Source organism: Mirounga angustirostris, unplaced genomic scaffold, assembly GCF_029215605.1.
Source record: "Mirounga angustirostris isolate CCGP_5_RB_7025 unplaced genomic scaffold, mMirAng1.0.hap1 SCAF_8, whole genome shotgun sequence".
Lineage (NCBI taxonomy): Eukaryota > Metazoa > Chordata > Mammalia > Carnivora > Phocidae > Mirounga > Mirounga angustirostris.
In genome coordinates, this window is record NW_026991716.1 from 33,372,820 (window position 1) to 33,426,133 (window position 53,314).

Sequence of the window (53,314 nt, forward strand, 5' to 3'; positions counted from 1 at the left end):
TTTCAGCTGAAGGCAATTGAGATCCTGTGGGCTCAAGAGAAACCTTTGCCCGTCCTTTAATTACATAGAAGAATCTGTATTGGGGGTCTTCCACAGAATAAGTGTTATTACCAGAGATAAATTTTGTCTGAGTGACCCATCTGTATCCCAGGGCAAACATCTAATTTACCAAACAACTCTTCTCATTGTCCTGTGAATGACATTCCTTTCCTCTGAAGTCCCAGATCCCTACCCCTTTCTTCTTAGTTCAGGATGACATATTGACCTTATTTTGCCTGGCTGTCTTGGGAATTTCCGTGTCTGTGTGGATTCCCCGTACGTATGCTATTAAATTTTTTTCCCTGTTAATCTTTCTCATGTCAGTTTGATTCTTAGTCCAGCTACAAGGCCCCTTGAAAGGGATTGGAATTCTTACTCCCTGACAAATCCCTCAGACTCTCTGAGCCAATCTGACCAGACCTGATTAACTGTGTGGACCCTGAGTCCTTCCTTTTCCCCCCTTGAGATGCGGGCAGAGCCCTAAAGCTAATTTGTGGGGTAATTGCCACTCGCCTCTCTGAAGGGACTGTCCGATTAAGATGATCAGAGCAGGGGCACCTGGGTGGCTCAGTCATTAAGCATCTGCCTTCGGCTCAGGTCATGATCCCAGGCTCCGCGGGAAGCCTGCTTCTCCCTCTCCCACTCCCCCTGCTTGTGTTCCCTCTCTTGCTGTGTCTCTCTCTGCCAAATAAATAAAATCTTAAAAAAAAAAAAAAAAAAAATGACCAGAGCAGCCACTGAGTCCATTCAGCCAGTCGAGGTACAAGGACCCAACAAATCAGGTGCCAAGAGGGATTCTCCTGTGCCCTTTCCCACAGCTTCTCCAGCAACGTAGACAGCATTCCCTGGACGAGCTGCCCACCATGTCACCTGTTCAGAGCTGGAGGACCCCAAATTGGTTGGTCCTATCTGGGTCGCCAAAATTTGGTACCCCAAATTGGGTTCCCTTCTTGGTGGGTGTAAAGCTCAGAGACACAACCAAGCCAAAGAGTGGAAAAAGGAAGAGTTTTTCTTGCCACAAGTTGGGAGAACACGGGGCGTGTTTCCCACAGCAGTGTCTCTCCAGAACCAGGGAAGTTTTATGCCTGCATACTCATGAAGGGGCTTGTGCAAATTCAGCATAGAACTGGGGCGGAGTCATCCTAAATTGACAGGTCCTAGCTGATTGAAGACACAGGGACAGCAAGGTCAGCCTCATCAAAAAGGGCCATTTATGACCCATTAGAGTCCTGGGACAGCTATGCCCTGTCAGGAATTTGAACTGGGAAGCCAGCGGCCCAGGGGAGGTCTGGGCCAGGCGCCTAGCCCTGGGGAGGCCAAGGGCTCCTGGCCGCACGCTTTGGGCATTGGCTGAGCTTGGTCCTTCAGGGGGGAGAGGGAGCCTCTGCGGAGCTGCGAAGAGCCGGGGCCTGGTTAATATTTGGTGTCAGCTAGGCAGCCAGGCCCTCCTCTTTGGGGTAATACGTCGTCGTGGTCCCCACCTTGGGGTGACGCCCTCTCCTCAGAGCCCCTCAGCGCCCATTCCCAGAGCCGTGAGACCCCCGACCCGATTAGCAGATCCCATTCAGCCCCTGCTGAGGCTCCTGGGAAACTCCTGCCTCTTTCTGTCTGTTCAAAACAGCTACCATTTACCAAGTGCTAAGTGTTTGGCCTTCATTTTTATTGAATCACCCCAGCAACTCTGAGGTCAGATGTTAGGATCTCATTTTACATATGAACAAAGTGAAGCCTGAGGGGTCAGTGATTTTGCCATACCTAGTGAATGACATGTTTAGCGCCTGGATGGGTCCGACCTGCTTCTGCCTCTGAACCCCCCTGACCTGCTCTTTCTCTCTTCCTCTGGTGCTCAGTCTGCCTCCCTGGCCTCTCCCTGGGTCTCCATCTGTGTGACTGCCTCCTCTGCTCTCTCCTTCCTGATCACGGGGAGGCAGAGTGGGCATTATTTTTAACATATTGGTCCTATCTATAGAGTCAAGTTTTGAACCCACCATTCTTAAGTGAGTACAATCTTTCAAATGTCTTTTTTTTTTAACTGAAAAATACTTAAACCAAATTAAATTGCCTCTACTTGCTGTTAGGAAAAATCTGCTGAGCCCCGGTTTATATGCTGTCCCGTGTTGGCTGGGCTTGGAGAATCCCCAAAGGACAAAGATCTGGGCCCTGTCTTGAAGACGGGACCCTGAAGCACAAAGATAACTCACCGCCCAAAGAAGGGGGCTTCCCAGGGTGGCCTGGAGGGGAAGGTACGATGGGTTCCAGGTGAGTGAGGCACATGCCCTCAGCAACTCGGGCCTGCCGGCTCACAGGAACCAGGTGGCCCTTCCATGGTGGCTCCCTTCCCCGGGGACACCCCCACACACCCCACCATCTTAGGAAGACTGCGGAGAGGGGTCCTTGAAACTGCTTCAGAAAGAAAGAACTCTAAGGGGCTGGCAGAGTTCCCCTACACAGGTATCACTTTTAGTTTGAGGCAGGAGTGACAGGAAGGACGTGTGGGGGCCCAGGATTTGGGGGCAAGGGGACGCAAAGGCTGGAAGCTACTCCACAAACTGGGAAAGTGCCAGGCATGTGTGCGGCGGGGATGAGAGAGGTTTTCAGTCTCCCCGCTGGGCAGAGGGGCCGTGGAGGGGTTCGGGTGGACCTGCCCAGGTGGTCCATGACAAGCTGCCGATCTCGCTTCCCTTGCTTAGGGCTGAAGAGAGTGAGAAGCAAAATGAGGGAAACCGGAAGAGAGGCAATACTTTGATTCAGGACAAAAGGGGGGCGGGGGGGAGCCTGTTCGCAGCTGCCCAACACATGGGTCTGAAAAACCAGGGCAGCAGTTTCCAAGTGAGCTGGCGGCCTGGGGGGCAGGGGAAGAGGCATAAATCGAATGGGTGTGAGGGAAGGAGGCCTGGCATTTTCTTCTCTATGACCCCCTAAATCAGGACTGTCTCTTTCAGCATTTTGAGCAGCTGGGCTTCCACCCTTGGACATGGTTCTCTGATGCTCTCTGAGGCCCTTGTCTGTCCTTTAAAAGGATCTCTGTTTAAAAAAATTAAAAATAAAAATAAAAGGATCTCTGTTTTTCTCACGCTCTGCTCCTGCTTTGGAGACACTGTGATGGAATCAAGGTGAAGTTTCGCTCTTGCTCTACCATCAAGTGGCTGGGACTGGGGGGATGTGGGGTCCATTCAGCACCAGTGACCTTTTGTTTCCATGCAAGGAAAGAATGCGCCAACCTGGATGCCCGGGGGGCTCAGTGGGTTAAGCATCTGCCTTCGGCTCAAGTCATGATCTCAGGGTCCTGGGATGGAGCCCCGCATCAAGCTCCCTGCTCAGCGGGGAGCCTGCTTCTCCCTCCGCCTGCTGCTCCCCCTGCTTGTGCTCTCTCTCTCTCTGTGTCAAATAAATAAATAAAATCTAAAAAAAAAAAAATGTGCCAACCTGGCCTGACTCTGACACCGGAACCCTAATAAAAGAGCGAGCTGAGCTACAGTGGTGAGAATGGGAACTAAAAGATAATATCCAAAATATAAGAAAGGGCCTTGTGCCCAAAGGCTAGTGAGTCACAGTTGTCCCTAAGTCCCCCAGTGGTTAATAGGCTGATGTCTGAGCTCGGGGACTGGCTGAGGAAGCTATACACAGCCCTTCTCTGGCATATGGAGCGAACACTGTGGGTGGTGGTTTAAAGGATACAGAGCAAGTTGGAGAAATTATTTACAACGAACTATGTGGGGGACAAACCTCAGGAGCCAACACCAGGTGCTATTGTTGCACCAAGGCAAGAGGAGGGAAACATACTAGGACTGTGCTTCTCAAACGATCAGAGGCGAAGGACCAGCTTGTTTTCGTAACATTTCCAGTCCGTCACAAACCAAGTTTGGTAAAGTACTGTAAAAATAAATGACAAACACACATCTATCAAAGGACCAGTCTTTTTACAAACTCTCAAGGGGACCCTGGTGGCACAATGGGTTGAGCGCCCGACTCTTGGTTTTGGTTCAGGTGGTGATCTCCGGGTCGTGGGATCGAACTCTGTGTCAGGATCCTCGCTCAGTGCGGAGTCTGCTTAGGACAGCCTCTCTCTCAATCTCTCTCTCAAATAAATAAATCAATCTTAAAAAATAAATAAATAAAAACTCTCAAAATTCAACAGTGGGAAAAAACCAAAACAATCCAACTAGAAATGGGCATTAGACATGAACCTCTTTACCAAAGAGGATGGCACGCAAGCACATAAAATCCTGTTCACTCTCCTTCTCCACTGGGAAATGCGAATGAAAACCCCATGAGGCCTCACCACGCACCTTAGAAGGGCTGTAGCAAGTGGCGCTTGGGTGGCTCAGTCGGTTAAGCATCCGCCTTTGGTTCAGGTCATGATCCCAGAGTCCTGGGATCCAGTCCTGCATCAGGCTCCCTGCTCAGTGGGGATCTGCTTCTCCCTCTCCCTCCCTCCCCCTGCTCATGCTCTCTCTCTCTCTCTCAAATAAGTAAAAATAAAATCTTTTAAAAAAAAAAGAACTCATGTAAATGAAATCATACAGCATGTAGCCTTTGAGATCAGCTTTTTCACTGAGCATGAATGCCCTGGAGATCCAGCCACTTTGTGACACGTATCAACAGCTCACTCCTTCCTATGGCTGAGCAATATCCATGGTAGGGATGTACCCAGTTTGTTTAACCTTTCACTGGCTGAAAGACATTCGGGTTGTTTCCATGTTTTGTTTATTATGAATGAAGCTGCTGTGAGCATCGTGTACAGATTTTCGTGTGAACGTGAATTTTCGTTTCTCTGGGATAAATGCGCAAGACTGTGATCGCTGAGACATATGGTTAAGTACGTATTTAGTTTTATAAAAACTTTCAAACTGTTCTCCTGCTGCAGTGTATGAAGGATCTAGTTCCTCACGTCCTGGTCAGTATTTGCGGTTGACTCTATTTTCTATTCTAGCCACTGTTGTGGGTTGAATTGTGTCCCCCTGAAAGATATGTTCAAGTCCTAACCCCCGGTACCTGTGAGCGTGAGCTTGTGTGGGAATAAGGTCTTTGCGGATGTAATCAAATTAAGGAGAAGACATCTGGGATTAGGGTGTGCCCGAAATCCAGTGACTGGTGCGCTTCCAAGAAGGCCATGGGAAGCCACAGACACACAGGGAAGAAGGCCATGTGACAACAGGCCGAGTGACACAGCCTCAAGCCAAGGAACAGGAGGATGGCTAGCAGCCGCAGGAGGCTGGAAAGCCAGGAAGAATTCTTCAGAGGGGGCTGGGCCCTGCCAGCACTTTGATCTCAGTCCTCTAGCTTCCAGAACTGTGAGAGAATACGTTTCTGTCGTTTGAAGTCACCCAGTTTGTGGTGATTTGTTGTGCGGCCCCAGGAACCCGTTGCAGCCCCCCCTTTTTTCAGATTTTATTATTTGAGAGAGAGAAAGCACGAACAGGGGGAAGGGGAGAAGCAGGCTCCCCACTGAGCAGGGAGCCCGATGGGGGGCTCATCCCAGGACCCTGGGACCATGACCTGAGCTGAAGGCAGACGCTTAGACGGAGCCACCCAGGCGCCCCCATTTACATGAATTCTTAAAATGAGAAAAGTATAGCTACGGAGAACAAAGTCGTGGTTGCCAGGGACAGCATTAGGGGTGGCGTGCGTGACTTTAAAGGGGTAGAAGCAGAGAGCTGCTTTAGGTTCTGTGTCTTGGTTGTCGTGAGGACTGCAGGATCTGAGAGCAAACAGCACGGAACGACACACATGGACACCTATATGCACCCACACGTATACGGCTAGGTCACATCTGACCAAAGTCTGTCATTCAGTGAACAACACTTTCCCGGTTTTGATAGTGGGCCACGGTTATAGAAGATGTCACCGTGAGGGGACACTAGGCAAAGGATTCATGGAACGCTGTGTTATCTTTGTGGCTTTCTGTGAGTCTGTGATTATTTCAAAATAAAAAGTTAAAAAATTAACTGTTAGAAAAATGAAATGAGGGGCGCCTGGGTGGCTCAGTTGGTTAAGCGACTGCCTTCGGCTCAGGTCATGATCCTGGAGTCCTGGGATCGAGTCCCGCATCGGGCTCCCTGCTCGGCAGGGAGTCTGCTTCTCCCTCTCCCACTCCCCCTGCTTGTGTTTCCTCTCTCGCTGTGTCTTTCTCTGTCAAATAAATAAATAAAATCTTTAAAAAAAAAAAAAATGAAATGAAACACAGATATGCAAAATACAAGCCCCAATTTGTAAATCCCAGATTCCCCAGATGTAGAACAATTATGCTGGGTTGCTGCAGGAGTTTCTCGTCTCCCTCTTGTTTTCTGCACCTGCTGTGCCGAGGGACAATAACGAACATCTGGCAGAATGGCACTGGGCCACGGACCACACTTGGAGGAACACCTGCTCAGAGATAAGAAGAAAATACTAGAGGTGGAATTTTTTTCCCCTCTCTGGCTTAATTATTTTGTAGTGGAAATATACTGCTATTCGAAATGAAACTTGATGTAAAATATGTATTGATAATAACTCCATAATAATAAATAATAAATATATATTTGTGTAAGTTTATATTTAGAAATAAATTATATATAACTTTATATTAATTAAAATTTAAAAATAACAAAGAAAAGGTTTATTTCCTCCCAATCCTGGTTTATAGATAAAAACAACAGTTGAGGGGCGCCTGGGTGGCTCAGTCGTTAAGCGTCTGCCTTCGCTCAGGTCATGATCCCGGGATCGAGTCCCGTATCCGGCTCCCTGCTCTGCGGGAAGCCTGCTTCTCCCTCTCCCACTCCCCCTGCTTGTGTTCCCTCTCTCCCTGTCTCTCTCTGTCAAATAAATAAAATAAATCTTTTAAAAAAAAAAAACACACAGTTGATGAAAACCCCAGCCAATCCTCTGTGTGCCTGATTCTGTCACCTCTCCCTCCCCCTCTCCTTCCCTCTAGCATTCCCCTAACTTGACCTCCCGTCTGTCCTCCCCGCCTCTCTCTCCGGGCTGCGGGCTGCGGGCCCGCAACTCCCGCTCTCCCGCTCTCTCGCTCTCTTGCTCCCCCTAGCGGCAGCTCCCAGGCTCTGGTCCCAGCCGCCCCCAACCTCAGGCACAGACAGAACCTCTCTGAGCACGTTTCCTTGTGTGCGGTGATGACGAGACCCACTTCAGAGCTTTCATATGAGGAGTAAATGAGATCGCCCACGTGGCAAGGGCTCTGAGAACCACTCGGGAATGTGCACGTGCAGAGTGGGCCTTCCTGGCCGCACGCCCTTGTCCCCAGACGCAGAGGCTAGCTATGGCCAACCTCCCAAGTCTTTGTTCCCAACTCACCCTTCGCTCTCAAGCAAACCAGGCTCCTCCTTCTCCGCCCTCCCCCACCCCCAACTCACACCAGCGCCCCAGCCCCTCAGAGTTATGCGTGTCCTTCCCTTCCAGCTGCCCAGGGGAAAAGGCGAGGAGGTTGCTGTATTTTTTTCTCTCTGCTACAACTTGAGTGAGGCCCTGTTAATTCTCCCACCTGTAATAATAATAATAATAATAATAATAATAATAATAATAATAATAAAAAAATACATTCATACTGGCTAACTCAGTGAGCACTTAGAAGGTGCCAGACACTATCCCAAGACCTACCTGTGTATTAACTCATTTAATGCTCCCAACCATCCTATGGAGTGGCTTCTGTTCTAAGTCCAATATACAGAGGAGGAAACCGAGGCCAGCAAGCAGGGAAATAGCTTGCCCAAGGCCACCCAGCTAGAAAGCCCCACACTCTTCTCCCCACAACGCTACCCATGTTTCCTGGCGGATCTCCTGCTTCATGACAGTGAGGACCAGGTCTATCTTACCCAGCTCAGCGCCTGGCACAGCGGAGAAGCTCTGTAATCTTTGCTGAATGAATGAATGAGGAGCGAGTGAATGCTGCCCAGTGTACTGAGCCTACAAAGCTGTTCTTCCCTGCTGTCGAGGGGCCAGGCAGAGGCCTCGGGGGTGGCCAGACAGGGCAGCCTGAGCACCCTGCCTGCTTCTGCCCGGGAGGCATCTGAGAACCTTGTCCTTCCCGTTTCTGTCCAGCCCCCTCCAGGCGGGGTCTCAGCACTTTACTCCCTGGGAAGTTTTCTTCTAAATCTCCCTATTTCTATCTCAAGCCCCAGCTGCGGTCAGGCACTTGCCGTGTTCTCCTGTCCCTAGAGGAAAGATATCCATCTCGCAGCTTCATCAGCTAATCATGCTGGGATAGCTGCCCCCGCCGGCTGGGCCATGGTGGGATCTGGTCGCTCCTACTCTTTTCTCCTCTGCTTGGACTTTACCCTGGAGGTTCACCTCTTCTCTCCCCCACAGACTGACCCATTTTCCTGAACTCTTCAAATTCTCTCCCACCACGCTCCATTCTACCTCCTAAATCTGCCTGCTCCCTTTTCCAGCTACCTATTTATTTCCTTCATCATCATTAATATAGTTATTTGAAAGTCTTCCAGATTGTTCTATTATCTCAAATTTGTGTTGTATGCTGCTGCTTGCAGGAGCTCAGTTGCTCACGTGTTTTATAATTTCTGATTGTGTGCTAAAGCTGAGGATTGTTTTCCCTCGTGGATGGCCCAAGTGGCCTGGGTCGTGAAAGCTCCCTCCAGACACGATTTTACCTTATTTCTGCTGAGATTACTCCCACCACCACCACCACTACTCAATATCCATCCCACTCTGGACCAAAAAATTCCCAAGTTTTGGGGCGCCCCGGTGGCTCAGTCACTTAAGCATCTGCCTTCAGCTCAGGTCATGATCCCAGGGTCCTGGGATTGAGTCCTGCATCAGGCTCCCTGCTCAGCGAGGAGCCTGCTTCTCCCTCTCTCTCTGCCCCTCCCCCTGCCTGTGTGCATTCTCTCTCTCAAATAAATAAAATCTTAAAAAAAAAAAAGAATTTCCAAGTTTTGTTTTGTCTGTGGTAAAATATGCATACCATAAAATTTACTATTTTGCCCATTTTTATGCATATAGTTCAGTGGCATTAAGTACTTTCACATTGTTGTGCAACCATCCCCACATCCAGTTCCAGAATTTTTCATCTTCCCAAACTGAAACTGTACCCATTAAAAAATGACTCTTCATTTCCCTCTCCTCCAGCCCCTGGAAATTACCATTCTACTTTCTGTCTCTATGAATCTGACTACTCTATGTCCCTCATGTAAGTGGAATCATACAATATCTGTCTTTTTGTGTCTGGCTTATTTCACTTAGCAGAATGTCTTCAGGGTTCATCCATGTCATACCCTGTGACAGGATTCCCTACCTTTTGAAGACTGAATAATATTTCACTGTATGCATAGACCACATTTTGTTTATCCATTGTTCACTGATGGGCATTTGGGTTCTTTCCACGTTTTAGCTATTGTGAATAGTGCTGCTATGAACATTTGTGTTTCACTCTCTGTCCAAATCTCTGCTTTAACTTCTTTTGGATATACATCCAGAAGTAGACTTGTTGGATCATAATGTAATTCTGTTTCGTTTTTCTCAGTAACCACCATACAGTCTTCTGCAGTGGCTGCACCATTTTACATTTTCAGCCTCATGCACAAGGGTGTTAATTTCACTGTATCTTTGCCAACACTTGCTATTTTGGGGGGAGTGTTGTTGTTATAATAGCCATCCTAATGGGTATGAAGTGCCATCTTATTGTGGTTTTGATTTGCATTTCCCTAATGACCGGTGACGTTGAGCATCTTTTCACATGCTTTGCTCACTTGTATATCTTCTTTGGAGAAAAGTCTATTCAAGTCCTCTGTCCATTTTTTAGTCAGGTTGTTTGGGTTGTTTTGTTCTTGAATTGTAGGAGTTCTTTATCTATATTAGTCCCTTATCAGATATATGATTTCATAGTATTGTCTCCCATTCCAGGGGTTGCCTTTTCACTGCTATTGTATTCATTACGATTGTAAATGGAATTGTTTCTTAATTTCCTTTTTGAGTTATTCATTGTTAGTATACAGAAATACCACTTGTTTTGTGTGCTGATTTCATATCTTACAACTTTGCTGAATTTTTAAATTAGTTCTAACAGGTATGTGTGTGTGTGTGTGATCCAAGTTGTTTTTGTTTTTGCTTTTTTTTTACCCAGAGACCTGAGCAGATTTCATACTTTGATTTCATACTTTGAGATGAAATTCATCTATATTTTCTTTTGTTGCCTTTATTTTAGTGTCACACCCAATAAAATCCCTGCCAAATCCAATGTCATGAAGTTCTTCCCTTATGTTTTCTTCTCTTGTTTTGTAGTTTTAGCTCTTATGCATATGTCTCTGATCCATTTTGAGTTGATTCTTGTATATAGTGCAAAGTAAAGGTCCAGCTTCATTCATTTGCATGTGGGTATCCAGTTTTCCCAGCACAGTTTGTTGAAAAGACTGCCCTTTCCCCTTTAAATGGTTTTGACACCCTTGTTAAAAATCATTTGATGGCGGGCGCCTGGGTGGCTCAGTTGGTTAAGCAACTGCCTTCGGCTCAGGTCATGATCCTGGAGTCCCGGGATCGAGTCCCACATGGGGCTCCCTGCTCAGCAGGGAGTCTGCTTCTCCCTCTGACCCTCTTCCCTCTCATGCTGTCTCTCATTCTCTCTCTCGCAAATAAATAAAATCTTTAAAAAAAATCATTTGATCGTATATGCAAGAGTTTATTACTGGGATCTGTAGTCTATTCCATTGGTCTATACGTCTGTTTTTTATGTCAATACCACACTGTTTTGATTACTGTAGCTTTGAAGTTAGTTTTAAAATCAGGAAATGTGAGACCTCCAACTTTGTTTCTCTTTCTCAAGATTGTTTAGAATCCTTTGAGATTTCATATGATTTTGGGGGATGGATTTTTTTATTTCTGCAAAAAAACATCATTGGGATTTTGATAGGGATTGCACTGACTCTGTAGATTGCTTTCGGTAGTATTAAGACTTCTAATCCATCAATGTGGGATGTCTTTTCATTTATTCGTGTTTTCTTTCATTTCTTTCAGCAATGATTTGTAGTTTTAAATGTGCAAGTCTTGTGCCTCCTTGGTTAAGTTTACTCCTAAGTATTTTATTCTTTTTATTGCTATGTAAATGGAATTGTTTCCTTAATTTCCTTTTTGAGTTATTCATTGTTAGTATATAGAAATACCACTTGTTTTGTGTGCTGATTTCATGTCTTACAACTTTGCTGAATTTTTAAATTAGTTCTAACAGGTGTGTGTGTGTGTGTGTGTGTGTGTGTGTGTGTGTGTGTGTGTGTGTGAGATCCAAGTTGTTTTTGTTTTTGCTTTTGTTTTTACCCGGAAACCTGAGCAGAGACAAGTTTTCTTGCCGCTTTCCAAAGCCAGAAAGCCAGTGAGTGGGCTTTTTCTAGGTCCCCATTCCCTGAGAGTGCAGGCTTTAAGGATCCCAGCTCAACCCAAGAGTACTGGTTTCCAACTTCCTGCCTCATGAAGGCCAAGACCTTGGTCCCTGCCTTGCATGGTCATTACAGTGTAAGTGCTTGGCCACTGGGCCTGCTTCCTTTCTAATGCCCTCCTCTCAGAACTCCTGCTGCATCAGCTCACTCATCCCTCTGCTTTTCTGCTCTCTCTCGATTTCAAAAACAGACACATTCTATTTTCTAGATGTTCAGAGCAGGAAAGATCCCAGCATCCCACTTCCAAACGAGCACCTCAAGCATATGCATTCATAAAGGGTATGAAGAAGCCAACATTTTATCCGAATCGAAAAGCCCTATTCCAGGATACAACGAGAGTGGGAACCACCTCAGTCTCTTCCCGTGGCCAGGAGTCCTGCCTCCCCCTGGGGCTGGGAGCTGGCCAAGGCCACGCCATGTGGGTAGTTGTTGTCTACTGTTCTGAATGGCAGGTGCTGTCCTGGGCGCCTTACATACATTTGATCTCACTTAATCCTCCTTCCAGCCCTATGAGGTAGGTACTATTACTGCCACTGATCTGAGTAAGAAAACTGCCCAAAACACAGCGAACAAAGGAGCAAAACCAGGATTCAGGTTTTGGTTGGCCTGTCTTTTTTTTTTTTTTTTACCAAATACATCTTGTGTTCCTGCATCCTTCCATAAGCCAAGTACAGCTTCCTCATCTTGCCCAATCCTCAGGGGTAGGGTCCACGTGGTTTCCATCCTCCTACTTATCCTCAGCACCCAGTGGGTGCAACCTGGGTTACTATATTTTTGCCCCTGAGGACCTGTCCACCACTCAGGAGGGGCAGTGGAATGCACACCGCACTTGGCCTGAGCCCCTGTTACCCAGAGAAAGGAGGCTTTTGCCAAGGACTCTGAGGGGAGATCAGTGCTGGGAGTGGACTCAACTCTGGTCAGGACCCAAGCACTCAGCCCTCCTGGAGACGCTGTGTGAGCTGGGCCAGGCCTGCAGACGGCCCCTCCCGCCGCCCCAGCCAGGGTGGTGCTTGTGTGGGAAGGACTTTAAATCCAGCTGCCAGACCCCTGGCCGGGAGAGGCTGAGACGACTGGCCACCATGCACGGCCCCTGCAGTCCGCTGTTCCTGCTGCTCCTGGCAGCCACTGGGGGCCCCGCCGGCGCCCTCACTGATGATGAGAAGCACATGATGGTGGAGCTTCACAACCTCTACCGGGCCCAGGTGGCTCCCCCTGCCGCGGACATGCTGCAGATGGTGAGTGCGGCCAGGGGCCACTCACCTGCCGGGACTGAAGGGGTGCTGGGCGGGCCCCCCCTTCCCTCCCACCCCCGAGCTGAAGCTACCTCAGAGACTCATCTCTCTGGTCAGTGACAGAGACATTATGTAATTCACAGGTCCCCAGAAGCAGCCCCATTCTACAGATCGGGAAACTGAGGCTCCGAGGGACTTGCTGGTCCCTCAGGGGCTTTCAAGTCACACAGCTGGTAGAGCCAGGCCTGGGAGCCCCAGCTTCCCACTCCAATGGCCCCTTCCCAGCACTTCCTAAAATGCAGGTGCCCCTCATAGGGGGAACGTAGGAAGTTCCCAAACACCTTGGTGAAGACGGTCTTTCAGATGCCTTCCAAGGCAATGAGGAGAGGACAGGAGGACAGCGGGATGGGTCCCAGCACTGGGGGAGGAGGGATGTATGAGGAGGTGGGCGAGAACAGGAGCCAGAAGCAGAGAGGGCTCTGCATCACACGGTTCACATTCTGTCTCGGTCCCACAACAAGACCTGGGATTTGGGGTGGGTCCCTTAACCTAGTAAGGACCATCAGTTTCGCATCTGTAAAATGGGGTCACCATTAGAGCTACATATGGGCTACATCAACATGGGCTGAATCTCCTGGATAGAACACTGGCGGGGGCGGGGGATGAAATCTCAAAAAATATATATACAGGAGGGCATATTTACATGAGGTTTAAAAACATGTAAAAACTACTACACAAGTATACTTGTGGGGAGACATGCAAATGTAGTAAACGCACAGAGACATGCTTATAGATGACGGAAGCCAGATTTGGGGTGGCAATTTACCTCTGTCAAGAGGGAGAGGTACTTGATGGTAGGGTTAGGGGCAGGATGTTTATGCTCAAGATGAAAAGAGGGAAAATCAGGGCTCCTGGCTCAGTCAGTTAAGCGTCTGCCTTCAGCTCAGGTCATGATCCCGGGGTCCTGAGATCGAACCCAGCGTTGGGCTCCCTGCTCAGCGGGAAGCCTATTTCTCCCTCTCCTTCTGCCCCTCACGCCACTCGTGTGCTCTCGCTCTCTCTCACATAAATAAAATCTTAAAAAAGAGAGAGAGAAAATCAGAAATTCACCTTGTTCCTACCCCTGCCCCCCGAAGGCTGAGCAGGCCCATCCTCTCTGGCCACCCTCAGGTGCCCTGGGAGGTTCAGGAGCAGCATCCAGGAACCCCATAGCTAGTGCCCGTCACATCTGGGGAACACAGCAGCGAGCCTGAGGGTCCAGGACTGGAGTTCCAGTAGCCCTGCTTAATCTGGCAAAGGGACTCTGGGTACGTCCCTTTACCTTCAAAGGCTTCCATTTCCTGATCTATCACTTGGGACAGGCAATCCCTACCCTGAGGGTCAGACGGGAAGACTTGTGACAAAGATCAAGGAAGGCCTCTAGAAATGCACACAGCACCACCATTCAAGCCCTGTCGGCCTGGCAACCAGGAACTGCAGATGATAGATCAGGAGCACTGGATGCTGGTACTAGCTCTGTCAATAGCTCCCTGATTGAGGCCTGGAATGCATTACTGAGCCTCAGTTTCCCCATTTGTAGATCCCTGATGCCCTACAGTCTTGTTGGCTGAGGCTGGGGGCTACCCATCCAGGAGCTGCTTTGTGGACAGAGGTGGACCTTGGGCTGGGGCAACATTCTGGGAAGCAGTTTGGATACTCAGGGGATATGATGCCGTCTGGTGGGAGGTGATGGGAGGAGGGGACGGACTGGGACACCAGGACAAATTTGGAACAAGGCTCAGGCTCAACCTCAGGAGTGGGAAATAGAGAAACTCTGGAGCCAGGTGGCCTCGTTCAAATCTTGATTCCGCCCTTTATTAGCTACGTGACCTTGGCTAAGTTACTTAACCTCTCTGTGCCTCACCTTCCTCATCTGTAAACTGAAGATGATGACAACATAGTAACTCCCTTATAGGATGGTTGTGAGAGTTAAATGAGTGAACATGTAGAAAGCACTTAGAACAGTGTGTGGCATACAGTAAGTGCTCAATAAGTGTGTGATTAACAAAAGAGGGAATGGGTCCAGGGTGAGGCAGGTGGCAGTTATCATGAACTCTTTTCTCTCCCCTAGCTTCCACATCTAATCGTCACCACCTTTACCTCCCAGAAGGTTTGATTTTCCTTGAACCCTACTCCCCCATCCTTGTCCCTTGGTACAACCCTGGTCCAGTCTTTCATTACTTCTCCCAAGGACTCCTAGAAGAGCTTCTACCTGCTTCCTCAGCCTCTGGCCTCCGCTGCCAAAATGAATCCCACACACGGGCCTGACCTTGCTCAACACCGTTCAATGGCTCTCACTGGCTCCTGACTGCCTCAGGATAAAGCTCCATCTCCCGAGAAGGCTCTCTCTGTGTGTCTGGCCCCTGCTGACGCCTCCAGCTTCCTCTCCTGCTCAGTTTCTCCCTCAGTATCCTCAACAGTTTGTCCTTGCCCAGCCAAAACGCTGTTTCTCACCTCCATGCCTTTGCTCACGCTGTGCCTCCCGTTCTCGCCACCTGACCAATGCCTCGGTTTCAACACTTAGCTTAGTGCCCCTTCTCCACCCTCACCTTGGGCTAAATGGCCCTCCTCGGTGCCTCTACACTGCCTATTGCAAATCTGTCATGTACCACATGGTGGCCCAATCAGCAGTTTATGTACGACAATGTGAACTTGGGCTTCTCGGTCCTTGCTCTCAGCTCCGGGCTGGCACGGTGCCTCGGACTGTTGAACAAGTGAGTGATGAGTGGATGGATGAATGGACTTGTTTGCAGATGGTGACCCTGTGGCCAATGTGGGTGGGTGCCGTGACTCTCAAAAATCCACAGGGGTCTCTGGAAGACTGAGAAGCCTTGAGACCCACAGGACTCTACTGGTGGGACTCCATGCATCCAGTCGGAATAGGAATCCCAGCTGGGCTCTGTAGGGAGCTGACAAATGTCTACTGAGCTGACGAATGTCTACTGAGCAGCTGCTCTGTGCCAGACACTCGTGCCACCTCACCATCTTACCCCGAAGGAGCTCACAGTTCAGGCTGGAGCCCTGCAGGTCCTCCCAGACCCCCTGCTCCTGGCCCCCCGCACCCTGCCGCATTCCCACTCCCAATCTCCCCTTACCTGCCAGAGTCTGAGAGAACCTCAGGGAGCAGTGACAAAACCCCCAGGGAGGGAGAGGCTGTCCCAGGCCTGTGTTCCCATGCCCACCCCAGGCAGCTGCTCCCGAGAACTATGTGTGGGTGAGGAGCCACACAATCCCCTCCTCTCAGGGTCCCCCAAGCTCTTGGCACTTTGTCGGCTGTCTGGCTCCCACAGTTGGCTGGGCCGCCGGAGGGTGGGGCAGGAGTTGCCGCCAGGCCTCCCATTGCTAGGAGAGGCCAAGGACAAAGTTTAATGGGATCCAGGCCTTTCTCGTCAATCCTTCATTAATCCCTCTTCCCACACACACTGGGCCTGTCCTCCCAGTCAGGGACACAGAGAACCTCAGAGGTCCCTTCACTTCACATGCCCTCACCTGAGGTCCCCCCGGAGAACACTGCCTTTGGGATCTGACAGCCCCTTGAGACACCAAGCCTCTGAAAATAGGCCTCTTGGTGAGGGTCACCCAAAGACACTTAATCTTCTGGGGGAAAGGGGCTGTCAGTTGACAAGAGTTGAGAGTACTTGGGAGGGAAGCCTGGAAATGGTAAAGCCGTGGAGGCTGGGCGACCGCAAGGGGAGAGTGGAACCTGAGAGGGGAGTGTTGTCCCCCCCACCCCCACCAAGTCATATTTATGGTGTGTGGGGAAAGGGGTGGAGGATGGCAGAATAAACAACGCAGCCCTTGACCATCTCGCAGGAAATTCTGTGGTCTTCAGAGCAGTCAGGTGGCCCCGGGAGGTAGTCAGGGCACATTGGCCCTCCTTTTATTAATTATTTTTTTTATTAATTAATAATAACACCGTCACAAATATCATCCCATCTAGTCTTCCCAAAGCCCCATGAGAGTTCAGAAAGGTTAGGCAATCTAAAATCACACAGCTGGTGAATGGTCCCAAGCTTAGCCAACTCCATGGCCTGGCGTGGAGCCCTCCCACCTCGCCCCAGAAGTCCACCGGGAGCACAGACCTGTTCCTGAGCACGGCCAAGAGTCACCCCGCAGGAAGGGAGGGTCTCCGGGCCCCAGAGGCCCCCGGGACACCTTCAACCTTCTTCTCTGAGCCCCGCCGCCCTCTCCCACCCCCCTCTCCCCGCTTCCACGAGCCCAAGGCGTTCCTCACTTCCCTCCCCGACCTGCCGCGCAGAGGTGGGACGAGGAGCTGGCCGCCTTCGCCAAGGCCTACGCGCGCCAGTGCGTGTGGGGCCACAACAAGGAGCGCGGGCGGCGCGGCGAGAACCTGTTCGCCATCACGGAGGAGGGCTTGGACGTGCCGCTGGCCATGGAGGAGTGGCACCACGAGCGCGAGCACTACAACCTCAGCACCGCCACCTGCGCCCAGGGCCAGATGTGCGGCCACTACACGCAGGTGCGAGGCCCCCGGTCGGGCGGGCGGGTGGGGCGGTGCAAGAGCAGCGGGCGGGGCTACACGGCGAGTGGGCGGGGCCTCGTGCGCAGTGGGCGGGGCAGGGGCCGCCTCTCCCTTTCCAGCCTCAGAGCCCAGGGACCCCCCACTCTAAGCCCCCGAGACCCTTGGTAGAAGTCGTGTTTCCACCGGAGCTCATGTGTTGTCCAGGCCTCTGACGAAGTCTGCTTCTCAAACTGCCTAAACCATTTTCAGGTGACTTTTTTCCCCAAAGATTTTATTTATTTATTTGACAGAGAGAGAGAGAACACAAGTAGGCAGAGTGGCAGGCAGAGGGAGAGGGAGAAGCAGGCTCTCTGCCGAGCAGGGAGCCAGACGTGGGGCTCGATCCCAAGACCCCGGGATCATGACCCGAGCCAAAGGCAGCTGCTTAACCGACTGAGCCACCCAGGCGCCCCTTTTTTCAGGTGACTCTTGAACAAACACAATCGTTTGAAAATCTAGGTGGCCCCTCTCGGCCTCCTCCTACTGAAGGGACCTAAGTTAGGTGTCACAGAGCCAGTGTCGTGGACGGTAATTATTGTACTAGGCCGTCCTGACCGACCTCTAAGCGGTCCTGTCCTCCCGCCTCAGTTAGGCAGGGCTGTTTGCCCTGCGGTAACTGCCTCCCGACTTGTGGCTTCTCTCGCTGTCCCTCTTTTGTCATTTCTCATGGTGTCTGCTTCTAACCTGCCAGGAACCGAGAAAGCAAATAGACAATTGTGTGTGTTTAACTTTTCTTCTACTTTTAAAAGCCATGTGTAAAATAAGAGCAAATCGTCACTGAGCGAATGTTTCAGGGAGCCTTCGAGATCATTTCCTGCCCCAGGCAGTCACTTCTTGTTTATGTCAGGGTTCTCACTGCATTTTGAAAGTTTGAGTTTCCAGGTAAGAGATGTTGGGTGAGGGTGCTGTTGGGGTGTGTGTATATGGGTGTGTAGGGGAATTAAGATTAGTGTTATTGAATTCTTGTTCTTCTCCACCCAATGCTTATTGTTCAAACAGTAACATGACAAATTTTTTAAAAAGAAAAAGGAAGAACAAACTTCTTCCCAGCCATTTCCACCAATTCCACTTTCCAGTGCTCCTTTTGAGTGATATTTTTAGTGCTAATCTTTGGGGAAGGAAATCCTGACATCACCCATCCAGATGAAGAAGTTGTGAGGGCCCAGCAGCCCTCCCTGTCCCCTCCCCTCCATACCCTGCCACCTCTCACACTCCCCCCACCCCCAACACACACACACACACACACACACACACCTCCTGCTAGGATTGCTGTCAGAGCCCAGCAGGAGTGGGCCTGCCCTACCACCACCCCAACGTTCTCCAGGGCTGAGTGCACATGCACTCTGGGGTCATTTCTGCCTGGGAGATGCTCAGCAGTGGTATCCTCAGCTAACTTAAGCAGAAAAAAAACGGTCCGGGGTGCCTGGGTGGCTCAGTCGTTAGGCGTCTGCCTTCGGCTCAGGTCATGGTCCCAGGGTCCTGGGATAGAGCCCCGCATTGGGCTCCCTGCTCCTCGGAAAGCCTGCTTCTCCCTCTCCCACTCCCCCTGCTTGTGTTCCCTCTCTTGCTGTGTCTCTCTCTGTCAAATAAATAAATAAAATCTTAAAAAGAAAAAAGAAAAAAAACAGTCCGGGGGAATAATGTATGCAGAATTAATAGCTGGAGCCAGATCTGACAACAAAAACTGGCCTCCGTTTAAGTGATTCCTGAGCAGACAAGGCCTACAAATAGCAAGGAGAGGCTGCTGGTCTCAGTCCATGGTGGTGCACAAAGGCTGTTTTGACTTTTAAAATGTTATACTTAAGACAGAATTCCTTCTAGCAGCTAGGAGACCCAGACTCTGAAACAGCAGAGCAGATCCCTGCCCACTTGTGATGTGGGGGGAAGTTCTACATTCAAAATGGTTCCTTTTGTTCTCTTCCTTGGATTTTGTTTGTTGTTGATTTCTAAGATTCTCCCATTTGAGATTCATTCCTTTGGATATACCCCTTGTTTAAAATGCACAGGAAGTTGCAAAAACAAAACACCAAACAACACGCAGGAGGAATTCATGAGGGTATGTACAAAGGGAAGGTTTTCAGAGAAAGGCCTGGTGAAATAGTGTGTGTGGTTCAAGACAAATTCTTCCCAAACCCCCTGTTCAGAGTTTTGTCCTGAAGCTGCGTGTCCTCAGAGACTTGGATCTGACAGGTTGTAGGAATCCTCCTCTCCCTACCCGTAGAAAACTGGTGTAGAGAGACACTAGCTACTGGTGTCCCACCCCGGCTAAACTCTTGGGTTTGCCCTTCTTCAGGTGGTCTGGGCCAAGACAGAGAGGATTGGCTGTGGCTCCCACTTCTGTGAGAAGCTCCAGGGTGTTGAGGAGATCAATATCCAACTGCTGGTTTGCAACTATGAGCCCCCGTGAGTGCCCAGGGATCCCTGGGGGTAGAGGATGGGCAGAGCCAAGGGGAGGGTTGAGTTGGGCAGTCTAAGAATGTGGGGGGTGGGGCGGCCTGGGTGGCTCAGTTGGTTGGGAGACTGCCTCCGGCTCAGGTCATGATCCTGGAGTTCTGGGATCGAGTCCTGCATCTGCTCCCTGCTCAGCGGGGAGTCTGCTTCTGCCACTGACCCTCCCCCCTCTCATGCTCTCTCTCTCTTTCTTTCAAATAAATAAATAAAATCTTAAAAAAAAAAAAAAAGAATGTGGGAGGGGGCCACTCCGGGGCCTATTCCCCATACCCGTGGGGGAGCTGTGAGGGCACCTATGGGAGTCTGTTCTCATTGGCCCAGCAAGCTAGTTGGGAGCAAGTTAAGACCCAGGGGTACTTCCGGCCTAGGTATGTGTATGAGGGATAGGGACAGGGGTCTCTAGGGACCGCCCCCGCCCCCAGCATCGTCCTCGCCTCCCGCAGGGGGAACGTGAAGGGAAAGAGACCCTACCAGGAAGGGACTCCGTGCTCCCTGTGTCCCTCCGGCCACCGCTGTGAGAAGTCCCTCTGTGGTGAGTTGGGGGTGGGGTGGGGAGGAGAAGGGAGGGGCGACAGGGGATGCCGACAGAATGGTCCTTAGAGCCTCCCCGGACTCCCGAGCCGTGCACGGGCAGGGGGAGGGGTCTGGCGGGACGCGACCTCCCGCGCCCTTGGCGGGCCCACCCTATCCGGGTTCCCAAGCCCACTTCGCTTTCCTTGCGCACTTTGGCGCCCTGTCATTCAAAGTGACCGGATTTTGGGCGCCTGGGTGGCTCAGTCGTTAAGCGTCTGCCTTCGGCTCAGGTCATGATCCCAGGGTCCTGGGATCGAGCCCCACGTTGGGCTCCCTGCTCCGCGGGAAGCCTGCTTCTCCCTCTCCCACTCCCCCTGCTTGTGTTCCTGCTCTCGCTATGTCTCTCTCTGTCAAATAAATAAATAAATAAAATCTTAAAAAACAAACAAACAAACAAAAAGAACCCAAAGTGACCGGATTTTAACCCTCCGAGCGGACGGTAGGGGACAGAGTGTGCCGGCCCCCGAGCGCAGGGCGAGGTGAGCGTGGCCAGAGGAAAGGGCCCCCGGTGGGGCGGGGCCGAGTGGTGGGCGTGGCCAGGCGGACTCGAAAGGGACGGGCCCGCGACGCGGTGGACGTGTTAGGACAGGCCTCGAGCTCGAGAGTCCCCTGAGAGTGGTCGTGTGAGTGCGGAGAGGAAGATTTGGACAAGCAGGTGGATAGAGGAGACACTGTTATCATGTTACAATAAAATAACATTTGTTATCAACGAAGGACGTAGTCGCTGGAGGGGGTGTGTGTTTGCGCGTCATCATAGGACATTTGGTCGCCTCGCCGTGATTGTGGTGGGGTGAGGGATGTGGGGCCCTGCTGTACACTAACGCCAGGCCTTGTTTCTTGTCAGAACCCGTCAGAGGCCCGGAAGAGGCTCAGGATTTGCCCTACCTGCTAACTGAGGCCCCATCTTCCCTGGCAACTGAGGCTTCAGGCTCTAGGAAAAGCAGTAGCCCTTCCTCCCTGGCAACGGAAACTCCATCCTCCTTGGTAACAGAGGTCTCAGGCCCTCTGGCAACCACGGCTCTACCTGCTGTAGAAACCGAGGCCCCGTCTTCCTTAGCGACGGAAGATTCCCCCTCCATGGCAACAGAGGCTCCACCTTCCTTAACAACTGAGGTCCCTTCCTTTTTGGCAACTCACAGCCTGTTCTCCCTGGATGAGGGGCCAGCTACCGTCTCCAAATCAACCCATGATCTCATCTCCAAATTGGCAGACAAAGAGGCCAGCAGGACAAGCGTGCCCTCCAAGAGTCCAGAGAGTTCTCTGCACCCCAAGATATTCTTGACAGGGACACGGGAGCCGCTACCCCACTCCCAGAGGGCGGGCAAGGCTGAGGCCGAGTTGTCTCCTTCCAGTGAGGTCTCAGCCTCAGTTTTTCCAGGCCAGGACCAGACAGGTGAGCTGCCGGCCACACTGGACCACATGGGGCACACCTCCTCCAAGTCCCTGTCCAACTCCCCCAATACCTCTGCCACCGCTAAGGCCGTGGGCGGGCGGACCCTGGCTCTGCAGTCATCTTTAGCAGGTAAGTCCTGTAGCGTTCGTCCCACCTTCCCTCCTTGTCTCCAGAATGTCGGCACCCTGCCCCCGGCATGCACCCTCTGAGTGCGAGCTCCCTCCCTGGCTGCTGGCCCCCCACTTGCATGCCTGGCAGGGAGGGTGGGAGGCCAGGCAGAACTGCGTCCACGCTGAGACAAAGCCTCTCCCTCCCCACAGGTGCAGAGGGCCCTGAAAAGCCTAGCGTCAAGTCAGGGCTAAACTCGGGCCCCGGTCACATCCGGGGCCCCCTTCTGGGACTGCTGCTGCTGCCTCCCCTGGTGCTGGCTGGAATCTTCTGAAGGGGCCGCCACTCGAAGGCAAGGCCTGGTGGGGAGACCCTGGCCTCATGCCCACTCTGGATTGCCTTTCTCCGAGTAAGAGGCCACAGTTTCCTGGGCAGGTCCTGTTCTGTGGCCCCAGTAGCCCCCGGTGACCCCAGCTTCTGGCCAGACTGCAGGCCAGTGCCCTCGTGCCCTCAGGAGGCCTCTATAATGCCAACTGCTGGCACTGCCCCAGGCGTTCCTGTGCCTGGGCGGAGGTCCACCCCGCAGCTAGCTGCAGGTTGTTCTGAGCAGTGTTCCTGTGGCCACTTGGGCTCATTCCCCAGTTGTCCTGTGGCTGTGGTTCTGCTCTTCCAGGGACAGATCTCAGTGCTTCCCAGAAACCCCTTGACCCCTCCTAGTGCCCTGGCTTCTTCCTTAAGCCATCTGAGTCTGACGCTCTTCCCGGAGGACCTCCTGCCTTCCCAGGCTGAAGAGGTCAGCTGTCCTGCCATCTCCCCCACCCTGCCCCCCACCCCCCAGACAAGATGCTTCTTGGCTGAAGGCCCTCCGGACAGGAAAGGCTAGGAAAGGCTGCAGGAAAGGCTGCGGGCTGTGCCTCATCCACAGATGCCTTGGGGGCATGAGGCCTGCCACCTGGCCCAGACCCCTCCTGCCCCTCCCATCTCAATCCTGGGGCGGGGGGATTCAGGGGAGATCCCTGCCTACCAGGCTTGGGACCGTCTGCCTCGGCAGGTAGGGGGTTCTCCGAGTGCCCCCTCCCCCTACTTGCTGGTATAGCTGGGGAGAGGGGTTGTGAGGAGCAGATGAAGGACAAGCCCCACTTGAATGGGGTTCTACACAGGGAGGGGGGGGCAGGCAAGGACCAGGGAAGGGAAGCAGCCCCTGACTCCTGAATAAAACCTGTAAGAGTACCGAGTCTCTGTGCTTATGAGGGGTGGCGGGTGAAGAAGGGCTCTTTGAGAGGCCCTGAAGAGGCTCCCCTTCCAGCCCCAGCACCTGCTCCCCCTCCTACACACCTCCTCTCCCCACACACTCCACCTAGTCCTTTGGGGCACCTTTCTTTTCCTTCCTATAAACTGCCCTCCCTCCCCAACTCAAATCTTCAGGCAGCCAGCAGGAAGGAGGAAGGGCCAAGGGCTGACTCCCCCATCTCCAGGGGTCACCCGTGGAGGCTTAGTTGGGTTTTAGACCCAGAATCAAGGAGTGGCATACAGCCTCTTTACAGGGTGCTGCTGCCCGGGCCCATCTGGTACACCAGGCCAGAAGGCTTTGCCAGCCCTGGGTGCTTGGAGGAATCCTGAGAAAGGGTTCTGGAGTCCCAGACACACTCCCCCAGGGGAGCATAGCAGGACTGCGCGGAGCGCTGCGGGGCAGGAAAGTGTGTGTGTGTGTGTGTGTGTGTGTGTGTGTGTGTGTGTGTAGATGGACCACGCCAATTATGAAGGGTGTTTAAGAGAGGTCAACTCTTTGGAAAATAAGCCTTTAACTCTTACTTTAATAGGCCCTGTTCTTCATCATAAAAAATATTAAAGGGGCGCCTGGGTGGCTCAGTTGGTTAAGCGAATGCCTTCAAGCGCTGCAGGGCGGGAAAGTGTGTGTGTGTGTGTATGTGTGTCATAAGGTATTAAGATATAACCTAATGATCTAAATTAAGATGTAACTCATTTAAAGTGTACCACTCAATGGTTTTTAGTATATTCAGAGTGGTGCAACCACGAGCAGTCAATTTTAGAACATTCTCAACACCCCAAAAAGAAACTCCTTCCCCATTAGCAGCCACTCTTCATTCCCCTTCCACCCCAAGCCCTAAGCAACCACTCATCTATTGTCTCTATGGATTTGTCTATTCTGACATTTTGTATAAATGGGATCATACAATAGGTGGCCTCTTCTGTCTGGCTTCTTTCACTGAGCATAATCTTTTCTAGATTTATCCATGTTGTAGCATGTGACGGTATTTTATTCCTTTTTATTACCAAATAATACTCCCTTGTATAGCATACATTTTATTTATCCATTTGTCAACTGGGGGACATGTGGGTTGTTTGTGCCTGTTGGCTATTATGAACGATGCTGCTATAAACATTCACGTAAAAGTTTGTGTGGATATGTTTTCATTTCTCTTGGGTCTATACCTGGGAGCAGTATCATAGGGTAATGCAGTCGCTCTATGCTTAACTTTTTTTAGGAACTGCCAGACTGCTGCCCCATTGCACATGCGTACCAGCAATGTACGAAGGTTTCCGTTTCTCCACATCTTCACCAGCACCCGTATCGGTCTTTTCAAAATTATAGCCATCCTAGTGAGTGTGAAGTAGTATCTAATTGTGCTTTTGATTTTCATTTCCCTGCTTTCTATGGAGACAGGTTTTTTGCCCATTTTTTAACTGGGATGCTTGTCTTATTATTGAGTTATAGGAATTCTTTATGTAGTCTAGATACAAGTCCCTTACCAGATACATAATTTTAAAACATTTTCTCGCATTCTGCGAGTTGTCTTTTCAATTTTTCTTTAGGATGTCCTCTGAACATAGTCTTTTAATTTTGATGATATCCAATTTCTTTCTTTTCTTGTTGTATCTAAGAAACTGTTGCCTAATCCAAAGTCAGAGATTTATGCCTATGCTTTTTTCTAAGAGTTTTATAGTTCAATTCTTATATTTAAGCCTTTGATCCATTCTTAGTTGATTTTCATATGTGGTGTAAGGTGGGAGTCCAACTTCATTCTTACGCATGTGAATATCCAGTTGTCTAAGCACTTTTTTGTTGAACGTGATTCTTCCTCCATTCACATGAAGAGAACCCATCCAAGACCAGAAGCAGGGACCTCTTTGGAAGTTCATTTTTGGGGAAACAAGACATGGTGTCCCACACTAGTCAGAAAAGGCTGTGACAAATGGGCAGAGAGGGGATGTGTCAGCACAAGCCCATGAAGATAGGAGGGCACGTTCAGAGGGAAGGGCGGCCGGCACTCTGAGGCCTCAAGGACCAGAGTGGGGAGCACTCTGCTGCGTGGCTCCCGGGCATGTCGGGGCTGGCAAAGCTACAAGAGCTAGAGTAGGACCCGGCAGAGGCCACCACTGCCAGCTGAGGCTTCGTTCACCACAGGAGGCCCCAAAAGGCCGATGAGAGGCCTTCCCAGCTTTGTCCATCAGAACGGGGTTTTCCAGGAGTGGATGGAGACTTACTCCCCACGAGGACATTCCCACTCCTGTCACCCCTCCTTTTGCTGACACCTCAGCTCCCCTCCTACCCCACTCCAACCCCATCTCCTTTCTCAGCTAAAAACCCTATCACTCTAGGGGCGCCTGGGTGGCTCAGTTGGTTAAGCGACTACCTTCGGCTCAGGTCATGATCCTGGAGTCCCGGGATCGAGTCCCGCATCGGGCTCCCTGCTCGGCGGGGAGTCTGCTTCTCCCTCTGACCCTCCCCCCTCTCATGTGCTCTCTCTCTTTCTCTCTCTCTCAATTAAATAAATAAAATCTTAAAAAAAAAAAACAACCCTATCAGTCTAGTTCCAAGACTGACAGGGAAATACGAGATGCTGCAAAGGTAGGTGAGACTTCAGCCCTCAAACACAGAAGGGTCCCGCAAAGGGGACATTTAACACGCACAATACCCACATCTGAATACTGAACTGAAAAACATTAGGGGTACAACCTGTACTTTGCTCAACTAAAAACTGAGACAGTATCAGAGGGATTTTCTGGCCGTTTCTGGCTGAGGGAGACAGCCTGGGAAGTGCAGCCCGGACCCTGAAATTCACAAGTCCCAGGTCCTACCCGGGGGCAGCACTGGCTCTCCTCGGGGTGACCGCCACGCCCACCCATGGCCCACTCTTTACCAGAGGCGGCCTCTCCACATGTCTGAGGGGATGGCTGTCAGAGGGAGGGTCTCCAACGCCAGCTCAGCTCAGGTTCCAGAGTGCCCTACTTCTGGGGGACCACAGGAAGGAATCAGTGAAAAAACTAGGATTCGAGGGCAGAGCAACAGGAAGAAAAGTCGCCCCCCAACAGTGCTAGGTGGGGGAACCACAGTGCGCTGGAAAAAGGTCACGGGCCGCGAGGCAGCCATGCTTCTGAGGGCCTTCCTTCTCTAAAGAAATAGTGCCAGCCAGGCCAGGCCCGTTCCCCTTCCTCACCTGTGCTCCCCTTCCCGGGCGCTCCGGCAATCTGAAGTGAGTATGGGACCTCAGAGGCCCCAACCAGCGGCCCCTTACAGGACGCCCACACACGCACGCTCCTGCGCTCTCGGGGACCAAGGATACACAAAGTAAACTGCCCTTAAGTCAACGGCTACTAGACCGCTGGGGAAAATCGGTTCTGCCAAAGCACGCCAGGGGGCCTTCCCTGTGAGAAGCAGGACCAAAGTCACCGGACCCCCAACTCTCCGAAACCTCCCCTAGAACAAGGGCAGAGAAACACTTGGGGAACTCAGGTGGACCCCAACTGGTACTCAGACCCCATCAGATGGAAACCCGTGGTCCCCAGAGGGGTTCCATCTGTAAGTTCTCCTGGTTTTACAAACCTGGTGTTGGGAAGAATTGAATTAAGGGAGCTCTGCCTTTTCCAGAGAAGGCAGAGCTCGGTGCTTTAGCTGGGCCCACTCTACCCCTTCCGCTGTAACCATGCGACCACTATACCAAATGACTCGGCAAAATCCGGGACTGTCATGGGCAAGCAGTGCTGAGCTGACGGGGTGCGGGTGGAACCTTTTCTGAAGCCGGGAGGGCCCCTACAGGCGCTGCCTTCCTGTTCTTAGGCCCATGCCCTAGTCTAGGCTTTGTGAGCTGGCATCTTGACCTTGAGTAATTCACAAGATCGTCCACCGGCCTCCCCCGCGGCTGGTCTACACCAAGGCCCGGCACTTGTCATCCCCAGGCTGAGCCGCCCCTGACCCCTTCTCACACCAACACGGAGGGCTGAGGAGGACCCTGCGGATAGCTGCTGCGTCCATAAAAATAACACGCTCCCCACAAAACTCCAAATCACCACCAATACATTTATTTGAGGGAGACAAGGTCAGATCTTATCGGGAACTTTTAAACCGAACAGTACGAGAGACACTGGCCTGCCTAACTTCCGGGTGTTCACAACCGTGCAGGGAACCAGATCCTGCACGTAAAACCTCACCATGAAACCCACGAGCATTTGATGAGGGAGACACATTCGGAGCAGTCACGTGATTTCCCGTTCAGAAGGTGCCGCCTTTGTGTCTGAGGAGTAGTGTTGAGGAGCACGAGGGTAGCACCTCGCAAGAGCTTCCTAGCACAGGCCTGCACATGACGGTGGCCTCGTGCAAGGGGACCATGCCCTATTTACAAAGCAGGAGAGCAGGCTCCCAGCTGAGCTGCAGGATGACGGCTGGGGCTGACTGTGGCGGGGGATGGGTGGGGGGGGGAATCTGACTCCGTGAGCCTTTTCCCATCCTACCTGGGCCTCCACGAGCCATTCTCTGGCCCCTTGCACAGGACAGACTTGGCAAATCTGTGAAGGAAGGGGGTTCTGCCCCAGTTCCCTAGCCCCACCCCACCTTCCCCAGGTCTAACAGGTAACCCATCCACTGGGTGCAGCCTCCCCCTGACCCGACTCCCACTGCTGAACAGACACACGGCAAATATGGAAAGTGAAGCCTCGCTGGCCGGGCTGGACTCATCTGACAGGTGCCCAAGGTGATCAGGCCCCACCCACGGCGAGGCTGAGACACGGTGTTTTTTTCAGGGGATTCAGGTTACTCCAGGGCAAAGCACGATCCTGATGACACCCGGCGGAAAAGCAAACTGGAGCCGCGGAAAAGCTGGCCCTGGATTGGAAGGAATGGGCAGGTCAGTGACAGGGGAGGCCATCCTTCCCGTCCCGCCCCAGAGCAAGGCCAGCATGAGGCAAAGGAGGGGTCCGCAGTGCAGAGACCCTAGGGTCAGGGGTGGAGGGCATAGGCTGGCAGTCTTAGAGGGCAAGGTCAGAATATGCCCTGCGCTGAAGCACCAGGGAGCAGTTTGCTTCCCGTCACAGGGTGTCCAGTGTCGCTGGGGCTCCCCAGTAGGGAACCCCCAAAGAGGACACTCGTCGCCCTTCTGGCTTCAGAGACTTCTGGGACTCCCTAACGCCCATGGGATATGAAGCATGCAGACCTGACTGGAGCCACTGGGAAGAACGGGGTCTGCCTCTCGCCCCCTCTTGCTTCCCTCTCATCTGTCCTCTTCTCAGCCCTGAGGCCTGTCTGTGTGCTGGCTCCTCCCTAGACCACTGCCCCGCTCTACTTCGAGAACCACGGCTAGGCAAAGGCAAGGATCTGCCCTGGGCCAGATGCCTGGATCCTTGACCTCTGCGCCCAAAAGCTCCAGGCCAACAGGAGGGTGCTTGGGCCAAGAACACGAAATCCCGAGACTGGCACCCTTGCCACGTGGCCCAGCTCAAGCCTCAGGTTCTCCTGAGGGCATCGGGATGTCTTGCGGAAGGGAGGGGTCGGCCTTGGACACGGCGGCCACCGTGTTTTCAGCTGTGTTACTCAAGGACTAAGATCTTGGGCTTCACCACCTACTCCGTGGGCTCCCTCAGAGTCCTCCTTCTACGAGTCTTTAAGAGTTGAAGAAGAGGGCGCCTGGGTGGCTCAGTTGGTTAAGCGACTGCCTTCGGCTCAGGTCATGATCCTGGAGTCCCGGGATCGAGTCCCACATCGGGCTCCCTGCTCAGCAGGGGGTCTGCTGCTCCCTCTGACCCTCTTCCCTCTCGTGCTCTCTGTCTCTCATTTTCTCTCTCTCTCAAATAAATAAATAAAATCTTTAAAAAAAAAAAAAAAGAGTTGAAGAAGAAAAGGAGACTGTGTCTACTATAAAATCTGTAAGTAAATTGAGATCTAGCGACCTCATGTCCTTTCTAAAATAAAATGAAAATTTAATGAAAATGCCTTAAACCAAGAGTCTATATTCTCTTTATCCTCCCTACGACAACTGGATCCCGTGACAATCTCTCACCTTTCCACTCAATATAAAGCCCACAAAACCATCTGACCTGATTGGTGTGGGGGAAGAATGGGGGGGTGGGGGGACCTTCTCTGTTGGGAGCTTGCTTACCTGCACGCTCAGGTATTTCCAGCAGTGGATCCAAGACTTGAACACGGGGGAGTACGGGGGCAGCCCGGCCTGCAGCCTGCCCAGGAAGGAGAGTGTGTTAGACCCACTGAACGATGGGAGATGGCTCAGCCAAGGCAAAGGCGATCTCAAGCAATGGCCTGGAGCTTCCACCACCCATATCCCGAATCACGGATGCAGCCCAGAGGGGCGCGGTGAATCCCAGAAGACGCTAGCGTACCTGGCGGGCGGGGGGGCGGGGGGGGGTGAGCCTACCCACAGACCAGGCGGGAGAAAGCAGAGCACTGGACAGGCTGAGCTAGACCCCCCCAGCCCCCACAGCCCTGGCAGGGTGCCCGGGGGGAGGGCTGCACACCTACCCGCAGTTGTTCACAGCCATGAGGTCACCAACCAGCAGGAAGGGGTAGGTCAGCATGCTCACTGCAATCTGAAACCCAGGGAGACCTGAGTGGCAGTGACCCCGCCACCCTCGGTCCCGACTCGGGGAGCGAGGGCATGCCGTGCCAACACCCGACACCCAGGCGTGCCTCCAGCCACCGCTAGAGCTGGCTGCCTAGGCCCCGCCCAGGCCCACAGGGCAGCAGAAAGGGCAGCTAGCTGAGCCAACGTGACTTACCCCCATCACAAATTTGGTGTAGCTCCGGATGGCCAGGGCCTGGCTGAACTGGAGACAGAAAGGAAGACTAGTTTGCTACAGGTACCTCGGGCTGCCCTTCAGATAAGCACCCTTGCCCCATGCTGCCTGGTCTGCGGCCCCCCAGCCTCACCCCGTACACTGGCCTCACACCCCCTCTGGGCTCAGGTCCCCTCACATTGCTGCGTATACTGCATTCCCTTCTAGGGCCTGCCAGTGGCTTCTGTGGCCTTGAGCCAGAGCCAAAAGCAGCCCTGGGAGGCGGACGTGGGGGGAGAGGCCTAACGGGACTTCCGAGACTCAGCCAGGGATGGTGAGGAGCTGCTGGCCTGTGTGCCCCACTGAGCTGTGAGTTCCAAGAGTCTGGCCCGTGTCTGCCTTGATCAGTGCCAGAGCTTGGCACACAGCTGGTGCTCAGTAAGTGCTTGCTTAACGGGAAGACGGACACCCACCCCAACTGCCCAGACACAGAATCCTGGTCCTGCAGCAAAAGGTGAGGGGAAACTCTAAGCTTCCTGCCACCCCCCTACCTTACCAAGCTCTCATCCCCCTCGGACTCCCAAGATCTGGATTCTACTTTGCCCAGAAGAGAGCCCCTCGCCGGGAAGGGGGAACTCCCTGTCCCTCAGCTTCCAGCGGCATGGCCATCCTAACAGGTGTCTACCCTGTAACCTTGGATGGAGGCTTGCCCAGCCCTCTGCGTGAATGGCAGCCTCGTCTTAGCCTTTAAGCCACACACAGAAGAGCACTTGAAAACCCCTTTCCATAAAGCTGCAGAAAGCCAATCAGCTGTGGGACACCCCACCCCCACTGTCACAGGCTTGCTGTGCGTGTGACAGCAGCAGCCCCCCCATCCACGAGGCCCTGAGAAAGGGCAGGGCCCGGGATACATGGGAGAGCTGGTCTCTAAGGAACCACCTGAATTTGCTTACACTGAAAGGCCAATAGGACTCACCTACCCAAGTCAAATGGCCAGACCCGATTTCCCTCTGAGCAGAGGCTCTTAGCTGGGGTGGGACATTCTTCACCACACAGACACATGCCCAGACACAGACGGATGCAGACTATGAGCCCCCCCCACCCCCCGAGGTGATTCTGACAAGACAGGTTCCCGCCCCCCATCCTCCTGGGCCTGCAATCCCACTGTTAGAATGTCTGGCTACCAGGAATCCCCTGCCCATCACTGCTCCCCAACTCATCCTGTCTCAGGCTGAACCAGTCAACCCATCAGGTCCCTAGACACCTTTCTTAAACAAGGACCTTTTAGAAGGACCAACGCCTCCTCATGCCTGACCCAGCCTGCTGAGGTCTGTGCAGACCACTGCTAACAAAAATTGTGGGGTGCGCCTTCATTGGACCCTTGCCAGGCGACCTAAAAAGCCTCAAGGCGGGGGAAACGCCCTCGGGCCAATACAGGGAAAGACCTAGTCCTAGCCCTGTTGATTCCTAGCCAAGTGCCTCGGGAGAGCCTTTTGATCTCTGGGTCTCAACTTCTTTACCAGTAAAATTACACCTGCACCGTTCCCTTCACAATTGGGGTACTGTTGGGATCAAATGTCATAATGTTCACATAAGGGTTCTAAAAAGCTTAAAACATTAAGCAAAAGTTAAAGGGTTATTAGCTAGTCTGTGTCCTGGTTTCCTGATTCATCGTTGGGTCATTGCCTCGGATAAGCTGGGGTCTGTTTTATTTCTGAAGCTGCCCAAGGACGGGCATTCCATGAACTCCTCCAGGTCTGGTTACGGATCTTGAATCTCCTCTCTCTTGAGCCCACTCTCCCCAGAGGCAAAGCTAACCCCAGGACAAAAGGTCCTTTAAGGGGGTGCTGGGTGGCTCAGTCAGTTAAGCCTCCAACTCCTGACTTCAGCTCAGGCCATGATCTCAGTGTCCTGGGAATTGAGCCCTGTGTCGGGCTCCAAGCTCAGCAGGGAGTCTGCTTGGGACTCTTTCTCCCTCTGCCCCTCCCCCAGCTCATGCTCTCTAAAATAAATAGATAAATCTTAAAAAAGGTGGGGTCCTCTTAGACCACCCCCAGAGACCCTCTCTAGCCCTCAGGGCCTGGTGCTAAGGATCCCAGGGTCCTGAGTCTGCCCCAGACTCTGCATATCAGCAGTACATGGAAAGATTGACAAGTCCTTGTTCCAACCAACCTGGGAACCTGGATTCTGGTCGTTTCCCAGCCCCCCTGGGGTGTCACTCACGCTGTCATCCACCAGGTAGGCATTGATGAAGTGGGCCAGCAGGTTACAGCCCCACAAGAAAACCACATCTCCCAGGAGGTGAGGGATTAAGCCGCTAAAAAACAAGGTGAGCAAAGATGAGCAGGGGGAGGGAGGGGACCATTTCTTGGGGGCTCCATGCCCAGGAAGGAGGCAGGGATGTTCCAAGCTCAAAACATCAGCATATCCAAGGTACAGCCTCAGGAAAAAAGCCTGCAAGGGGCCACACGGACCTGCAGCTATCCACACCAGGAAGGCCGTGTCCTCTTCTCCGTGGGGGGTTGTCACAGGCCACATCTGATGCCACAAATTAGTTTCTGGTTTCACAAGTGGTTTTCGAACCAGACGCCAGACCTCAAAACGTGAATGTTGCTAAATCTGGGATTTTCACATGCAGATTATGAGACAGGGTCTACACATTTATAGTTTTCTCCTGGCCTCTTTACCTGATCCACTCTCACAAAACACTTTGCTTGATGCATTTGTTGTCTTCATCCCTAGAATGTTCCACTGAAGACATTCCATACAAGCTTTTGCAAGGAAGGCTGACTGTTAAAGTGATGGCCCTCAGAAGAAACAGCCCTCCACACTGCTATGGAAGGTCCCAAAAATACAGGCAAAAAGCCAGCCTGAGATCAGTGGGTCCCATGTGCTACTGGTGTTTCTTTTAATGTGTTTATTTGCTTGTTTAGATACGGAGCGACTTAGAAAACTCTCCAGGAGAAGAGTGGCTATCTCTTGGGAGGGGTGGCAGAGATTTCTGAGATCTGTGAAACTCTTATTTGAAAATACCTGAAGAGCTCAGAAGAATATACGCAACCCATCTAGGTGATAAGGGATATGAAGAAACTGAAACTTCACGAACGCAATCCCCAATCTTGATGCGTCCACCTGTGTTCAGATGAACCCCTCACATACACTCTGGTGCCCTCTCGGTGTTGTAACTCATACAGGTGTCACCCAGGCCACAAATATGTGACGAACAGAACCCGACGAGGAGGCATGTGCTGTGTCAGAATCTCTTCACACCCGGGACGAGGACTCTACACAATGAGCATGAAAACTGCAAGACGTGGCGACTCGTCATTTTATGGTCTGAAGTACCCGTCACATGAGCAAACACTTATCCCTGTGTATTTATACATCTATGTATGTACGCATATATATGCATGAATACATTGAGTGTGAGTTCGTGTGTGTGTGTGCGTGTATTAATCAAGGTTTGGAATCCTGGCACTCCCGACACGGAGGACTGGACAGGGCCTCGCTGCGGGGGGCTGACCCCTGCACTGCAGGATCCCTAGCAGCCTCCCTGGCCTCTCCCCACTAGCTGCCAACTGTGACAACCAAAAGATGTCTCCAGACATTTCGAGTGTTCCCCAGAGGCAAAAATCCCCTCCCAGTGAGAACCATATAGTAGATATGCCCATACACACACGTGCACCTACATGGTCATTTCTTGGTTAAGTGAGATCCTAAATAAACACCCCTGACCAACTACGAAACCACAGTGAATGAACAGAGAACACCATTATCCAGTATGTTATGTACCTAACAGCGTGTCTGTCACTGCCCAGACCTTAACAAGGCAAAACAACAGCAAGCTGTCGGGAGTGGCTTTGGGGTCTGCTTGTGTCCGGACAGTCTTTCCAGTATAAGCTTTCTGTGTTACAGGTGACGTAAGGTGGGTGGGAGACACCCAGGAGGGCAGGGGTCTGTGAGTCTCGGGAGGCGATGGGCCCCTGCCACGGACCGCTCTGCACAAACACAGGCCCAGCAGAACGGTGTCTTGACCTTTTAGGAGAAGCCAGAGATCCAGATTGTTCTGTGCAACACCCGCCATGTTACACAGAGTGCCCTGGCTTAGGAAGATCAGCCCACTCCCAACCCCAGGGCCAAGGGACAGTGTCAGGCGAAGGGGCCAGTCAGGCCGTCTCCCCCATGTGCTGGACAAACAGGACCATGTCTGCGTGAGCCGTGATCTGCAAAGGGCGAGCAGCTTTGGTCCCGGTCATCCGCGGCTCACACGTGCCACGGAGCTCCACGGAGCTCCACGGAGCCGGATGCAGCTATGTGGGAGGGGCAGACCCCGGGGTTAGTCTGAGCCCGCAGCTACGGCCTGAGAGGTCGAGAACGTGTCTGTTAGTAGAGCTGTGCCACATGGCCAGCTACGGGGTATAGAAACTCACGTACACAAAGAATCCCAGCAGCCCCTCCTCTTTGAAAATCTTCCCAATGGAGCTCAGCACACCGCTGTGAAGAAGGGAAGACAGGGAAATGAGGTCCCCCGGTCACCTTGGAGAAGCCCAGCCCCTGGTGTGGAGGAGAGCCCACCATCCCTGCTCTGAGCCGTCTAGTCCTGGTGGGGATGGGGAAGGGATATTCTCCGTTACCAGGGAGAACCCAAGTATAGAAGATGAGAGAGGGCGCCTGGGTGGCTCAGTTGGTTAAGCGACTGCCTTCGGCTCAGGTCATGATCCTGGAGTCCCGGGATCGAGTCCCACATCGGGCTCCCTGCTCGGCGGGGAGTCTGCTTCTCCCTCTGACCCTCCCCCCGTCTCATGTGCTCTCTCTCTTTCTCTCTCATAAATAAATAAAATCTTTAAAAAAAAAAAAAAGATGAGAGAGCTCTTGTTTGGGGGTGAGGGGTGTTACACAGGAGACAGGAAACCCACTTACCCCCAGGACAGAAGCCCAGCAGTTCCCTACTGCGGCTTTCTGGGGATCTAGAATTTGGGCATTAGCCTTCCATTGTGGGCTACTGCAAAGACAACAGGCCTCTCTCCTGCCTGGCCCTAGTACTTCTCTCTGGAGTAACCTTCCAGCAGAGTAGCCTGCATGCCCTACAGCGGGAGAGCAGGAGGGGTGGGGGTGGGGGGGGAACCCACCTGCCCAGAGGACAGAGAAGGAAAATGGAGCCCTACAGGAGACCCTGGCACCAGACAGCCCAGATGCAGCCTGGGAAAAAGCACCCGGCCCTCCCCAGCAGCTCAGAGATCAAAGGACAGGCTGGTGCCTTAGGTATGAAATGCAAAGGAGGCTCAAGAGCAATCTCTGGGACTCGTAGCTAGTGATGCCAAGTGGCCCGTCCTACATGGAGTTCCTCCAAAGCCTAGGTGGCAGAGAAAACCTAAAAGAAAGATGGAGATGGTGGGAGCCAAAGCCCTGGCTAGCGCCGCTCCTAAGGCACCCAGCCCTGCCAGGCCCCACAGCCCTTCTTCTTTAACAGTGGCATGGCCCACTGGGGCTGAGCCAGATCATCCCCTCCCGGCCCTGTCGACCAACATCACGTTTCAGTTTAGGAGAATGGGCCAACTTCCCATTAGTGAACCCAAAATGAGGCCATGGCACTGGAGCTCCCTGGGGCAGTGGTCCCACAGGACAGCTGCAGAAAACGGAAGCCAGGAACTGAGTCTTAGGAAGGGTCCCAGAGACTGTCCTCCTGCCACATGCCGCCTGCTGTCCCGCACTGAGCTTCGTAGGGGCAGGGAGGGCGTAACTGCCACGGGGGAGGGCTGTGGCCTCACAGCTATGTCCCTACAGCTCCCACCTCAGGGCCGGGCACGGCAGAGGCTGGGGAAGTATTTGGTGAGCAACCGGGGGGACGGGCCCACACCCGCAGAGGGGACAGCCTCGTAACAGAAAATGGAACGAGCTAAATGGTTAGGGCATAACTAGGGGGTCCAGGATGGAACCCTAGCTCAGTCCCAAGGGGCACAATCCAAGCCAACTCCGCTCCCACTCACCCCCTCGGCAGGGCTGCCGGGATCAGCCAGGGCAGCCCTGGATGGGCGACGGAGAGGAGCAAATGCCCCTGCCACGTTCCTCGGACACTAGCACATCAGAACGAGGGCAGAAGAGGGACAGCACCTGACCCAGTGTGGCCTGTCCTGGCAGACTCTTGAGTGGTGACAGGGCCACTCCTGCCAGTTCTGCAAGAATTACCCACCTGTACTTGGCCTCCCGTCCCACAAATTGGACCATGCAGCGCATTGAGATGACTGAGGAAAAAGAAACACACAAGGGTGACACGGTGGCCAAAGCCCATGGCAACCCAGCGGTGGGGTGCCCACTGCCGTGGAAACCGCGCGTGGCCTGTGTCAGCGCGGGAGGGGGAGGAGGGCCTCAGGGATTCTCCGTCACACCCCGTGACCACGGCATCCTGTTTCTTCTGCCTGGGAAGGGCCCCGGCTCCCTCCAGACAGGACTCCCCGCCAACTTGTCCTCAGCGCAGTTCCAGCGGAGGACCCCCACCCGACTATACTTCCCAGTGATCTAGCACTGCCCGGCTTCGCCCCGCAAGGGGTTACCCCACAGCTGAGAAGCCGTCTCCAGTGGGGTGGCTCACCGTGCAGGGGGTGGGCCAGCATGCGGGACACACACTGCATCATCATCTCGTAGGAGGTCTGGAAGAGAGCAGAGGGTGGGGACTCGGCCTGCCCTCTCTCAGGACTGGCACTCAAGGGGAACCACAAGCTCTTACAGGGGAAAAACTGGGATCCCACAGCCCCCGGAGGGGTCAGTCGACCTGGGATCACCCCACTTGTCAGCTACCCCCCATCCCCTCCACCCAGGAGTGCTGCTGAGTCTTGCACTAGGCCCCACGATGGCCGAGAGGCTTTGTGGTATTCCTTACAGCGTCCTTACAGGGCTCCTTCCGTGTCCCACCCTAGCCACGCACACACGAGGAGCCAAACCTGTGTCTCTTCAATGGCCCGGCCGACTCGGCCGTGAGAAATAATCAGACTCCCCTCCCAGGGCGTCTCCCTCTCCCAACTCGATACCCACCTCCTTCACTACTTTCCTCAGAGAAGTCTTCATGTCATCCTTGTTGGAAACCTGTTCGATCTCATCTGGAGGGAAAACCTGAGGTACAAAAAACAAAGGAGTGAGGCGCCTGGCTGGCTCTGTCACACGGCATGCGACTCTCGACCTCAGGGTTTTGAGTTCGAGCTCGAGCCCATACTGGCGTCAAGCTTACTTAATTAAAAAAACAAAAACAGGGGCGCCTGGGTGGCTCAGCCGGTTAAGCAACTGCCTTCGGCTCAGGTCATGATCCTGGAGTCCCGGGATCGAGTCCCGCATCGGACTCCCGGCTCGGCGGGGAGTCTGCTTCTCCCTCTGATCCTCCCCCTCTCATGCTCTCTGTCTCCCATTCTCTCTCTCAGATAAATAAAAAATCTGAAACAAAACAAAACAAAACAAAAACAAAAAACAAAAAAGGAGGGCCAAAAGCAAAGTACAGCTATGCCTCTTAAATGTCACACTGAAGGGACAGGGACAGCAGGAACCAGCTCCTACTATTTTCCCTATAGCTGGGTCCACCTCTGGTAACCCCAGGCCTGCAGCTCGGGGGGTTGGTGGGGAGCCCCTGCCTGCCTGGTGTCACAGTTGTGGGCAAGCGGGAGGACTATGGGGCAGGACCGTTCCCAATCAAGGAGATGCAGTGTGCGACCACCAGGGTTTAGAGCCCGGCTATGGTGCTAGGTGTAGCCGGGGGAAGGAGAAATGGACCGGCGCACACGGCTGTCTCTGGGGCTGGCAGGGAGCTTGGGGGAACTTCAGGCAACAGCTCCTGGCTTCGCCCCAGGCTCACCTTCTTCATACTGCCCCGAGTCACCGTGGAGAGGGCGTTGGACATCAGTCGGGGGCTCAGGCCTCGGAAGAGCCCTATCTTCCCATCCACCTGCACGATGTACTTGGCTATAAGAAAGCAGAGGTGGCCATGTCACGCCCGGCCCAGACATACCCACCCCGGGTCACACTCACTCCCAGACCAGATGCGGCCTGTCCCTCAGTCACGGAAGGGGCGGTTATCTGTCCAAAACCCCAGAAGCGATCGGGCCCCAACGCCAAAGTCTTCTCTAGCCCATTTCTTTGTGTAAAACCTTCAGAATGTATTTTCGACCAACAAATTCACATATTTTAACTTTGCAGAAATATTTGGCAAGCTCAGCTACAGTTTTTCAACTCAGCAACTTCAGTGCTACAACCCAGAAACCAATTCTGCTGCTTATAAAAAATGCTTTTCTTGGGGCGCCTGGCTGGCTCGGTCAGAGGAGCATTCAACGCTTGATCTTGGGGTTGTGTATTCCAGCCCCACGTTGGAAAAATAATTTTTCAAAAAATGTTTTCCTTGGGGGCAAGAAAAAAAGGAAAAAGGCAGAGAGTGCTCACAGGCAACGATAAAGTTTGGAACCTAAGGGAGGAAAAAAGGGAAAAAGGAAGAAAGGCTCAAGGGCATCCCCTAAGCACACCACGGAGAGGGCCACCCTCATACTGTCGCTATGCTGCACCCAGGCTCCCACCTGGTACCCATTAGCATTTATGAATCACAGCAGGGGGTGGGGGTTGGGAGGGGGCGACATAACTAGTGGAGAAGTAACCAAAACGGGCACCGGTGAACTATTCTAGAGAAAAAACATGAGCAGCCAGGGAAGCTAGACCCTACCTGAATGAGTGTTTTTTTCTTTCTTTTTCTTTTCAAGATTTCTTTCTCTCTTTGACAGAAAGAGAGAGAGAGAGTGCGCGCCAGCGTTCTAACATGTGTGCATGTGAGGAGGAGGGGGGCAGAGAAGGAGGGAGAGAGAGAATCTCAAGCGGACTCCACACTCAGCGCAGAGCCTGAAGTGGGGCTCCATCTCACGGCCCTGAGACCAGGACCTGAGCCAAAATCAAGAGTCTGAGGCTCAACTGACCGAGCCACCCAGGCGCCCCAGTATTTTTTCATTAGGGCCTCTAAAAGGACACGTCTCTTAATGTTTCATTATTTTTTCTTTTTTTTAAAGATTTTATTTATTTATTTGACAGAGAGAGACACAGCGAGAGGGAACACAAGCAGGGGGAGTGAGAGAGGGAGAAACAGGCTTCCCGCGGAGCAGGGAGCCCAACGTGGGGCTTGATCCCAGGACCCTGGGATCATGACCTGAGCCGAAGGCAGAGGCTTAATGACTGAGCCACCCAGGCGCCAATGTTTCATTATTTTTTTTAAAGATTTTTATTTATTTTTTTATTTGAGAGAGGGAGAGAGACACAGAGCGCTTGCACATGGGGGGCTCGGGAGCAGAGGAAGAGGGACAAGCAGATTCTACACCGAGCACGGAGCCCAGTGTGGGGCTGGATCCTAGACCCTGACATCAGGACCTGAGCCAAAACCAAAAGTCGGAAGCTTAACCAACTGAGCCACCCAGGCGCCCCTGAAGATTTTATTAAGTACCCACCACACCCAATGTGGGGCTCGAACTTAGAACCCCAAGATCAAGAGTCACATGCTTTACCAACTGAGCCAGCCAGGTGCTCAAATGAAACCTTTTAAACTATGTTCAAGAAGGTGATGTGTTCTCATGAGAGAGACGGACTCTGAAAAACAAACTGAGGGTTCTTGAGGGGAGGGGGGTGGGAGGATGGGTTAGCCTGGCAATGGGTATTAAAGAGGGCATGTTCTGCACGGAGCACTGGGTGTTATATGCAAACAATGAATCATGGAACACCACATCAAAAACTAATGATGTAATGTATGGTGATTAACGTAACATAGTAGAAGCTGATGTGTTCTTATAAACCCGCATAACTAGAAGCTAGCAGAACTTTCTCTCGGCCCCTGAGCACCCCTTCCAGACCCGACTTCAGCTCCTTAGCACCACCCAGTGGCAGGAACCAGCAAAAGAGTCTTCCTCTCCAAAGCAACCTGTCTGCCAACCCAGCAAATTCAATGTCACTGCTGGAACAGGCTTGCCTTGGGGCCCGAGAGCACCTGTTCCCTGCATATTTGGCTTTCTGAGATGGGGGTGGGGCTGGAAAGAGAGGAATAGGAGGGGACCGGACACTGGATGCCGTGGCAGGGTGCCCCGCTTCACAGAGTGAACAGGCAGGAGGAAGGTTTATTTTGGGGGAGGGGGGTCCAGGCAAAAAAGAGATGCAGGCGGGGTAAAGCCTCAGTGCGATCGCCGCTGAGTCACTTAGCCTCTTTCTACCCGATTTGCCCACCAGTAAAAAAAAGGAGTAAGGACCCCTATTTCTCCTCATCTCAGAGGTGATTTATGAATAAGTGAGAGCAGAGAAAGGTATGCAAAAATCCCTACGGGGGCCTCTATGGGCCCAAAGGGTCCCATAGCCAGCCAGGGGCTCTGTCATTCCATGGTTTCTCTGCAGTCCCTGCAAAACTCTGTTACACCAAAGAATGTCACGACAGCTGTGGCACTTTTCATCATGACCTGGAGAGGAGTGGATGTTGTCTAGACAGGAGACAGACAGCTGAGTCCCCTCGCTCACGCCCAACAGCCATCTGTTTATAATATCTGGACTGAAACAACATTTATATACACGGGGTGAGCAGGAGCACCTCAGAACTCAGCTCATCTTTGCAAGAAGCAAGATGTGGGTCAAGACCCCTCTACGCTGAGTCCTTTTGGGAAGGACTGTGTGACACGAGGAGAGAGAGTCCGGCTTCTAACCTGGGGCCCCTCACGTGGCTAGAGCATGCAGAGAAGCCACAAGGGAAGGGCTGACAGCCCGCCACCCCAGCTTCACCTTTATACACTGGCTTCCCTGTTCAGTGGTCTGGGTGCCTGCCTACCTCTGTGACCTCCCCCTCCCCTTCACGGACTGTTTCTAAATAAAACCAAATACAAACACATTTCCCCACAAAATGACATGTTCGGCCTGGCCCCGGGCTACTCAACATCATGGTGGCAAAAATGGAAGAGAAACACAAAGTCAGATTCTGCCAAGAGTGTGTGGAATTTAAAAAAAAAAAAAAAAAAAAAAAAAAAGGGGTGACAGGAGGCAAAGCCCCAGGTTATTTGGCAGATTTTCAGAGAGTATTTTGGACTGACCAAACAGGTATGAAGAGAAGAAGTGGGGGCACCTGGGTGGCTCAGTCGTTAAGCGTCTGCCTTCGGCTCAGGTCATAATCCCAGGGTCCTGGGATCGAGCCCCGCATCGGGCTCCCTGCTCAGTGGGAAGCCTGCTTCTCCCTCTCCCACTCTCCCTGCTTGTGTTCCCTCTCACTGTGTCTCTCTCTGTCAAATAAATAAATAAAATCTTTAAAAAAAAAAAAAGAGAAGTGAACGAAGCCTGAGGGGGATCAGCCCAGCTGTGAACGTGGACAGCAAGGGTATATCTGGAGAAGTCCAGGGAGGGTGGGCACTAGGAGAGAGACAGCGATGGTGGACTGGAACGGCCTGAGCCAGCCCAGGGGCCTGGGGACGAGCAGTGAGAGACAGCCAGGTGGGCTCAGGTGGCATGGGGTGAGCTCCCCCGGGGCGGTGGGCTTCTGGGGAGAGACCTCCAGCCAGCAGAGCCACGGCAGGGGCTGTGGGGTGCTTGCACGAAGGGCCTGGATGAAGAAGCTGCCACGACTTCGCCGACTAGGAGCGCAGGGCAGTGAGGCGGTCTGCCGAGCCCAAGCGACGACCCGCCAGAGGTAGAGCGCGACGCCCCGGGGGCTGGCTGCTCGTGCCCAGTGTGGGAAGATGCTCAGTGGGGCCCACCGCCTGGGGAACACAGGGGAAAGAGGAGGAAGGAGAGGAACCCAGGAAGCCGCCAGATAACAGGAAAGCAGAAAAACTGGCAACAGGGCCAGACTGCTTGAAAAGCACAGGGAAACCTCCTCGGACCCCCACTTCCAGGCACACCTTGGGACAGCAGAGATGACAGGGGCTGGTGTCCGGGAGGCTGCAGGCGGCAGAGCTGGACCAAAGTCATCTTGTCCACCTGCTCCCACCCCAGCAATCTGCTGCTTCTGGTGACACTTCGATCCCCTCCTCCCGGCCAGCACGACACCAGGTGCCACACTGCCCTGCCCTGTGTGTTCCCCGGGGCCAGCTGGGCCTGCTCCCCGGATGACGCTTCTTTTTTGTCCATGGGGGCCTTCCTGCCTGGGAAGCAGACTCACCATAGGTGAAGAAGCTCGGCAGATAGAGGACCTTCCTCCCCAGCACATTGGTCCCAATGGTGGGGGGCATCGGCTCATGACCCACCTTCAGAATCAACAAATACAAAAGGAAGGTCAGATTCTGCTGCTGATCCAGCTCACGGCTGCTCATGCCCCCAGGCCTTTGCCTCTTCGGCCCACAAATTCCAACGCTGCTCCTGCTGGGTGTTTTCCTTGGAAAAACATACCAGAAATGTCATCGGCAGTCTAGAACCACCAGCATCATGCAAGCTCCCAACCAATGGAAACGTCTAGTCCCAGATCCGACCCCTACCACAATCCAAGTCACCCTGTCCCCCAACATTCTCACCTTCAAATTCCAGACATTTCCAATGCGGGAAACCACCCCCCCCTTTTATGTACTTCGAACCCTGCACTCACCTCAGAATAAATCTCAGGTAATTCCCATCTCTGGGCTAAAATTTCAGTCCAATCTCAATCCCAAATGTGCCAACACCCAAACACGTCACACCCACATCTCAGTCCCAAACTTCAGACAGCTCGGCTCCAAGTAACCCACCCCAAAGTGCACCCCACACTCAAGTTCCCTACTGCACCCACTGCAGAGGCCGACAAATCTGTCCCTCTTGCTCCCAGGCAGCGCAAACTGGTTGCTCCTCAAACCTCAAACAATTCCTCATCTGTGTTCTAATCTTGATCACTTCGTATCCCTGTGACAGAATGACCCCCTTATTTCTGTAAGGCTATTGTAATTCTTGCTGTATAGATGCTCATTATAAATATAGTATCCTTTAAACTCATGGGGGAGGAGAGAGGACACAGCCACCCACACCCCTTGGGGGGGGGGGGTCTGTCCTGAGGGGTGAGGCCATTTATTATGCTGCCAACTGATGAGGAGAGAGACTCTGCTGCCAGCCAGGAGGCAAGGTATCTCCTAAGTGGGGTGCGAGAAGTCCCCTTCCCGGGCAGGGGGCCAGGACACAAGCCCTGTCCCTCCAAGGAAGCCAGCCAAGCCCCTGGACCAGAGCAGCTCCTTTGGGATGTAGCAGGGAGCAGAAATGGCAGGGCTGGGAAGCTCTGCCTTAATAACTGGACTAGGTATGCTTCTGGTGACAGAGGTAGTCTGTTAGACCAGTTTTCCTGGTCCAATTTCTTCTCTTCTTCGCCTTAGTCGAGTGTTTTTGAAAGCTCTGGTTGTCTCTTGTGGATGTGATTTGAGCTACACGACCGATCACTGACTGTAAATGAAGAAACCCCCTCCATGACGGCCACCTTCTATTAAAAAAAAAAAAAAATTCTAGCCCAGGGGAGTTGAGGGAAAGGGATGAGCCAGCTGACCCAAGCTGTTAGCCCTTCCCCTCTAGACCTTTCCCCTTCTCGGATAAATGCTTGAAGGTTCTGACTTAAGTTTTAATTTCTCACTTCTATAGGCGGTATTCTCTTTACAGCCTCAATTCCAAGTCTGAGCTACTACTGTTCTGTTGCTGTCTCACTCAGTCTAGTCACAATTTGGGAGTCCTAGCCATTCCACCCGCACCTCTAAATCTGCTGTGTCCCTTCACCCCAGGGCCCCCAAATCTGTTGAGTCTATTTTTTTTAACTTCCACCTGGGGTTATAAAAGGCACACATCTCAGCCCCATCCCCCTCATCCTCAAGTTTCCCTGATTTGTGCCCAAGTCACATGCACCCTATTTCACCCCCAAATCTGTTGTTAACCCAGTCCCCCCACAGCCAGAGCTGCGGCCCCGCATCCGACACTGGCAGAGCCAGTTCACCACCCTCAAATCTCCAACTGCTGAAACTTGACTCGGATGAACCCCAATCAGAGGCCCCACATTCTTATTCATTTGGTCTAGCCAACCCCCAAATCTGCCACTCCAATCCTGCCACCTGCCCCCCCAAACCGGGAGCTGCCTTTTTGCAAACTATGGCTGATTCCCAAGCTGTACATATTAAGGTTTCACCCTAAAACATGTTACACTCAGCACCAGTTGGGTTCAGATCAGACAGACTACCTCTGTCACCCGGACTGGGCTCACTCATCCTTACCTACCCAGTTCTTTTCACCCTTTGGGCTCCATCTTGCCCAATTCCCTCTTCAAATCACTCGTATTTCAATTCTCTTCGCAAACCTGTACACCAAATCCACCACGAAGCCGCTTCTCATTTTGTTCACATGAAACGCCCCCCTGCTCCCACCAATTCCTTAGGTACTCCAGCATCCTCTACCCCACAGACCCTCCTATCTGCCACCCTAAAAACCCAGCCCTGACCCAATCTCACTCCGTCAGATGAAAAACTCAGCTCCTGATACCCTTACTTCTCAGGTAACATCAGTTCCAAAGTGCCCACCTTCTCTCCCAAACCTGTAATCTCTACTGCTAAAAATACAATCCTAATTCCCTAAGTAAAGCAGCCCTTGCTCCCAAATCACAACCAAACGCCAGTCTCAATCTTCCCCCACCAGCCGTTTCCAAATCTCAGTCACCATTAGATGCTAGTCAGGCATCCTCATGTCCCCGACTGAATCTCTTCATTCCTTGTCATATTCCCAGTCGCACCTAAAAATCTACTGCCCCATTCCTCAGACCCCAGATTTCAACTGTTCCCATGCCAACTTTATCTCCCACTCTCTCGGTCCAGTTATAAAGACAGTAAATCTGGCGTCCATTCGCTTCAATTCAAACCTTAAATCTTGGTTGGCCTCCGTGTCAATTTTCACCCCCCATCCTCCCCCCGAACGGGAAAATTCTAGGTGAAATCTTCAGTTATCAGTCCAGGCTGGAACCACCCCCATCTAAACAGTGCCCATCTCAGTCTCGTCCACCTAATTCTGCCAAATGCACTCCTTCTACCTGGCCTCCTTCCAGCTCAATGTCTCCCTTTCTCAAGCAGCCCACTTCATCTGCAAGGCCTTGCTGGCCACCACCATATGCCAAGTGCCCCTGCATGGCTCCATTCCAGAGTCACCCCTACCTTGGCCTCAGTTTCTGCCAGCCTCTATCTATCCCGCCACTGTATGTCCCAACTGCCCCTTCTGCCCAATTCCAACACTCCATAACCCATCCCCCCCCATACAAGGACTGGGAGTCCCATCTCCCGACCCCAACTATGACTTTCATTTTCTTTTCCAAATGCGTCATCGCTTTCCTCCTAAAAGCCTCCTCCTTCTCGGTCCCCTCTCCAGACAAATCGCCATCACATTCCTCCCCCACTGCGTCGCCCTATCTGTTCCCCTCCCTCAAAACGCGTCACCCTGCCACCTCCTCCCATCAAATCTGTCGTCGCCATCAAATCCAGAGCCCCCTTCTCCTGCAAACGCATAGCTCTCCCCTGCTAAATCCTTTGCCTTCGCCCTCTCCCACCAAATTCCCTCACCATTAAATCCACCGTCTCCTTCCCAGCCCCCACTCCCCCCGAGTCTGATGCCCTTTCTTCTCTCCTAAATTTTTGGCCCTGGCCTCCAGTCCTTTGTCCCCTCAAACAGCTTTAAATCCATCTCTATCAAATCCAGAGCTCTTGCTACCCCCCCCCACCCGCGTTTAAATATGTGCTCTTCATCTAAATACTCCGCCTTGGCCCCCAATCCTCCTCCCCGCCCATTCACCAAAACTTCCCCGCCCCTCCCCCATTCTGTTACTTCTTTACTCGCCCTAAAATGCTGCCCCTTCCCTCCTATTCCAAGTTCATCGCCTTCATCCTCCAAACCCCTCTCTCCATTCCTTCGACCCCTTCCCTGCACCCACCAAATTCCTTGTTCCTCCCATCCTCTCCCAAATCTGTCGCTTCTACCCCTTCTCCCCTTACCTTCACCCCCAAGCCCCTCAACGCTTCCTTTCTCCCCGACTCCTTCAGCCCACCAAACCTGCCGTCCTCGCCCCTATCCCCAAATCCGTCGCCATAGACTCCCCGCCCCGATCCTCCTCCAGATCCCGGCCTGTCACCTTCACATCAGCCCCCACCTCCCTGCGGCGCCCTGGCCCCCGACCTGGATAAGCAGCTTCACGTAGAGCAGCGGGTGGCTGAGCGCCGTCACGCCCGCGCCCAGCGCCACGAAAAGAGCCTCGGTGGTCGGGGCGTTGTCCCCGGAGCCCAGGCCCCCGGACCCGCCGTCCATCCTGCGGGCGGAGGGCTGTGCCGCAGGCCGAGGGTGGCGCGGGTGTGCACGGTGCGCGGGCGGCGGATCGCGAGCCCGAGCCTCGACCCCCGCCGCCGCTCCGCCGCGAGCTCCCGCTCCTGCTCCGGCTCCCGCCATCCCCGCGGCACCGCCGCGAGCCCAGGGCGCCACTTCCGGGTCCGAAGCCCCCATGGCGCCGGGCGCCGAGGTCACTCCCCGTCACGTGACGGGAGGGCGTCCCGCCCCTAGCAGGCGTCAGGGGGCGGGGCCGGGCCGCACCACTCGCGGCTGCGGGGGAGCGCAGGTGTGTGGCGCGGAGGGTGGTACGAGCCGGGTGCGGCCCGCGGGCCGGATTGGGGCCTGACCCAAGGCTGGGTTGCAACCCGGGCGTCAGTGGTCGCGGGCGGCCCGGGCCGGGAGTTCCGGGAGTGCGAAGCCTGCCGCCGGCCCGGGCGCTCCCCCGGGAACCCCCCCCCGAAGGCGGCGGGGGCGGGGCTCGACGGCTGTGCCAGCCAGACGCCCCCAATATGGTCTGAGGCGCTCCCAAGCCCCCTCGCCGGCTTGGTGAGTTTTCTCCGCAGTTCTGGGCCCGCCCCTTTGCGGCCCGGAGCCCAGGCACTGCGGCCTGCAAGGCCTCTTCTGCAGCCTGAGCTCCTCCGCGCTGTCCAGTCGTGTCTTACGCCTTTATCCTGCCCGCGAAACCAAATCTAGGAGCCCCTTAGCGACTGTGGTCACCCTCCTTTGTAGTTGAGCCTTCGCGAACGTTCCTTAGAGCCCACGGTTAGGAAAGTGTTTTGTCCTAAAGTATTTGCGTATCTCCCTCACTACATGGTGAGGGTTTTAATCAGTCTTTAAATGGGAGGATACACAGGCACTGTGCTAGGCATCGAAAGTCTAATATTTAAATGAGCAATGACAACTGGCCCTCAAATCACGCTCACTATACGCCAGGCATGTTAAAGTGCTTTTCAACAGGTTAACTCAAGAATGATCCTGGAGGGGCCCCTGGGTGCCTCAGTTGGTTAAGCCTCCTACTCTTGACTCTTGGTCTCCGCTGAGGTCTGAATCTCAGGGACTCTTGACTTGATCTGATCTCCGCTGAGGTCTGAATCTCAGGGTCGTGAGTTCCAGCCCCACTGGGTTCCATGCTGGGTGTGGAGGCTACTTAAAAACAAACAAACAAACAAAAAGATCCTCGTAACAACCCTGCGAGGAGAAGGTATTTGTTACAGCAAGTACCCTGTCCCTGCTTGTAACCGTGCCCACCCTCACACCCAACAACACCTGGAACAGTGCCCTGCTGGCAGAGGAGGTGCTCAATAAACGTTTATACGGAACAAATTGAGTATCCCAGAGTCTGCAAGGATACAGCAGTGGGGCACCCGCTCCCTTTGCCGGTACTTATCCTGTGTTCTTTGTGAAAAAGGGCTTTAGAATAGACGTTTACCTTCTGACCACCTGGTCCAGGTTTCCTGCAGTCTACCCTGACTCCCTCCCTTTCCCCCTAAAAAGCCCCTTCCTCCCCCCATGCCACTCCTGACAATAAATACTCCATTACACTGCCCACATCCAAATCCTGCCCACCTTTTTTTTTTTTTTTTTTTTTAAGATTTTATTTATTTGACAGAGAGATAGCGAGAGCAGGAACACAAGCAGGGGGAGTGGGAGAGGGAGAAACAGGCTCCAGCTGACCAGGGAGCCCGATGTGAGGCTTGATCCCAGGACCCTGGGATCATGACCTGAGCTGAAGGCAGATGGTTAACAACTGAGCCACCCAGGCACCCCAAATCCTGCCCATCTTCCCCCTTCCCTTCCTTGGGCTCTCTAACCCAGGCTTGTTCTGGTCTCAATCACTACAAAGCTTTCTAGTCCTTTCAAGTTACATGTTTTCCTCTTCAAACACAACCTTCATCAAACCTACCGCTAACCCCCAGGAGCACTTTAAATGACTTCCTTTTGCGTGGATTCTGATTTAGCTTTCTTAAACCTTAAAGTCAAGTTCATTCACAGCCAAGTAACATTGTAACAGCACACTCACTCTCCACCCAGAAGTCAGGCTTCTGGATGGGGCGTGGTAGGGGCAGGGTGGGCTGGGAGAGGAGCTTGCTTCACCTTAAACCTCCTTTTCTGGGCTTTTCCTCACCATCTTTCTCCACCTGTTTTTCCTTCTGGACTTGACTGGTGTTCACTGCTAGGCCTTTTACTCTGTCTTACTTACATGGTCACCTAACTTTTTGTGTGTATTTGGTCCTTGGAGTCTGAGGCCCCATGGAAGGCAGCTACCTTGTGTTGTGTGGTCTACAATGTAGCTGCCTTGCATTGTTTTGCATCTTCCTCCACACAGAATATGGGATTATGGGGACATATATAGAGTAAATGTATGGTAGATTGGTTTTAAGTGATTGAACAATTTCCCTAAGCAAAGAAATTAAAGTAAAAATAGATCAGCTAAAGCAATTATATCTCTAGGAATCTGAGCAGAAGCAAATGCAAACTGCACCATAACTGTATTTCCACAACCCAGGGCTCACAGGGACACCAGTAGGAAGAAAAAAATCCTCACTGTAAAAAAACTACAAACCACTCAAAACACATCCCATCATGAAAGTGAATGGGCAAAACAGGAGGATTAATACTCCTGGGAACTTGACGTAATAAGGCAACCTGCAAGAGGACAGTGTGAAAAAAGAACAGGAATATTTGAAAAGAAATCAAACAGATCATTTAGAAATGAGAAGTATACTTATTGAAATGACTGAATGAAAGAAAATCTTGCTCAGGATTCCCTCTGCTGAGCAACCTAGAAATAGTACTTAGAGCTATACTTAAGTACTTAATACTTAATAGTACTTAGAACTATAAAGCAGTTAGCTCTGGGCTGGATTAGTGGCCCCCTGTGGTCCCATTACCATCTGCAATTACTTACCACAGTATTGTGGCTGCCTGCTTTCTTGTCTGTCTCCCTTGTTAGATTGTAAATTCCTTGAGAGCAGGACTGTCCTATTCATGCTGGCACAGTGCCTGGCACATGGTAGAAACCCACTAAATGTTTTCTAGAAAACGAATGAATAAGCAAAAATACTTTTAAAAATTGCACAAAGGGGCGCCTGGGTGGCTCAATCGTTAAGCGTCTGCCTTCAGCTCAGGTCATGATCCCAGGGTCCTGGGATCAAGCCCGCATCGGACTCCCTGCTCCGCAGGAAGCCTGCTTCTCCCTCTCCCACTGCCCCTGCTTGTGTTCCCTCTCTCACTGTCTCTGTCAAAAAATAAATAAAATCTTCAAAAAAAAAAAAAATTGCACAAAGTTATTATGGTAGCACCACTTACAGAATGAAAACTTTAGGAAGACCCATATTCCCCAAAGTAGGATAAACAGCAGAAAAATTAACAAGGAATAAGACTGTTGTAGACCTTGAGAATTGCCAAGTATATAAACCACCAATCCCTGGAGTCTTGTGGGGAACTATTGTTACAATGAAAAGAGAATACAAAATACTAAGTACCCATTATTGCAACTAGGTTGACATCACACTAACCAGGTTAGGAGTGCACTTGAGATGATGCTAAGGGTCGGCATGAGATTTCAGGCCTCACACGGGGAGGGGTAAGGCAGATACTGGAGAATTGGAGATATTGGGGAATTTACTCTGCTTTAAAGAAGATGGGCTTGTTCTAGATGTAGGCTCCCTGTTTACTAGTTCTGGGTGAGAACATTCTGGCTGCTGTCCCTGTCCACTCTGTTCACTCTGGGTGGGGGTGGGGAGCACTGGCCTTCCTTCTGTCATGGAGCCCTGGGGTTCTGTGCAAAGCAGGTTGGTTACCTTGTGGTGTAGAACTGCTTCCACCCAAGGAGTAAGGAGCTGCTCACTAGCTGGTAACCGCCCAGCAGTTCCTGTCCAAGGGGACTCTCTGAATTAGGGGAGCAGAGAAGCGTGCTAAGAGAGAGCCACCCAATTCAGGAAACACCTCTTGTTCTAATTATGCCAAAAGAAGGTACATTATAACTGATCATCTCAGGAATCCTGGCATATTGTGCAGGTCACCAGGAATGTATTGGCATGAGGAATCACTAAGCCTTCTGAGAGAAACATGGGAGATAGGCTGGGCTGAAATGTGCAAGAGTGGAGGGGTACCTGGGGGGCCTAGTTGCTGGAGCGTCTGCCTTGGGCTCAGGTCAGGATCCCAGGGTCCTGGGATCGAGCCCCACATCAGGCTCCCTGCTCCACAGGGAGCCTGCTTCTCCCTCTACCCTTACCCCCTGCTCATAATCTCTCTTTCTCACTCTCTCTCTCTCAGATAAATAAATAAAATCTTTTAAAAAAGGGGAAAAAAAGAAATGTGCAGATGTGGAGAGGGGAATTAAGGGCCTCTGCACCATGGGGAGATGTGGCATCTTGCTGAGCATCGTGCTCACCCTGGTGTCAAAGGATCAAATGCCTGCTTGCTTTGTGCTCTGCCCTACCATTCTCCCCTCGGTAGAGAAAGGTGCGTCTATCTGAATCTCTCATGGCCAACATCTATTTGTCCTAAGAGATGGGGAGAAGTTTCTTCTGCTGCAATCCATAAAAGTCAAACATGAATGGGCCCTTGTCCAGAGCTTTGGGTGAATCTGGGGATTAAGATGGTATCAGTCAGGGGCGCCTGGGTGGCTCAGTCAGTTAAGTGGCTGCCTTCAGCTCAGGTCATGATCCCAGGGTCCTGTTGGCTCCCTGCTCAGCAGGGAGTCTGCTTCTCCCTCTCCTTCTGTCCCTCCTCCCTGGAGCTCATGCTCTCTCTCGCTCTCACTCTCTCTCTCTCAAATAAATAAAATCTTTAAAAAAAGAGAGAGAGAGAGAGAGATGGTATCATTCAATGGGAGACTATCCAGCCATGCAAAGGAAAGAGCTATTGATACCAGGCAAAGGCACAGATGAGCCTCAAAAACATTATTCTGAGTGAAATAATCCAGACATGAAAGAACACCTGCTGTATGGTTCCATTTATATAACGTTCTTAAACAGGCAAAATTAATCTGTGGAGATAAAAATCAGAACAGTGGCTGCCTATGGGGAAGGAACGGCTGGAAAGAGGCATGAGGAACTTTCTGGGGGGTAGAAACGCGTTCATCTTCATTGGGGTGGTGATTACACACGTGGATGCCCTTGGGAAATCTCACCAAGCTGTACTCTTAAAACCTGGGCATTTTATTGTATGACCGTGATTCCTTGAGGAAAAACTATTTCAGGACTAAGATTCTTGTTTCCTCTTAGTGGGTATCTAGGGGAAGGTGCTGTCAAAATGTCAACTGTACACATTCATGTGAGTCCTTATGTAACTAGAAAAACAACACGACTCCCTTCTCTCCTGCTTCCCTACCAGCCCTTGGCAGAGTCTGAATCTTTGTATGTAGTAGCATGCTGGTCTGTTCGATAACGGGTCCTCTAGGAAGAAAAAAATTCCGATTTGTAGCACTTGCCAATTCACGAGGTGGAAGTACTCTCACCGTGACTGATTTCAGGCTGCTAATGTGACATGTCCCTGGGCGGGGAGTTGGGAAGAGATAGGCACGACTGACTTGCTCAAGCCAGTGGGAACGGACTCCAGCCTTTCTTGTGAAGCTTCAGGGGAGTCCTGACAGAGCTGAGCGAACAGCTGTTAAGCATTGTGTGGTTCAGAAACCAGCAATTTCCTACTATCCTGAATGTGAAGGATGGTGGACGCTGCCTCAAAGCGATCGTGTGAAATCCTGACCATCGTAACGGGGTCAGCCTTGTGAGATACAGCAGGGTAGCGACTTTATCACGGGGATTAGCAACATGTTGGCAGCATCAGGATTTTTAAGTGAAAGGATGGGGCTGTTTCATTTAAAATTCCCCAATTTAGGGACACCTCGGTGGCTCAGTCGTTAAGCGTCTGCCTTCAGCTTAGGTCGTGATCCCAGGGTCCTGGAATCGAGACCCGCATCGGGCTCCCTGTTCAGTGGGGAGCCTGCTTCTCCCTCTCTCACTCCCCCTGCTTGTGTTCCCTCTCTTGCTGTGTCTCTCTGTCAAATAAATAAATAAAACCTTTTAAAACACACACACACACAAATAAATAAAAAATAAAATGTTTTAAGAAAGCCATACTGGTAACTCCAGTGTGCACCTTTTCTTTTTTTCAGGAAGCACTATTTAGGGTGTCTTACCCTTGGACTAGGGGAAAAGTCATGGGCAGTGGCCAGTGTTCTTCCCTTCTCAGGTTGTAACTCCCATTCCTGCCTGTAATAAAGGGGCAGGGCAGTGAAGGAGGTGTGGCTTACCCCAACCCTGCTGTTGGGGATGGAGTGGAAGAGGTATCTGGTCTAGAAGACTGGGGCTGGGGTTCCAGCAGGGACCAGAGGCAGAATGAGCTTTGGCTCACAGGGCAGGCAGCTGGATGCCCTGGAGCTTCTGCCCTGTGAGAGCTCAAGAGGGACAGAAAGTAAAAATTCCTCTTGATTCTTTCAACCAATATTTATTGAGTACCTACTATGTGGCGAGGCATTGTTGTACATGCTGGGGATATAGCAGTAAGCAAAATAGACAAAAACGCCTGCCTTCCTGCACTGACATTCTAGTGAGGGAGACAGACACTACACATAACCCAAAAATCAGTATATGAGAAAGTGAGAAGTGAGGAAAATAAAGCAGGGAAGGGGGACTGGGAATGTGTGATGGGGTTACAATCTGGGGAGTATGTGGGAAAGAGGAAAGGCCTTGGTGAGAAGATGACATTAAAGCAGAGATTTGAAGGAGGTGAGGGGGTGAGCCATGCAGATATCTATCTGGCAGAAGAGAGTTCTAGGAAGGAGGAATGGCAAGTGCAAAGGCCCTGAAGTGAGCATTTGGCAGGTTGGAAGGCAGAGAGGAGGCCAAGTGCTTAAGCAGAGTGAGAAAGGGAAGAGTGGTAGAAATGAGGTCAGGGAGTAGGTAGGGCCTGTAGGCTGCTGGCTGTGGCCTTGGCTATGACTCCCAGGGAGACGTAAACTAGACATATCCCTAATGCAGACCAGTGGAAGGCAGCTTTTGAAAATAGTGGGGGAAACTAAGACTAGAGTAGTGGACATTCAGCCAGGCTTTCTTTCAGATTTGCCCTGTGGAGACCTGGGGAGGGTGGTGGCTCATTCACATTGGAACACTCAAGAGAGAGCTGGGGGAGACCGAAAGCCAAACTCAGAGAGGGCAGAAGATTGAGGAAAGAGAACCCTGCACTCTCCCACGACCCCTTCCGACGTGCTCAGAATGTCCTGTTGCCAACTCAGGAGAGATCTGGGAAGGGCCTACTACGTGGCAGGCACTGTGCTCAC

General features: G+C 52.3%; 2 protein-coding genes across 4 annotated transcripts; one reads left to right on the forward strand and one right to left on the reverse strand.

The window, feature by feature from the left end:
• The first annotated feature begins 12,215 nt into the window (after nucleotides 1-12,215).
• Nucleotides 12,216-24,150, forward strand: PI16 (peptidase inhibitor 16). Its single transcript, XM_045866809.3, has 6 exons — nucleotides 12,216-12,652; nucleotides 16,947-17,168; nucleotides 19,504-19,613; nucleotides 20,105-20,193; nucleotides 21,079-21,756; nucleotides 21,948-24,150. Exons 1-6 carry the CDS (start codon nucleotides 12,497-12,499, stop codon nucleotides 22,067-22,069), a joined length of 1,377 nt encoding a protein of 458 aa, XP_045722765.1. The 5' UTR covers nucleotides 12,216-12,496; the 3' UTR covers nucleotides 22,070-24,150.
• A 2,885-nt stretch (nucleotides 24,151-27,035) lies between these two features.
• MTCH1 (mitochondrial carrier 1) lies at nucleotides 27,036-46,233 on the reverse strand. 3 transcript variants are annotated; one of them, XM_045866811.2, is made up of 12 exons: nucleotides 45,883-46,233; nucleotides 41,894-41,978; nucleotides 37,595-37,701; nucleotides 36,787-36,864; nucleotides 36,347-36,404; nucleotides 35,948-35,999; nucleotides 34,192-34,251; nucleotides 31,981-32,074; nucleotides 29,761-29,808; nucleotides 29,504-29,571; nucleotides 29,127-29,202; nucleotides 27,036-27,856 (listed from the first exon to the last, which is right to left on the reverse strand). In XM_045866811.2, exons 1-12 carry the CDS (start codon nucleotides 46,201-46,203, stop codon nucleotides 27,785-27,787), a joined length of 1,119 nt encoding a protein of 372 aa, XP_045722767.1. In that variant the 5' UTR covers nucleotides 46,204-46,233; the 3' UTR covers nucleotides 27,036-27,784. The 3 variants fall into 3 exon arrangements, with proteins under 3 accessions (XP_045722767.1, XP_045722766.1, XP_064453612.1); XM_045866810.2 differs by having other exon boundaries at nucleotides 31,930-32,074; XM_064597542.1 differs by having other exon boundaries at nucleotides 31,930-32,074; nucleotides 41,894-42,105; nucleotides 45,883-46,020.
• Nucleotides 46,234-53,314: the final 7,081 nt, after the last annotated feature.

Bases quoted from the DNA above. Each gene is read 5' to 3' on its own strand.
- PI16 (XM_045866809.3), top strand. From the start codon at position 12,497: ATGCACGGCCCCTGCAGTCCGCTGTTCCTGCTGCTCCTGGCAGCCACT. The intron at 17,169-19,503 runs GTGCGAGGCCCC...GCCCTTCTTCAG, and splicing joins TGTGCGGCCACTACACGCAG to GTGGTCTGGGCCAAGACAGA. The intron at 20,194-21,078 runs GTGAGTTGGGGG...GTTTCTTGTCAG, and splicing joins CTGTGAGAAGTCCCTCTGTG to AACCCGTCAGAGGCCCGGAA.
- MTCH1 (XM_045866810.2), bottom strand. From the start codon at position 46,203: ATGGGGGCTTCGGACCCGGAAGTGGCGCCCTGGGCTCGCGGCGGTGCC. The intron at 37,702-41,893 runs GTGAGTCTGCTT...GCTTTCTTATAG, and splicing joins GCCGAGCTTCTTCACCTATG to CCAAGTACATCGTGCAGGTG. The intron at 36,000-36,346 runs GTGAGCCACCCC...CTTTTTCCTCAG, and splicing joins GCTGGCCCACCCCCTGCACG to TCATCTCAATGCGCTGCATG.